Source organism: Spinacia oleracea, chromosome 2 (genome assembly GCF_020520425.1).
Source record: "Spinacia oleracea cultivar Varoflay chromosome 2, BTI_SOV_V1, whole genome shotgun sequence".
Taxonomy (NCBI): domain Eukaryota; kingdom Viridiplantae; phylum Streptophyta; class Magnoliopsida; order Caryophyllales; family Amaranthaceae; genus Spinacia; species Spinacia oleracea.
In genome coordinates this window covers 106289075-106354812 of record NC_079488.1, presented here as the reverse complement: position 1 = coordinate 106354812, position 65738 = coordinate 106289075, and the positions used below count along the sequence as shown (strand labels likewise).

Genomic DNA, 65738 nt, shown 5'->3' with positions numbered 1-65738 from the left:
AGCACGAAGCCAGGCCATCGCCCAGCAAGCACGCACGCCACAGCCCAGCGCGCACAAGGCCACGCATGCGTGGGCCGCGCTGCGTGGGCTGCTGCTCGCATGCGTGGGCAGCCCTTGTGGCTGCCGTGTGTGTGTGAGTTTGAGCTCATGCGAGATTCCTGAATCTGCAAGAGTCAGTGTATGATTAAATGTCTATTCCTATTGGATAAATTGATTAAGTAGAATTCATGTAGAATTCTAATTCCAATTAATTCGCATCCTACTAGGATTACGATTCCTTTTCCATAACTCTATAAATAAAGGCCTAGGGGTCATAATTTATACACAAGTTTCAAAGTATTCAAAAGTGAGTTTTTTTTGAGAGAAAATTCAAACACCCATCTTGCCCCAAAAGTGCCGAATTTTCTGAGTACCTTAAGGGCGATTCTAGTTGGTCAATCTTAAGGCGGATCCGGACGTGCTGTGGACTTTCTACGGAGGGACGACACTTGGAGTCCTAAAAGACTTGTTCTTGTTCGGTTCGGGCGCAGCTAGGGAAGGCACGCAACAAAGAGTATGCATCTAAACTATGCTAAATGATTATGTGTAAATAATATGTTTCCTGGGTTAATGGTTGTTTCCGCATGATCTATGTAATGTCATATGTATCATAACCTAACACAAACCACGATTTTTCTTTAAGTTATAAGCTGCAAATCTAAGGGGAAAAAATTGTCAATAATTTTTTTGTTAAATTCAAAATAAACATTTAAACACTTTTTCAAAATCAACAATTAAAAGTTTACCTTACGAATTATACATCTACGAACTTTGCATCATAATCTCCCCTCCAACTATAATTTGCATATCCTTGAAAGAAATTTCAATAAAGAAAAAATTATTAAACTCATATAAAATTTTCTAAACATAAATAATTAACAATAAAAAGAGTAGAATAAAAATCAAAATACAATGACATATTATGTTCTTTATACATTATAGTATGTTATTTTATTTTTCCAAAAAAAAAAAAAATGCTACGTAGGAGTTGCAGTAGATTAGATAACTCCACTACATTATACATTTATACTTATACAAAGCAATATAGTGTATGGAACTTTAGAGATAATCACACAAAAGGATAAAATTTATCTTTTGTACGTGATAAATCTCCTCCTCAAAAATTGAATTTTAATCCTTTTTCAATTTTAGTGTAATTTTTTTTATCTACTTTTTTAATAAATCTGATATTAGTTAATTATAATTGATGACATGGAAGTCTTACGTGGCGCTCCAAAATCTCTTAAAAAAACTCCCCTTTATATATATATATATTAGATTATATATGTCATTAGTGAATAAAAATTGGTTACCGTACCATTATTTTCATAAATTAATCATATATTTTTGAAGTTTAAGTGTGATATAATTTTGTTAGGGAGTTTCAAGTTAATCAAATATTTGTCATAAATTGTTTATCAAATAGTATAAATTTGGACTTAAGGTTTTGTCATAATTTTTTTTTGTTATTGCTTTAAAGTTTATAAGTTGTTTAATATTTTTTTGGTATTAGTAAGTTGTTTAATTGGAGTAATGGTTAAACTTTACACTAATGAATGTGATGTCAAGGGTTTAAGCATTGATAATAACAGTTTCTTGTGGCGAGGAACCAATATTTTCTCATGTGTGTGCATGTCATGGTATGACACATGTCACTTGTCAAGTAATGACGATACATGAAAAGATGACGTGGATTGCCTTAGAGTTTTGATAATATATAGATTTTGTATTGTATGAAAAGTACCTAAACGTTTTTGTTGAGCTAATTAATATGGTTTTGATGATGACAAACAAGCATGGTTCTCAAGTTGTATGAGTGCAAGGATCTTTAGTAAAATGTTGTGCTTACTGGATGTTGATGATTTTTAGATGCTTATCTATTCTATTACATTACATTATACTAAAATAGACATCAAGAATGACACATGTCACTTCCTAATGCAAAATTATGCTTTAAATTTTTTTCATGTCCTTTTTTATTTACCGTTATGTTAAAAAGAAATATTTCTTTATAGATTATTCGAAATAATATATGCCACATAATAATAATTTCCTAAAATGATTTTTGGTAATATTTTAGTCAAATCGTTATATTAATAATGGAATTAAAATATATTTAATCAATATTTTGGTCAAATCAACATATTAATATATCGAATATTTTGGTCAAATTAACATATCAAGCATGTAAAATATGTAAAAAGTAGTAGGACGGAAATCTCATACTTTATATTAGATGATTAAATGGGTATGTTCTAGATTTGTTAGTTCTGTAGTAACTTTAGAGTCAGAAATATTCAAGTCAAATAATGTTAGAATAATCGTGCATTCACGGTACCTAATCTAGTAGCAAATAAGCATAAGTTATGGAACTAGAAAGTTCCTAAGGAGGAACTCCAGACAAGCCGAAAACTACAAAGTTCCCGAGGAGGAACTGGAATTCTGGAAGAGAAAGAGCAGACCCCGAAGGGGTACTCGAAGAGAAGAAGTCGTATCATATAAGTTTACTTTCTAGGCTTAAATGTAAGAAAACATGAACTAAGATTTGATAGGAACTAAGTGTCGTGAAACTCGTGTCAGTGGAATTTAGTATATGAACTTGATTTGCATCCTAAATCTGAGAGTCAAAACGTCAGCAATCATTCATCTAGATGTCAGATAGTTTAGAATATAAACGTGCATTTAGGTTAGTTTATTCAATGGTTTTGATTTAATACGAAAAGTCTTATTAGAGTCCATAATAAATAAGTAATCGAGTTAGTCTAGGATTCTTAGTAGGATAAATCAGATTTATATTATGGAATAAATTAATTAGTTAATCAAAGTCCTATTAATTTGGAAATCGTATGTGGTCAAGGCTTATTATATATAACTAAGTAAATTAATTAGTTGATTTTAGGAACATGAAGCCCATGCCTAAAATCTCGGATGTGTTACATATAGCGGGTAAGTTCATGAAGTAGCGACCAATGCACTTAGATAGACTATAAATTAAAAGTATAGAGTTTCATTCTTTTAAAGTGTCTGACACCGTGGAAAAAAATTACGTAAGCTAAATATTTTAGGGTTTTTCTCATTGGTAGCCATCAAGTTTTGCAAATTCTCAATGGTAACAAAATATTTGCCAAGTTCTCTCAAATAACATTACTTTTCAAAATTTTCTCTATTATAGCAATCTTATTATAATTAGCAGCTAATTAACCTAACTTAAAAATAATTAACCTAATTATAAAAATAAAAAAGGGAATTCATTAACTCCTTCACTCTTAAACTTCATTCGTCTTCTTCCTATTCTTATTGTAAACCATGGCTTTATTTCTTTAAACCTTCCTCATTCACAAACCTCCGAGGACGCTGTATATGATCGTGTGGTCATACTAATAGCCCCAAGACTCCTTCATAACCCTCAAGGACTTACTCCACTTCAGAGGATCGGAGTTGGCCTAGTGTTCTCAATCATCTCCATGATATCTGCAGCTCTTGTTGAAGTCAAACGTTTGAATACTGCCCAAAATGCAGGCTTAATTGGTAAACAAGCCTTACGAGGTTGTTCCATTAAGCGTATTTTGGCTTATACCATAGTTTTTCTTCGTGGGAGCCGGTGAAGCTTTCACTTATATTGGGAAACTGGACTTTTTCTTAAGGGAATGCCCTAAAGGAATGAACACAATGAGTACATGGCTATTTTTGACAACACTATCACTAGGGTTTTTTGTAAGTTCGACCCTAGTTACGGTGGTGCACAACATGATTAACTAGTAACAAACACCCGTGGATAGCTGATAATTTGAACCAAGGAAGGCTCCGACTGTTTCTACCGGTTGCTAGTCGTGTTAATTTTTTTTAATTAAGTGTTAATTACAAGAACAATGCTATCATAGAGAAACTTTTAAAAATGAATGCTATTTGAGAGAACTTGGAAAATATTTTGTTACCGTTGAGAAGTTACAAAACTTAATGGCTACCAAAGAGAAAAACCCAATATTTTATCTTCTATATTATAGAGTTAGTTCCACATACTTGTTCCTTTATATTTTCAAGTTCTGTTTCTTAGAGTTTATATTTAAAGCGTCTGTTTATTTTGAGAAAGAGAGGGACACTTTGAGTGAAGTCTTGTCTTGAGTAAGGGTTTGAGTGAACTCTTATTGTATACGCTTTTAGTTAAGCCTGAGTGCAGAGAGAGAGAGAGAAAACTTCAAAGTAGAAGCAGTAAGCGTAGTTGTTTAAGGGAACAACTATTGAGAACTTGAGTTCGTAGAAGAACTCAAGTAACGTCCGAGTTTTGTAGGTTTATAACTGAGTTGTTATTGCCCTATTATAGTGAAGAGGTGTAGAACAAATCCCGAGTGAGTAGAACTTTTCTTCCTAGTTGGGCCCTGAAGAGTTTCCTCGTGAAAATCTCTCTTGTGCATTGATTTCCTATAATTTTTGTTTATAAATTCCGCAAAGATTTTGGCTATAAGTTCCTAGGACAATTTACCCCCCTCTTATAGTGTTACTCCAAATAACAATTTTGTTTAAGAAAAATACCCAAGACCATTTTAAAATGTATCCCACAGTGCAAGATTTTCCCAACGATGGTAGTTTTGATGAAGGAATACTTCTTTTTGATTCAATTTGTTTTGTATTTGTTAAATTCGATTTCTGTTGTAGATATCGTATGATTTTTTATTAATGAATTGATTTTACATTTAAAAAAAAAAGTATGACACATAAATACATTTGTCAAAGAATAAAAAGATAAGAAAAAGAAAATACGGCCTAAGTGTCAAAATCAACTCTTGTTTTAAGAAGAACTAGCTTTTGAGCCCGTTCATAGAACGAACGGTTGTATAGTGATTGTTTTGATGTCTTTTGAAGTTTTAATTAGTGAGTACTTCTGATTTTTTGTAATATATGAATTAAATAGAGGTATAATTTGAAGGTTGGAAAAATATAAAAATTATATGTTGAATAAATATTGGATGTTAAAGGAGTGGAGTGGAAGAGACTAATGATTATATTAGATTATTAATAACTTGATGTTGAATAAGGAAAATGGAGTGGAAGAGGCATTAGAAGTTGTAAATCATAGAAACAATAAAGAAAAATTAAAAAAACAAAAAACAAAATGATGGATGAAAGGAGAGATGCCACATGACTTCTAATAATGAGATGTGACATGGCTTTTAATAATATATGGTGTTCCTTTTTAAATACTAGGTATAGATATTGTAAAGATATTTTTTTCTTTATTTTGTATGAATGACCGGGCAAGAAAGCCAATAATGCAAGATAGCTTAGATAGAAAAGAAAAGAAAAGAAAAGAATAGGGAACGTGAGGCAATTTCTAATTATTAATTTTTTTTTTGAAAGGAATATTAATCCTCGAATATGATTTCATTATAAATAAATTGTTCAAATCTATATCCAAAATGGAGTGTGCTCAATAGGGAAGGCAGCTCCACCTATCCTTACAATATCTACCACTACTTGATAAATCTTGTTGAAAATGGAGGAGTGTCTCGAGGAAAGGCTAATAGACGACCATAATCGGTCGCCTTCGAAGACGAAGACGAAGAAGGGCAGTTTTATTACTTTGCCGTTCATCATAGGTAAAAAATTATTAATTTTTCTTTGGGTATTATTATTATTATTATTATTATTATTATTATTGTTAATTACATAGTAGTTTATGTTAATTTGTTTGGAATTAAATAAATTTATTGGCAGCAAATGAATCATTTGAGAAAGTAGCAAGTTATGGGTTGACGACAAACATGATACTCTATTTGATGAATGATTACAAGATGAGTTTAGCAAAAGGCCAGAATTTGCTCTACTTGTGGACTGCTGCTATCAATTTCTTACCTATTATTGGTGCTTTTCTGGCTGATTCTTTTCTGGGTCGTTTCCTCACTATTGGTCTTGGTTCCATCTTCAGCCTCTTGGTAAATTCACCACCTCTCTTCATCTCTTTACTCTTTACTTTTTAATCCAAATCAAATCGAATTATTCATTACTTTTTTTTTTTTTTTATACTCATCACTTGTTTTGGCTTTACATCATTACATGACTTTTTCTAATTAAGGGATGAATATTTGCATAGTTGGGTACTTAGAAATTTAGATGTTGTCAAACTACATGATTGGCTTTTGCTTCTTCCGAGCTATTTTTTTTTTCTTCTTGAGGCGAAAATCGGGCGGGGAGATTTTTTTAACTTTTTTTTTTTTTTGGGAGAAACTAGACGTTTATATTATGAAAATCACAAAAAGTAATTTGCGTTTTTTGTTGTTGATTTTTAAAGTTAACATGGCTATCATAAGTGTGATTGATAAAACCAACAAAATTAAAACTTAGAAACTGAAACTCTGAGAGAGATAACGAACGAGCATTTAATTGTGATTTTATTTATTAAAATATATTTTCATCCAATTGAAAATAAAAATTCGGAATAATTCATCCTCAGTCCGAAAATTGAATTTTTTTTTATCATAGCCCGAAATTTATTTTTGTTTTTTATTTTTTTTATAACATAAGATTAATCGGCCCAAAAGATTTTAGAGAGCGGAGATGATTAGGGGCCCAATAGACTTTAGAGAGCAGAGATGAGCAGAGATGATTAGTCACAAACTCCAACAACGACGGTACTAATAAGAATGTTTTTGAGTTGACATCCCTATCCTTTTTTTCATAGATTTTTGTTGTAGATATTTTAGCAACACGGTAATGGTGGAGGAACCACCACACAAATTTGAGATGCTCTTTGTCAACAATTAGCTTAATGGTTCGCTTGGTAGGCATTAATAAGTAGGGACGCCAATATGCACTCGTAAAAATTAACAAAAATGTCAACATACAACAACAATGTCAATATCAATTGCCTGTTGGTTCATTGATGATTGAGGCTGAATTTGTAAGGGAGAACTCGTGTCCGATCCCCTGAGACAACAATTGGGAGGGGACTGGAACATATCCACCCAGAACTCGTCCCGAATCCGGATTAACCCTAAGGGTAAACCGGGTGCTAACACCATAAAATAAAATAACGATGTCAATAGTTAGGTATACTCTCCATTTAGTAATCAGAAAATCAAGCCAATTAATAACCAGCAAACATGTTTAGGGAAAAAAGAAACTCATCAAACATGTCAAAGGTGTAGCGTGTCTACTCTGTCTAGTATTTGAGTGAAATTCAAGCTAGGATAGATTCCAGAATAATTCAAAAAATTAAAGTCAAAAGGCATTAAATTTATACAATTGGTTGCTTTTAGGCTAAAGATACCGAATTTCAAACGGTAAATTACAAAGATACTCCGAATAATTCCCTTTGCTCAAGTGTAGCCTACACCGATTGATCTGTGATAGGTGATGATTTAGTCAATCATTTTTTTAGAAATAATTTTGTTAAAAAAACAAAATCATTACATAAGATCAGATTAGGTGATACATATCAAATCCAAATAATGGAACTACAGTACATACATAATGAACATGTGATCAAAAGGCAAGGCCTACCTCACATGGTGATACAGAAGGTTTATTAAATGGACAAAATTACACACAACTGACTGTACCATTTCATATCGACTTTTGGGTTTTTTTTTACATGGATAAAAAATACTTTAGTAAAAAGTCAAATGAGTCAATCTTTCAGGGACGGGGGAGTAATAGTATAAAATTTTGTTACCACAGGGGATGCTTATGCTTTGGATGACAACAATAATCCGGGAAGCGAAAACTACAAACGGAATGTACGCCCTCCTAGTGTTCGCCTTTGTTTTCATAGCGATCGGTGCCGGTGGTGTTAGGCCTTGCTCTCTGGCATTTGGAGCTGATCAAGTGGACAAAAGAGATAATAACAAAAACAAGACAATTCTGGAAACATTCTTCAACTGGTACTATGCTTGTGGTTGCTTCTCTGTTGTGCTTGCAATGACACTGATTGTGTACATCCAAGAACAATGGGGTTGGGCAGTTGGTTTTGGAATCCCAGTAATACTCATGTTCTTATCAACCCTCTTCCTCTTCCTTGCTCTTCCTTATTACGTCATGAATCCGGTTAAAAAGAGTCTCTTCAACAGCCTTGTACGAGTTGCTGTCGCAGCTTTCAGAAACAGAAAAATAACAACTCCATCAGAATCAAGTGTTGTTCAATACCATTATTTGGAGAAAGATTCAACAATAACAATTCCTAGTGACAGATTAAAATTCTTGAATAAGGCTTGTACCATTCAAGACCTTGATCAAGATATCGGTCCTGATGGCTCGGCCACAAATCCATGGACACTATGCACAGTGGAGGAAGTTGAAGAACTAAAGTCTCTGATTAGAGTCCTCCCAATTTGGTCCACAGGAGTCATAATGTCCATACATGCTAGCCAGAGTTCATTCGGTTTGCTCCAAGCGGAATCCATGGACAGGCATCTAGGGTCAAACTTTGAAGTTCCAGCAGCTTCGTTTATTACCTTCTCAACCATCGTCATAGTAGTCTGGATTCCTATCTATGACCGCGTACTTCTTCCCCTAGCATCAAGAGCCTATGGGAAGCCTGTTGTCCTTGATGTGAAGTTGAGGATGGGGATAGGACTATTCTGTGCATTCATGTCCATGTTGGTTGCTGGAATTGTTGAATACATACGAAGGGAACGAGCAGTAGTTACTACAAACGGACAATCAGCAGTTCTCATGTCTGCGTTTTGGCTAGTACCCCAATACATCTTCAGCGGCCTTGCTGAATCATTCAATGCTATCGGACAGAACGAGTTCTTCTACACTGAAATGCCCAAGAGTATGTCAAGTATAGCAACTTGTCTCTTCGGGGTAGGAATGGCTATAGCCAACTTGTTGGCAAGTTTAATATTTAACTTGTTGAATGATATTACTAAGGGAGGAGGACAGGAAAGCTGGGTTTCAGGCGACATTAACAGGGGTCACTATGACTATTATTATTGGCTTCTAGCTACATTATGCTCCTTCAATATGTTGTATTACATGTTCTGTAGTTGGTCTTATGGACCTGTTGTTTCAAGATCTTCATAGAACTATATATCAGTATATATACCAATCAAAATATCGCGAGTTGGTATATAATAATACTGATTGGTACATGTATATAATCAATCAGTGTATTAGTGTATGTGTATATCATTTTTTTTCTTTCCTGAAGGTAAGAAAAATAAACTTAGGAGACAGTGTATGTGTATTATAATTAATGGTGGATGGTTGTAGTCTTTTACTATGTATATGAATGTTTCTTCATATAATCTTGTTTGAAAAGAGAGGAATCAAGAAAGGGAAATTAAGAGAGAGTAAGCCAGGAATGGAAATTCTAAGCTTTTTGTTTGGTTCAACTAGGAAACGGAAACAAATTCCAACAAAAATACATCGGAAGTTCAAAGTCTGCCATCTTCAACCTCACACCACCATTTGTTACCTCTCCCAACCCTATGGTAACAATTCTATTTGCTACAAGTGATTCCTTTCCCAAGGTATATCAAACAACTTATAATAGTACGGAGTAATAGTTAACATTACCCCTTTCCCCCTACTTCTTTCCTAAATTTTTACCAAACATGCTCCAAGTGGCCAAGTGTATAACATAGGAGTACATGTTTGTCTTGTTTAAATTTCAGCAAGAGGTAGAATTCCTGCAAATATGTGTTTACTTTCATCATCATCATCATCATTTAGTAGGCAGTATATAGTTTAGGCAAGCTTTTAATATGCTTTGACAAATCGACAATAGACAAGCTCTGTCAAAATCTAGAAATAGTGGAGCTGGTTGTAACCTGATACTGTGCTTGGAAACAACTCTACCACATCAGTCAATAACAAAGAATTCAAACACTTGCTGAAATTTACAGAACACAAACATGTAGATCATAAATGGCTAAGAGCTATATAATGCACTCATTTTGGTTCTCCAATGTTGTACGTGTTCATATCCATTTTAAGAGTTGTGCAGTTCGAAAGACAAAAGGTGATATGAGACTCTCAACAAGTCAACACGCTGGTGAACACTCCCCATCGGCCCATCAGAACAGATATATTCGGCAGGTTCCAGATATTCCAATGATCAACATTTAAAACTTGAAGGGACAACATCAAAAAGACCAAACACGCACAAAGATAAAAACCAACTTACAGCATTTCCTGCAGTTGCTGGCGATATACTGGATTTAGTAGCATCCCTGCCATGAAGTAAAGTAAATTTAGCATCTTCAGTAACATATTTGCATAACACCTGAAAAGGAGAGTAAATAGGAGAAGATTATTAATTACATACTCCGAAATAAGAATGAAGTTATGAACTACAGTAATACAACACAAATACATAATCAACTCTGACAATGAAAAATTAGTTTCAGGTCCTACTTCATATTAGACTAATAAGAGAACTGTATCCAATGACATACTCCGTATGTTAAACAGAGTTAAAGCATACAAAGAGGTGAATCAGTGGCCTTACACTTAGAGGTAGCCTGCTATAGTTTCCAAGCTAATTAGTTGTATATAAAGCTAATTTTCCAAACAAAGCTAATTTAGAAAATGTACAACAATGGTAAATCTCCTAGCTTACTATTTTTAATATTGTAAGCAACTCTCTTCCCCCAATTAACCATTGTAGTAGCTCTTAGGCCTAGAGGAAGACTTAAGCTCCTCTAGTATCTCCTAATATTTACTCCATAATATACCTGTCTCCCGGTTAAGACCATCTTTCAGGTGGGTGCGTGGGTGGGTGCATGCGATAGAGAGGGAGAGGGAGGGAGAGAGTGAGAGAAAGAGTCTAACTGAAGTTCAAGATAGAGGTAGTGGAGCATGTTAAAATAACATTATAAGATCAAAATGGATAGATAATATTACGGAAAAACCATATGCTTCACAGTTGGATCTTCCATCAATTTCTCCAAAGTGTCCACAGATAGCAAATACCGTTTTTTCCTTGGAGGGGATAAAAAAACTGACACCATTCCATGATATTAAGGCAAGGGAACAAAAACCATAAGAAAGCAGGTTGAGTAGCAAGTACAAAAGAAGTAACCTTATTAAGTACGTTGATCATTCATCAAACTAGTACAAAGTCACACACTTACATCATGCAAAAGTATAACAAACACACAGGATAGAAACAAATCTCCAGAGTCATTTTCCATTTTTCCTCGTTTATTTTTCACAAAAAGAGCATGCAGCCACATTATTTACAGCAACCTTTTCTTATTACATTTTTCTCTAATGGTCAATTAACTTGGGTATGAATAAAAAAAAGGCATACATGTTAACAATAACTTACGTGCAGATTAACATAAACATAAATATAAGCATTAACATTTAACATTAACTTACGTGCAGATTGAGCTTGCTCTGAAGTACTTTCTTTGAAGTAGCTCAATTTTGTACTACCTGCACTTAATGTAGTTAGACACACCAAAATCAGATTCTAATCATTTTGTTGAACTTATTGCTTATCTACACTAGTATACTCCGTCAGGAAATTTTGCATTCTCGCCTTCTCGGATTATGTTACCAAAGAGGAGTCGTTATGCAAAAAGATTTCCTCCCAATGAAAAATGAAATAATTGTCATTGTTTGGCATAAGAAACGAGTCATGTGCACCGAAAATGCACATTTAAGAATGATAAAGATGTTGTTAGAACACAATATTAGCACTCAAACAAACACAAATTTATCAGCAGAAAAAAATTACAAATGTTTAGGAAAAAATATTTCCACCCAGAAATTGCGATGATGCGCACATACCATTTTTCTCACCATGCCTAGAAAGAAAAAGACTCAGCAGCTCGGAGTAGGGGGTTTTAATGGAGGCTCATCTCCTCAACCTCCTGCCCAACCAACTCGAGCGCGAATCAACACCAGGAGAGAAACCAGAAACCCAGCTTCACCTCCAACCAAACAGTACCTTTGGGAACAACGACTGCTGCTCCTCCCCACCTGAGTGCAGGGCCACCGTGACCAGAGTTACATGAGGTTATTAATGAATATCACAATGCTATTATACAACCCAAACCTGTTGATAACAATCACATGGTTCCGCAAACTCCTTCAATGGTGAGTTTTCTGACTGATGCGATTGAGTCTAGAAAATCTGGGGTAATACGAAGGATAGGGTTCAATCGGTTATGAAAGGGATCAATGAGATTCTGCTTGCAATGCCGGAGGTTTCCTCAACCATACCAACACCTATTCCCATACCTGTTCCAGAAACAGAGCATCCAATTACAAATGGTGGGGAAAGATTGAGGCAAATGTTGCTAACCAGTTGAATATGGACAGCATTGGGGGGTACTCATGGGCTAATGTGGTTAAGGGGAACCAACTTACAGCTAAAGTTAACCCTCTCACTTTCGCTCCTACTGTTACTAATGGCAAGAATGTAGCTCATCTTGATAAACTAGAAGTTGATAAATTATCTGCAATTTGGGCTAATTCCATTGTTATATATGTTGGAGAAATGTCATCCATTGGCCTGTGCTGTACTGAGGTTTGTCATTAAGGATTGAAGCAGATGGGTAAACCTCAAATATACCAAGGGCTCTTTTAATGGCAGACCCATGATTGTCAAACCATGGGCTCCTGACTTTAATTTCCATGAGGAAATCCTAAGGGTGGTGCCCCTATGGATTAAGCTCCCTAACCTTCCCCTGGTGAATTCACCTCTAAGCAATTAAGGGTGTCTTAAGCTAGGACCCTTGTAATTAGGGGTGATATTGAAACTAGTGAGGTGGGAGACCATTCAAATTCTTCAACTATATGGTTGATCACGAGTTTGATCAAGTAGTCACAGAGGGCTAGAACACTGTAGTGCAAGGAACATGCATGTTCCAGGTTAGAAGCTCAAACGTGTTAAAACTGGCTTGAAAAAGCTGCATAGTAGAGACTCTGCTAGAGTAGAGGTACTAGAGGAGAACTGATAACACCAGGAATGAGCTAGAGGATATCCAGGAACAACTTGCCATCAGGCCAACTGATCTAAGTCTGCCAAACAAGGAAAAGGATTCTATTAGCTTTCTCATACATTTCCTAGCTATTCAGGAAAGTGTCTAAGCTAGGATTCAATGGTTACAATTAGGACATTCAAACACATTTTTTTTTCTTTACTGCTATGAAGGACAGGTACTCCTGAAACAATATTGACATTTTGTTGACACAAATGCCCAAGTTGACTTCTGCTGCTGAGATTAAAGAGGAGGTTGGTAAGTTTTACAGAGGTCTAATGGGTACAGCTAATGGGTACAGCTAATGGGTACAGCTAATGGGTACAGCTGGAGACACCTTACACCTTACACCTTATAGGGGGGTGATATCACCATGGTGAGAAGGGGTTCTCATTTGTCTCCTCAAGCTGCACGGAACTTGGCAAGACCAGTTTCCATACAGAAAATTGATGATGCTCTTAAAGGAATCGATGTCAACAAAGCACCTGGTTTAAATGGTCTCAATAGCTTCTTCTTTCAGAAAGCATGGCAGATCATCAAAACTCATGACTACAGGGGAGTAATGGAATTTTTTGACTCTAGAAAGCTACTCAAGCAGGTGAACAATACAATGGTTATACTGATTCCTAAAATTAAGAATGCCTCACATATCAAGGATTTAAGACCCAAAGCTTGTTGTTCTGTCATTACAAACTGATTTCCAAAGTCGTAACTACTAGGATGCAATAAGTAGTGGGAACTGTAGTCAATGAATCACAGGCTGGCTTCATTCCTGGAAGATCAATTCCTGACAATATCCTTTTGGCCTCTGAGTTGATTAAAGGGTACTCCAGGAAACACATCTCACCTAGGTGTACGATTAAGATTGATTTAAGGAAGGCGTATGATTCTTTACAATGGTCTTTCCTTAAAACAATGCTTCATGAGTTGGTTTCCCTGATAGATTTGTTGGGTGGATTATGGAATGCCTCTCCACAGTTTCATATTCCATTCTGATTAATGGTTATCCCACCACTCCTATACAGGAAAAAAAGGGGCTCGGACAAGGTGGTCCAATGTCACCCTTCCTGTTTGCTCTGGGAATGGAATACCTTTTAGGATGTTTACAAGTTGAGACTGCAGCTCCTGAGTTTAATTTCCATCCCAGATTTAAGAAATTGGGAATCACCCACATGATGTTTGTTGATGATTTGTTGAGGATAAGGGCAGATAATAATTAAGTTCAAAGTATCTTTGATGCCTTTTCCAAGTTTTCTTAAGCCTCTGGGTGAAATGCTAATCTTGATAAGAGTAATATTTATATGGCTGGAGTTTCTGATACCGAGGAGCAGCATATCAGATAAGGTTTTGGTATGATTACGGATTCTTTTCCTTTTAAATACCTAGGTGTTCATCTCACCACTAGGAAGCTGAGATATACAAATTGTATACCTCTCATAGACAAGACTGTTGCAAGAGTGAGAACCTGGTCTGCCAAGCTTCTGTCCTATGCAGGTAGATTACAACTTGTCAAATCTGTTCTTTTTGGTAAGCAGTAACATTGGTGTCATGCCAAAGAAAATGATGAAAGGGATTCGTAGTATCTGTAGGACCTTTTCTGGACTGATGACGATGTTGGTTCAAAGAAAGCACCAGTTTCTTGGGAGCAAATATGCCCCTCTAAGAGTAGTGGTGGTTGGCATTTGAAGATTTGACTGTATGGAACAAAGCTGCAGTGTTGAAACACTGTTGGGTACTGTCTATGAAACAAGACAAGTTGTGGGTGAAATGGATTCACATGTACTATGTGAAACAGAAGGATTTTGATCCATGGATGTACTAAATGGTTTGACCTGGTGACTTAGGAAGATTTGGAGTGGTAGAGATGTATTTCAAAGTGTTGGGGGCACAAACCAATTTGTGTTTAATGGTAAGTTTAGCATCAGGAGGAGCATGTATAAAAATCTGAGAGGTGATTCACATAATGTAGATTAGAAGAGTGAATCTGCAACAATAAGGCTAGCCCTAAAAGCATCTTCATTTTGTGGTTAGCTATACAAAACAGACTGGCTACAAAGGAGAGACTGCAGTGTTGGAATATCAATGTTGATGGCAGTATGGCACCCACAACCTGTGTCCAAAGGAGCTAGAAACTCTACACCACTTATTTTTCAGGCGTCAATAGATATGGGGAGCTGTGTTGGTGAATACTGCCAGTCCTAGGCCTGTGAGGAACTTCACTGTGGAGATCAACTTGGCTGCTAAATAAGGTTATCAGCGTGGCCTTTGCTGAAATAGTCTACAACATTTGGCTCCAAAGGAACTTGAAGATTTTTAGCAATAAGCTTGATAATCGTATTGTAGCGCTTAGTAAAATTATGTTTAATATTGCTTGTAGACGTGATGATGAGATGAGAGTTGTTCTCATTTATTAGTTGGGGCTTGTGGGGCTTCTTCAACCCTTCCTAGAAGGTGGGGGGAAGTCGTTACCACTTTTAGCCTTGGTGTTTTTACTACTTTTGGTAATAAAAAATTTATTTGCCAAAAAAATTAAAAAATTTATTTTCAAAATAACACAAAGACAAATTTTCAAATTTGTTAAAACCCATCAAACGAGATAGGAAAATATTGTCAAATTTTGTTTTGGCAACTTTTATCTAAGTTCTTGTATTGAAATTCATGAGAATGGTTTAATCAAGTGCCGAATTTTGAAACAACGGGAAGTGAGGAACCACTAATTGGGATAAGTAACAATACCAGAATTTTCCAAGACTCCCAAGAGTGAGTGTTATATGAAGTAAGTACCTAGGATTGGTTTTACATTTTTACAAAGAAATGATATTGGCAAAGGTGGAGGAAGTCATTTCGGCATGCTGGGATGTGTTTCAAAACACATCACAGGGGTATTTCTGTAAATAAATTGAATTTCAAAGGTACATGTTTTAATCGTAATGGTACATGTTTTTATCGTAATGGTACATGTTTTTATCGTAATGGTATTCCGTTTAACGAAATGGTACTTCCTTTTTAATGAATGGTACACAAAATGCCCTGTGATATACATCACAGCATGCCGAAATTCCGCTCCCGGCAAAGGTGAGATACAGAGAACCAATTATGTTGGTTTGGGCATGTGAGACATTCACATGGAGATGCTAAGATACAAGGGAGGACAAAGATGACTTGGATTGAAGGGTTTAGAATGATTAATGGATATGAAGGAATTGGGAATAAGGCTATAACGTTGTTATAGTTGTTATTGTCGTTGTAGCCAATTAGTTCTAATTCTAAATGCTGACTACACTTCCATAGCCATTGGAAAGTACCTCCACACATCCAACTTCCACAAATATTCCAGGGAGTTCCAAATAGTGTACCATTGTCTCATGCATTCCCATGTCCAACATATCTTAATATGTGCTTCTTCAAGACGTACATCATATGCACTAATCCTAATTACAAACTTTATTCCCTCTCCACAAACTCTTATCTACTCTTTCCTATAATCCTAATATCTTTCATATAATCCTAATGTCGTACTCGTATATGCCTTATAGCATTGGATGTCTTCTACTTCCTTCGTTCCTATATTTGCAACAATATGAATTTTACACTATTCATACATTAACTTTGACCATATTTTCTTACTAATAATATAAAAAATCAAAGTTATCTTGTAATATGTTGTTGGATTAACTTAATGTATATTTTTCAAATATCAACTTTTAATAGCTTTTAATAATATGTAATTGCATATAACTACGGTCAAACTAGTGTATTGGAAAGTGTGTCAATCAAACTATTGCAAGTATTCAAAACGGAGGGAGTATACATGTCCTAGGCTCTTAAAATCTAAACCAATTAGTACCACCTCAAAGATAATTACTGATAATAGATGCTACAAAATTCTTCACAAAGAAATATGTATTGTTAGTAGTGACATACACATCAAAAAGCAGCACAGAACTTGAATCAAATCAATCAAATGGCGGTGGTATACAGTGCGGCTTCGAGACCTCAAGTAAGATTCATAATTATAAACTTAATTATTTCCTTTTCAATAGTTCAATTGATGCAACCAGTTGACAGGCTTGACACATATACACATCAAAGACTAATGTTTATGCCAAAATAAAGCACCAAAATCAACAAAACATACCTGCATCCATGAAGAAACAAAGGAGAAACGTGCAGAACCATCAACCCCAATCCAACCAAAGGCGACCCACTACAAGCACAAATCAACACAAGTCAGAAATAAACAAACTTTCACCAAAATCCAACTCCAAAAAATAAACAAAAAATGGAATTAAATAGAAATCAGAGACATTAAAACTGGGAAGAAGGAGATGGAGTATAAGGTTATGGATTGACACCCATAGAAGTAATTGTCTATCGAGAAATTGCAGAAGTGCTCGCAAATAACTCAACCCCATTATCTTTCTTATTCTATAATTACTATTGTTGGAACCATGATTAACAAAATACCAACTTATATAATCTTGAGGAGTAACTATTACTAATTGGTTTGACTATGGAAGGACCGAAGTCTCCGCTATTGTTTGGTAGAAAGGTTTTTGTAATTTGGGAATTCCATCGTTTTGCCTGCTCGACATAATTGTGGAGTTCATGAAAATATGGCCAATATTGTGTTCGATGGCATATGTGGGAACCTCCATTCTCCCTCCCCTTTTCATTAATGGCAATTTAGTCATTTTATGTCCATCTCAATTCCCATCGTATAATACCTGCCCTACTTTAATCTTAACTAGCTCTTGAACCCGTTTAAAGAACGAGCAGTTATAAACTTATACATTGATTTTTTTTATTTTAGATGGAATATATAATTTAAACAGAGTGAAATTTGAAGGTAGAAAGAATGGTGAATAAATATTGAACGTTGAAAAGGGAGATGGAGTGTATGAGGTTGAATGATATATGAATTAAATGGTGAATTTATGTTAAATAGGGGAGATGAAGTGCATTGGAGATGTAAAATCTAGCAAACAAAAGAAAAAATAAAATAACAAATTGATGGATGAAAGAAAGAGATGACATGTGTCATCTATTTATCTATGATTTCGCTAGTTATAGGCTAGGTATATATCCCCTCCCCTTATAATACCAATCCCACATAACAAACATGGGTGTATGATGCAAATGAGATTAAAACCCACATTCCCATCGAGTTGTGAGTTTGTGACAGACAAATAGCCGCTATAGATGGTGAAATCAATAGCGGGAGTGTAATTGTCATTTCGCGTGCAATGAGTAAGTTTAATTCGGTAATTTTGTGTGGATTTCTCTGAATAAGAAAAAGGTGAAAACAGGGTTGGCTTATTAATTCATTGACTCCATTACCGTTTTACATTTGAATATTTAAATGTGGAAATTAGTTTACTTATTTAGTTTCTTTTCTCTCCTATTTAATTTATTTTGCACATCTACTTCTCTCTCCTTTGTGTCGTTCCTTCTCATCTTTCTCTCTCATCGACCTACATTTATTATCCGACAATTCATCAAAAAGGAACGTATTTAATTAATTATGTTTATGTTTATGTTGATTTTGGTATAATGGTGCTCTAAAAATTTATTAAGTTTAAGTTAGCTAGATTATGAGCTTGAGCTTAAAAGTGTTTTAAAGTTGTACAATTAGCTAGATTATGAGTTGGTGGTGTTTAAAAGGTATAATATCTCTTAATTGGGCATTAAATTGTGAATCTTTATTGTAATCGTGGGTGTAAAATAGCAGGGGTGCTACACAGTCTGTAGTTGGATTTTTGTTGTGAATTACGGAATCATAACTCTTAAGTTATGGATATTTAACGTTGACTAGTTGTATTACGAGTTGAATTATGATATATGAACCTGAACCCTAAAATCAAGAAATTAAGGATTAATGGTTGAATTAACGTTGCATGTGAAATATGTTGTTGAATTAATGTTTCATGTGAATTAGGGATTAAGGAATTAAGTGGAATTGAAAAAGTGATTGTTGGATATTGTCTTAATGGTAAGGTTTTGTATTTGTGTTGGTGTTAGGGACGAAGATGAAAAGAGCGGATGCATTCCTGAGGTGGGGAGGGGGGGTGAGGATGAAAATTAGATTTGATATGATATAATCATGCATACAGTGTGTAATGTTGTTCATCGTTGTTGTTGTTGTTGTTGTTGTTGTTGTTGTTGTTGTTGTTGTGTTTCTTTTAGAGTTCTGAGATGTCTGTACGGACACTGCTGAGTAGAAGCCTAAAGTGAAAGTTGGTATGAGGGGAAAAAAAACAGAAGCATGTAAAGGTAAATGAATATGCTTTGGGAAATATCTCATATCGACATATATAAGGTGCATTAGTGTTTGATGATAAAAAGTTGTTGGGATTGGGCCTTACAAAAGAGTTGTATCCTTTGTAGTCAGAAGGAGAGGAAGCCTTAGTGGGCTTGATAGTAGGTTGACCCGATTGTAAGCCAATTGGACACTCAAACACATTGTATTATGTGTCTTATTCCTCTTTAGTCACTACCTTTTTTTGTACTCGTTATAAAAGAAAAAACTTTTATTTCTGTTCTTGATTTTTTTAACCTAACTATTTAAACGGGTTCCAATGCATATGCAATCATTAATATACCTAGTTTCGTATTAAAAAATTATGTTCCTCCGTTTCTTAATATTTATCATGTTTGTAGTCTTGCAACTATTTAAATTTGAGAGAATCACTAATTTATTCCCAATATATAAGAAAAACACCGTCATGTGAGGTCTTGTTTGATTTGTCTTAACGAGTGCTTTAAGAATCTTTGTGTCAATTTTTTTTAATACTAACACCAAATTAAAGATATTGATGGTCAAAGATGTGTATTAGCAAATATGTATAGTCAAAACAAGAAAACCAACAAGAAACACAAGGAGTAGTCCGTAAAAAGTTAATATCTTGAAAATATATATTGAGACAGATTTAACAAGATCCCACAACATAATTTAATGTTTTGATGTATAATAGTAAGAATCTAAAGTTATACATGGTAATTTTTATATTTTGACCACATATTGCAAAGCATAAAGATCGAACTTTCAATAGTAAAGTACTGTGTATTGTGTTGTTAAGGCTTGGTGGAATGGGGAGGTGAGCCTAAGTGACGCAAATCGAACGTGCATTGTGTTGATCCCGAAGTGTAATGAGCCCAAAGGTATGACTGATTTCCGGCCGATTAGCCTGTGCAATGTGTTATACAAGATCATTTCCAAGACATTGGCAAATAAATTAAAACCAATGTTGGGGAAAATCATCTCAATAGAGCAGAGTGCCTTTGTCCCTAATTGTCGCGGACTTCGGCAAGGGGACCCGATTTCCCCGTACCTTTTCCTCATTGTCGCGGAGGCGTTCTCGTCCCTTTTGAGTAAGGCTGCGAGGGAGGGTTTTATTCATGGAGCTCGTATATGCAGGGGGGCGCCGAGGGTGTCCCATCTCTTTTTCGCCGATGACAGTATCCTCTTCACAAAGGCAAATTCGCAAGAATGCTCTAGAGTTGCTGATATAATCAGTAAATATGAGAGAGCTTCGGGTCAAAAAGTCAATCTAAGCAAAACTGAAGTTGCCTTTAGTAGGTCTGTTAAGCCGGAAAGGAGGGCGGCGATTGTGGAGACGTTGGGGGTAAGGGAGGTGGACCGACACGAGAAGTACCTAGGGCTTCCAACTGTTATCGGGAGATCAAAAAAATCCATTTTCACCTGCTTAAAGGAGCGTATATGGAAAAAACTACAAGGGTGGAAGGAGAAATTGTTGTCACGTCCCGGAAAGGAGATTTTGATAAAAGCGGTGGCACAAGCCATTCCCACTTACATGATGAGTGTTTTCCGAATACCAGATGGCCTCATTGATGAAATTCATGCTATTTTAGCCCGCTTCTGGTGGGGGGATAAGGAGTCGGAAAATAAGCTTCACTGGCATAGGTGGGAAGCCCTTTGTTTACCTAAGGCAATGGGTGGCTTGGGTTTTCGCGACCTCCGATGTTTCAACCATGCACTACTTGCTAAACAAGGGTTCCGCCTTCGTGAGGATGATGGGTCTCTACTGGGTAATATTCTGAAGACCCGATATTACAAGAATGGGTCCTTTATGGAGGCTAGGCGAGGATATGATCCAAGCTATTCATGGAGGTCTATTTGGGGGGCGAAGTGTCTGCTTCTAGATGGGCTAAAGTGGAGGGTGGGGAATGGACTGTCGATACGCGTTTGGGATGATGCTTGGTTGCCTGGGAACGGTGCTCACTTAGTTCCGACCCCAAAAGGTAATAGTGACCCGAATCTGCTTGTCTCGCACCTGATTGATTTCGAACATAATTGCTGGAACGAGCAGGCCGTGAAGGAAGTGTTTATTGAGGAAGAGCAAAAGAGTATACTTGATATTCCCCTCTCACAACGGTGGCCAAAGGATCGGCAGTATTGGTGGCCTACATCAAACGGAATGTATACTGTTCGGTCAGCTTACTGGCTTGGCATGTTGGGCCACACTCGAGCTTGGCAGCTACAATTTGGTGCCCACGAATCAGACCTGTGGCAGCTGGTATGGAAACTAGGTGGTCCACCGAAACTGAGCCATTTTATCAGGCGAGCGTGTAAGGGGAGTCTAGCAACAATGGGTGTCCTCTTTAGACGGCATATCAAACCCACACAGGGGTGCTCGATTTGTGGGGCGGGTGATGAAACCATCATACACGCACTCTTCGAATGTAAGCATGCCCGTGTAATTTGGGAGCACAGCGAGTTTCTAGATGTGCTACATGATGCTCCTGGCACTACTTTCGCGGAGAGGTTTGAATGGGTGGCTAGCAGAGTGGACAAGGAGAAGCTGCGAACCTTCGCAGCCCTGACGTGGGCTGTATGGTGCTGCAGAAACAAAGAAGTTTTCGAGTCGGTGATTGTGGAACCCATAAGTGTGGCATCTGGTTTCGTAAAGCTGGGCTATGATTATTGTGCCTACAATGCTAAGGTGTGTATGCAAGCTTCCCCATCTGTTGTTCCTTCGTTGGGGCACTGGACTCCTCCTTCTGATGGGAGGGTCAAGGTTAATGTGGATGCTCACATTCATGGTGGTGGTGGAGTATGCTTTGGCGTAGTGATAAGGGACGGTATGGGTCAGTTGTGTGCGGCTGCGGTGAAGAGGATTGAGGCGAGTTGGTCTGTGGAGATGGCTGAATCAGGGGCAGCGCTGTATGGCATGTCGTTGGCGAAAAGATTGGGGTACAACAACATTGTTCTGGAAAGTGATGCTCTTAATATTGTCTGAACGATTGTGCAGAAATGTGAGGGTGTATCCCCTATTTATCTATTGTATGATGATATTGCAAGGGCTAGCAGCTCCTTCACTTCTTTCTCCTGTACCCACGTTCGTAGGATGGGCAACACAATTGCCCACTTAGTTGCTAGGTGGAATGTCGAAGTTGGGTCAGAACGTATCTGTCTTGGTGTATTTCCCCAAAGTCTTATCACTTTGGCTGAACTTGATTTACAATAATGATATTGCTTATTTTTCCCCTCAAAAAAAAAAAAAAAAAGTACTGTGTATTTATTATCATTGGTGATGCCTTGGAAGCATAATGGTGCTACAAAGCTAGTTCAAGCTACATTATCAATATGATAATTTCTTTTAGTCTTATATGCACCCATAAAAATAAAAATAAAAAAATGCTGATTTGTTTCTCTACATAACAACTACTTGTATTATATTTCAAGTGATATTTAATAAGAATATCATATCTCATTTACGCACCCTCAAAAAAGAATCTCATTTACGCCCTAAAAGAACAAACTGATCGAACGTCCGATAACGGCTACAAGTCATCGGTTTTGATCGAAAAGATACACTAATTTCATAAATACAAGCTCTGTTGTTATATTGTCTCCCACTTGTCTATATGTGTGCTTGCTTTGTGAGCCTGCAATTAAGACCATACACGCCTTATATTAGTCACGTTGTTAATTTGTTATGGAAGTTAGACCATATATATATGAAAGAAACTTGAGCCATTCATTTAAAGGTGTAAATACTATACTATTAACTCTGTTTTAAAATGATCTTTACAATTACTATTTAACAAATATCTAGGTAAAAGAGGAAGAGTGTGTAAAAAGATAAGTGAATATAATAAAAATAAAGATAAAGTAAGATAAATGTGTGAAAACGTGGTTGTGTGTAAGAAAAAAATGAATAAAATAAGAGAAATTGATTGGAAAATTGTAAATGTTGTTAGGTAAGAAAGCTAAGATAATAAATTTTCAGGTTCATAATAGAATAAATCACAATGCAAAAAATATTATGAAACAGAGACTAAATCGGAAGATGTATATATCATTAGTTTGAAATGGCGGTAGTATAAATTAAGGTCGATCATTTCGAAGCGAATCAGATCGGGTAGGATCGAATCCAGTACGTACCTCTTTCTCCCAGTTGCATCTCATTGTAATGATGCCTAATATCGCAGTTTGAACTCCGGTTCCCATAATCATTCCACCCCATATACCCTATAAATTCATACATTTATCAAGATGTCATCAATAATTTACTCCGTAGTGCAGTACTCTGTTATATATCGCAATTCAGAAGGTGGACAATGGTGCACAGTGAGCATGATTATATATTATTAAAAAAGTTAAATGTATGCATGTAAAAGTATTTACCGTAACTCCCCCATGTAACTTCCATCCCAACAAAAGGCCCAGAGGGATGCCTATGAAATAGTAACTTCCAATATTAACGTAGGCTACAATACTTTGCCACCCTGATCCCACCGCGACACCTACAAAAAAAAAAGCGATACTAATATATTAAAAAGTGTCCAAAAATCCATATATTAGTTAAATCAATTAATTAGTTCAATTATAATACAGAGTAATTAATAAAAGTGATAAAAATTTACTTACCGGAGAGAACGGGTTGGAGACTATTGAGGAGGATGGTGAAAGCCAAAAGGATAGAGAGTTTGTTAACCTCGTCAAGAACAGGTTGGCTGTTTGAGAAAATTAAAGCCAATTTGTCGTGGAAAACCATAACCAATAGCCAGAACACAATCCCTATTGCGAGAGAGGTTGATGACGCTACTATAGTTGCAAATCTTGCTCCTTTTCCATTCCCTGCTCCTAGTTCATTCGCCACTCTTACACTGTTCCAATTCCATTCATTCATACATACATACATCGTCAAATTAAATCAACAATTTTCAATTGCATGTTATGCAAATGGTTAAACATTAATCCTTAATTAATACGGATTATCATTTGATCATTGGAAAAAGGAAGGGTGAAGAGGGAATTACCCAACTCCGGCAAAGAAAGCAAAAGGTATCATTATTTCCCACTGATTGATGCTGGTGCTGAAAAACAGAAAGATGACGGATTATACACCATAATATGGAGTACCAAACAAGAAAAAGACGTTCTAAAATAACATTAATATTAATTAATATAATATCATACTTAGATGGAAGAAGATTCGAGTATACTAAAAGAAGAAGAAGAAGAAGACAAAAACCCGGAAACTATGACAATAATCCTTAGTGATGGAAGTTTTAACATCATACCATATGGACAAAGCATCCAGGGCTATATCTGCATTCTTCAGATTTCCTGTCATCAACATCAATGCGGTAGAGTACCAGTACTCCAAGCTGCCAAAAATATGCACCACTTATTATACTCTATAGATAGAAAATATACCAAAAATAATACTTTTACTTGGGATATGTATTATATAAATGTTATCCTTAATTATTATATTATGTTAGTTTCTAATATGGAAACACTATTATGTTAGAAACTTAGAATTTAGAAATGTATGTAACTGTTATAAGTTACTCCCTCCGAATCTAAATGTTTTTCCCATTTCTCATTGACACACATGCCAATGCACATTTTACATCGTTAATATCTCTAGTTACGTGTTATTAAAAATGATAAAATTTTCATATTGTCAAAGTATTTATTGAGAGTTTGAGACAAATCAAACATGACCCCATATGACTATGTTTTTTCTTATATGCTGAAAGTAATTCATAAGATTCTCTTCCATTATAAATAGTGTCAAGATTCTAAATGGGAAAAACATTTAGATTCGGATGGAGTATTAACTAGTACTCCGTATGTGTTTGTGCTATTGCACGAGTACCTATAAAAAGTGAAACACACTATTTTATATGTTTAATTAATTACTTTACTTTGAAACTAAGAATTTGATATTTTGTCGGCATGATTATTACATTGTTACACTATTTAGATTACAAGATTGACGTATTCTATAACCTCACTACTTTTAAATAAGAACTTTGCGAGTGAATTTTTAGTGCCTATGATTTGATTTCATTAGTTGTAATAACACAATTTTAAGTTTTCATACAATTTCGCACACATCGCGTGCATATAAGACTAGTAATAAATAGGGAAGGGGATAGGAGTATATGACCTCGTCCACAAGTCGGCATACTCTTCTTCGTTACCCTACTTCACTAAAATCCAACCCACCCCACCCCCCCCCCCCCAACTCTTCTTCGTTACCCTACTTCACTAAAATCCCCCCCCCCCCCCCGAAAAATACGGAAGGGGATAGGAGTGTATGACCTCGTCCACAAGTTGGCATACTCTTCTTCGTTAACCTACTTCACTAAAATCCCTCCCCCTCAAATCCCTCGATTGGGCAGAGGTCAAAATGTGGTTAGGCAAGTATATTATGAGCAAGAGAAAAAAGTAAAACACATTATTTTATATGTTTAATTAATTACTTTACTTTGGAACTAAGATTTTGATATTTTGTCGGCATGATTATTACATTGTTACACTATTTAGATTACAAGATTGACGTATTCTATGACCTCACTACTTTTAAATATGAACTTTGCGAGTGAATTTTTAGTGCCTATGATTTGATATCATTAGTTGTAATAACACATTTTAAAGTTTTTATACAATTTCGCACACATCGCGTGCATATAAGACTAGTAATAAATAGGGAAGGGGATAGGAGTATATGACCTCGTCCACAAGTCGGCATACTCTTCTTCGTTACCCTACTTCACTAAAATCCACCACAAAAAATACGGAAGGGGATAGGAGTTTATGACCTCGTCCACAAGTTGGCATACTCTTCTTCGTTACCCTACTTCACTAATATCCCCCCCCCCCCCCCCCCTCAAATCCCTCGATTGGGCAGAGGTCAAAATGTGGTTAGGCAAGTATATTATGCGCAAGAGAAAAAAGTGAAATACATTATTTTATATGTTTAATTACTCCCTCCGTCCCGGAATACTTGACCTGTTTTCCTTATCGGGCCGTCCTTTAATACTTGACCTGTTTCTAAAAATGGAAATATTCTAATAATATTATATTATTTCTCACTTCACCCCTATTAACCCATCTACCCCCTACTCCATACAAAAAATAATTAAAAATTCAACCCCTACTCTCCCCCAACCCTACCTCTTAACCCACCTCCCACTAACTACATTAAAATAATACCCCACTATCAACTACTACCTATTAAATTAAATAATTCAATTCAAGTCCCTTAAACTCTGTGCCGGTCAAACCGGATCGAGTATTCCGAGACGGAGGGAGTAATTACTTTACTTTGAAACTAAGATTTTGATATTTTGTCGGCATAATTATTACATTGTTACACTATTTTACAAGATCGGCGTATTATATGACTTCACTACTTTTAATATGAACTTTGCGAGTGAATTTTTAGTGCCTATGATTTGATTTTATTAGTTGTAATAACACAATTTTAAGTTTTTATACAATTTCACACGCATTGCGTGCATATAAAATTAGTAATCCCTCCGTCCCAAAATTATAGTCATGTTTTCTAAAAAAAAAATGTACTATATTCCTTTTTACATGTACTATTTTCACTTATCTATGTACTTTATTCCTTTTTACATGTATTACATTCTATTTTTTCAACATCAATGTACTATATTTCAAATTTCCATACACTATGTTCCACTTTTCTTAAAATTCGTGTTTTTAGTCAAACAGGACAATAATTTTGGGACGGAGGGAGTAATAAATAGGAAAGGGGATAGGAGTATATGACCTCGTCCACAAGTCGGCATACTCTTCTTCGTTACCCTACTTCACTAAAATCCCCCCTAAAAAATAGGGAAGGGGATACCCAAAACAAACCAATAAAAGATGCACTTGGGTCTTTTTATGATTACAACCATCTTTCTTATCCAATAATTAATTCGCATTTAAATGTTAGGACCAATGTTCGAAATCTGTATTGCATAATTCATACTCTGAAGTCTGAACCATATTGGTTGGTGATTTAATGTTAACGAGCCTGCTAACGAGTTCCCCGCGGTATGGAACAATAAAAATAATACTGTACTTGGTATTGATGTTAAAAAAGGTTCAAGTTAGATTGTTTTTTTTTATGATGCTAAGAGTAGAAAAATGTACCAGATCATGACGCCCGAAGCAGCGGATAGCTTGACGAATTCCCATAGACCAGAAAAAGCTTCCATAGAGAAACCATCCCAGCAAAGGGGGCAACCACCCCACCATACAATGTACCCAAACAATATCAAAGCTTGTATCCACCAAGCCAAGCTCAAAGCAACCGCAACACCCTTGACACCCCACCCGAAAACCGAGATTAATAACCACGACCCGATAATTTGAAAAACGACACCAACCAATGAAACCCAAGCCATGATCCCGGGTTGCAGTTGGCTTTGTAGGAAAGTCTGCAGCGGGAAAAGAAAAGGAAAGCATAGGTGGAGTGGTATTAGCCATATGGCGACTGTACCGGCTAGATCCGCAACGTGATTGGGTTGACCCAATAGCTTTAATATATGGGTCGTGCAGATGAACAATGGTAATAGAAGGATAGAACATGTGAATAACACGATCCATGATCTTTGCATGTACACACCCAACATGTAATACTTTTTTGCACCATATGCCTGTCCACATAACGTCTCTAGTGCACTCGCCATTCCAACCTGTTCATTCAAACAATTCTTAATCTGTTATACTCTATACATTTTTTTTTTTTTTTTTTTTTTTTTTGTTATTTTTGGAAAGATGTTGAGTGACTGAGACAATCCACATGAAATGAAACAAATGTACGAAAAAAGAGGATAGAGGGTTCACATCACATGAGTTGGGTGAGCTTAACTTTAATTTGATGTACTCCGTAACAACTAACAATAATTTTTTTCCATACATGCTAAAAGTAATTACGGAGTATATATTATAAATACGGAGTATATAAAAATATACTTGTAAATGGAAGGTCTGAAAGAGTATTAGAAGAAACACTAGTTCTTAAATGGACTTGGTTCACACTAAATTTATTGTGGATCATGCTTTCAAATAAAGTCAACAACTTATTCCTAATTTATTTTGGCATTTTATTAAGATTATTATGGGGAAAAAATATCAAATTAGTGTCGTCGATACATGTTATGCTTGAATAATGTGATTTTAAGTCATAATTCGCTTTTAAAAACACAGGGTTATTATGCTTCAAAAAATGGTTACTATGTCTAAGAATTTTGGTGTTTAATTTATTATAGTTACTATATGAACAATAAAGGTCACTATGAGTGTAAAAAAGGTACTACAGAAAACTATCGATTTTTAGTCCACATTAATGTTATTGTGAACCAGGTCCATGCAAGAATAATCTTAGAAGAAAAGTAATTTTGTACTTTGTACACCACTTTTGTCTCAGAGTCTCAGACTCATGGTAGTCGTGGACACGAAGGTGGATAAAAGATTGGGTTTTGTATTAGCGTAATCTGTATCACGATATATTTTTTAAATTTTTTAAATTTTTTTTTGGTATAAATGAGCCACGAGTTCACAAATCACAACATCATTGTGAATTATAAATGCGAGATAAGGGATTTGAACTTTTTACCATATTTGAATTAAGAATATAATCAATCATTTAATTAATACAGGTACACCACTACAACTACAATACAAGTAAATCATAAATGAGAGAAGACTACGTTACTAAAAATGGGAAATTTTGAGTCGTTCGGATTAACTCCATATCAAGGACCACGATCCAATGCACCAAAAAAGAAAAGAAAATAAAAGAGTATATGCATTAAGAGCAACTTCATTGATAAACTAATTGTTAAATTAGGCTTAGGCAATCATGTCACTTAAGATTTTAATCTAATCAACTTTCTAGCCAGTTTATATGCCAAAGACAAGTTAATTTACTAAATTAGCTTAATATTTATATTGGTCCACTGCTACATAATCATTTAATTTTAATTTTAATTTTAATTTTAATTTATTTAGTTATTACATAAATCCCTATTTTACAACTTTCTCCGGGCAAATTGGCCAAGCTAATTTATTAAAATGACTCAAATGGTTAAGTTAATAGCTTAACATTTTTATAAATTACAAACAAGTCCCTAACTCCTTAAAATTAAAATTATAAATACGGAGTATATAATAAACATGAAGTGCATCAATTGATTATTTATTTTGTTGCTGTGCGAATTGCATCAATTGACGTCTGATTTAGACATCTAGTTCTAAATTAATTTCAATTGAGTAATACCAAATTAAATATCCTATAAAAAAAAAAAAAGAGGAATTGAATTACCAAAAGACCGCAGGTAAGGCCAAGGATGACGTTAGAGCCAAGGGAGACAGCAGCGAGCTCGATGTCGCCGATATGGCCGGCGAAGGACTGCGCAATGATGAATAAAGTGTAGGCGGCAATACGGGTTACAATTGTCGGACCCACAATGTGCCATAGCTTCTTTGATTCAACCCATACCCGTTTAGAGAGAAGTTCATCTTCAAAATAGTAATCATTTTGACGAGGATTAACTACAATTGATGATCCATTGTTTTTTTCTAATAGTAAAGGGACTTTTTGGTCGGCCTCCACCATGTTAATGTAGTAATGCCTTTTACTAGGTGGTGGCTAGAGTGGCCGGGAATCGGGATGGTGTCGCAGGAGATCGGTTTTTACTTTTTGAGTGAAAGTATGAAAACTTTATGTGGTTTGTTCTAAAACATGATGTAAATCTAGTGATGGTATATAAAGACAATATTTGACCTTTTTACGATCGGGAGTAATTAAATTAAATTAAATTAAATTAAATTAAATTAAAAGAAGCTTCTCGTCACGTGATAATGAGGACTACACATCTTCTCCAGTTCTCCTTAGATGGAGGTGGCTGGATTAATTAATTAATTAATTGAAAAGGTATTTTCAACCGAAATCAATTTGCATCGTGGGATCCGTCGTTTAAAATGTGTAGACGTGTAGTTGGTATCTCATCTGGTAAGAGTGAACGCTGTCATGCTAATTTCTGCCCAATTTCATATCCAAATAAGTAATACCGTCCATTATGAAACAAACAAACTAGTCAATTTACGATTATAGAAATATCATATTCAAGAGTGTTCCGTTGCAACAAAAAAAAGTATTCAAGAGTGTTCCTCGTCAGTCGTCACGTAGCAAAGTAACGTAGTTCAACTGACCCAATTCAATATTAACATATCATCTTTAAATTAAAGGTGAATGTGGATCGTGTCAAGTCGTGTTTTGTGACAAGCTCACATGTCTTAGGTCCGTCCCAAATCAAGCCCATTTGTAATGTCTCTAGTCGTGTTGAGTCACAAATTTCAAAAGTGCGGTCCATGCAGGAGACCCGCCCGCATCCGCCCCAAGTAGGCAGGGATGGAGGTAGGTTTGGCGGGTGATGGGGCGGGGATGGGTATAAAAATCGTATCCGCCATGGGTGATGGGGCGGGTGTGGATTTTGTGTTGAACATGCCCCATCCCCGCCCCATCCCCACTCGCCCCGCTTCATACCCGCAATGGGTGATGGGGTGAGTTTGGATTTATTTGCATCTTTAGGTGATAGTATGAATTTAGGTGAGACTAAGTTTTTTGTTTGGATTTTTTTTGTTATGACGAGTATTATTTTCGATTATATATGTTACTTTAGTCATAAGGCATTTTTTTCAATAGTTAACTTTCATTACTCTGTATATATGACAAATGTTTGCTAAATAAGAAAAGTTAGGCGGGTATTAGCGCGGGTATGAAGCGGGGATAAGATGGGGATGGATACCCAGTTGGGTGGTGGGGCGGGGATGGATTTTAGCTTACACCCGTTGGGGCGGGGATGGGGATGAATTTTGTACCCGCCATGGGTGATGGGGCGGGGATGGGGATGAAAATTTTAGGTGGAGATGGGGATGGAGAGACCTACATTCGCATCCGCCCCGCCCCATTGACATCCCTACCAGCTCACATGACCTTGTGTCGGCAAGTGTCGTACGTTCTTGTTTAAGCCTAATTTCACTTAATATAATGTGAATTGTCGTGTCGTGCTTTTAATAATAATAAAAAAAAATACAGCCCTAGTACAACGTATTCACGACCTACGACTTAGTGTTCATGCCTTCGTCGTATTTTTTTTGTGCTCGTGTCATGTCGTGTTTTTTTCGTGCTGGGGCGTGCTTCCGACCGGCCCGACCAAACCCAATGTAATCTTTACTCTAAATTACATCCATTTCACATTTGGTTAAGGATGCAACTTAGGCCCTGTTTTTTTTAGCCTAATTTCAGTTTCACACCTTACTTTTCAATATAATTCAGTCTTTCAACCCATTATACGGTTGTATTCATTAGGACGACCAAAACCACAATGCACCATTTCAATAGCCATGACATACATTTATTTCAAGCTTCATATAATCAGACTTATCATATTGAGAGATTGGCTTGGGGATGACCTAATATTCTTCATTTGTTGTTGTAACTTCAAAGTTCTCAACTTCAAGTACTCTCCATATTTTATAATTTTCGGCTTTAATGAAGATTTCCATTTTATTCTTTTAATATGGATAATATTTCCAATCGAACAATGGAGGTCTCATGGTTGAGTAACCTTCTGGAGTTCTGGGAGTTTCTTGTAAGTTTCTATCTCCGTCAGGAATTTGACTCAACAAGATTTCTTGCTTGTTACTAGTTCCGGCTCTGATACAAATGTTATTCTAGTAGGAACACTACAAGTTAGGGGGAGTGAATTGTACTAGGAACTTATAGCTAAAATAATGGTGGAATTTCAAAACTAAAAGTTATAGGAACACAATGCACAAGAGATATTTTCACGAGAAAACTCTCCAGGGCCCAACTGAAAAGAAAGTCTCGTCCCACTCTGGATTTTCTCTACAACACTTCACCATAATAGAGAAATAACAACTCAGTTGCAAACCTATTAGAAACTCGGACCTTAATTGAGTTCCTATACAAATTAAAGTTTATAATAGTTGTTCACTCAAACAACTACGCTTAATGCTTTTACTCTGAAGCTTTCTCTTTCAACACTCAAACATCACTCAAAGCCTATACAATAAGAGTTCACTCAAACCAAGTTAAGTACCAATAGAGTTTGCATTCACCTAGAATTACCTCATAGATCAGAGTCTTCACACACTTAGAGTCTTCCCCCTAGAGTCCACCCACACATAGGATAGTTCCCTTAATCCTCGTCCTGTAACTTAAGTCTTAATCTTAAGTAAAGAGAAAATTAAACAACAATTCAACGAAAATCAGAGATTAATCAACAAAAATTCAACAAAATTCAGGGATTAATCAACCAAAATTATTCAACAAATTCAGCGATTATCCCTGTGGATTATTCAACAAAAATTCAATAAAATTAAGCAAAAATTCAACAATTATTCAACAAAAAATCAAAGAATTCAGCGATTATTCAACAAAAATTCAATTATTATTCAGCGATTAAAATTATTCAAAAAAAATCAGCGATTATTCAACAAAAATTCAACAAATTCAAAGATTTTCCATGTGCATGGATTATTCAACAAAAATTCAATAAAATTCAGCGAAAATTCAAGAAAATGCAACCCATAAAATTCGAAACATGCATGAACCCAGAAATAAAGATCAACCCAGATAATTCGAAACATCAACCCAGAAAAATCGAAACATCAACCCACAAATAATTACCTATAAATTACCCAGAAATAATTACCCGGAAATTACCTCGTTCGATTTCATCGCCGCCGTCAAATTTTATCATCAATCCACGATTTTGAGAATTTTAAGGTCAAATTCGATCATGAAAACTCTAGATCTAGAGTTTTCATGGTCGAATTTCACCATCTAAAGTCATAATACATATTTGAAGGAATTTAAAGTTCTTGATCTACAGTTTTTTTTGGAGGGTAGTGGCTGCGGCGGAGGTGTGGTTGTGGTGGTGGCGATTTGTCGAAAACCTTCAGATCTGAGGAACAGAGAGATTTTGGAGGAGAGAGACATTTATTATTTTTGAAAAATCAGAGAGATTTTGGAGGAGAGAGACATTTATTATTTTTGAAAAATCAGAGAGATTTTGGAGGAGAGAGAGAAGAACGTGAGAGGAAGAAGGAGAGAAATGAAGAACATTTAGAGTTCTTGATAAATCAGAGAGGTTTTGGAGGAGAGAGAGAAAAACGCGAGGAGAAAGGAGAGAAATGAAAAGAGAGGGAGTGATAAAGACGGTTGTAAAGGGATGAGAGGGTGGGTGAATTGGGAAGGGTGAATGAATAAATAAGGAAGGTGGGGAAATTTAGGATAGAATATGGGTAGAATCTTCACGTATTTTGGTAAATAGAAAGGGATATTAGGGTATTTTGAGAAAAAAATATGGTAAAAAATAGTATAGATTTCAACTGGGTGGGAACGCCAAAAAGAAAACGGGAAGAACATTTAGGAACGGATGGAGTATATTAAACCGAAAATAATAAAATAACTAAATTAAAATTAATAATGAAAATACAATGAAGTGATGAAGTATGCGTGTGCCTCAACATTGCTCAAGAAAACAAATACTCTCTCCAACATGAAAATCATTCCCCTTTACGATTTCTGAATCACCCAACATCTGCTAAATCAGAACAATCCTAAAACCAAATTCCTTTTCAAATTATAAGAAAGAGACAAATTAAATAAAACTATTTGACGAAGAAAGCTTTCTTGTGTTAAAGGAATGTCTTGCTTGACGGTTATTCTCAATGATGGAAGAAGGAGACAGTGGAAGGTCTAGAGTTCGAGGAGTTGATAATGACAAAAAGGAGAATTTCAGCAACCGAGGGTATCATGTTTGTATATTTTTTTTAAAGAAGAAAATTGAGTTTATATAAATTGATAAATCAGTATTTTGTTTTTCTCAAAACTCTATCTATTTATGCTTTTATCTTAAAATATTAAAAATTGAATTTTATCTTTTTACTATATTTTTTAATAATTAATATTCGATTTTATGACTGGACTTTCCTACGTGAACGTTCCCAATGCTCTTGAAAAAATTCCCTTTATATATTATACTAGATTTTAGCCCGTGCGATGCACGAATTCTATTAAATTATTAAGTTTAAATAAAAATCCTATGTATATACCAATTTTATATACTTCGTATTAGATTATATTAGTTTTTAATTTTGCATTGAATTTTATTTTAGATTTTTTTTTAAAAATTAGGTTAGGAAAATTTGGTAATATTAATCCAACCTTTGACCGATTTTCTTTTATTAAGCCCACCTACGACATATTTTTTAATAATCCCACCTTTATTACCCAACAACTTTTATTGGGCCCAACAGGTCATAAAACTGTTGTAAGCGGCATTATTTCTCTACATGGCAGTACTCTCTCTCGATATATTCAGTCATCATCATCAATTCATCACCATCTCGTTGACTTTTTCACCGATTACCGGCCACTTAAGCCCAATAAAAGTCGTCGGGTAGTAAAGGTGGGATTATTAAAAAATATGTCGTAGGTGGGATTAATAAAAGAAAATCGGCCAAAGGTTGGATTAATATTACCAAATTTTCCTACAAATTATGAGAGTGTTGGTTTTTGGATGAAATTGTATATGCGTAATATTAATAATTAATTAATAAAAAATATCTACGTTACACTTAATTATTTATCTACGCGGAACTCGATTTTTTTTTATTTTGAAATCTTATTTTACATTGGCCGAAACCATTAGATTTCCTACGTGGCGCTCTAATATTGGATTAATGTTTGATTTTAAATTGATTTTTATTTATTTTACTTCAGATTAGTGTTTGATTTTGGATGAATTTTATTTTAGATTTATTTTTTAATTATTGGAGTGTTTGATTTTAGATGGAGTTGTATATATTAGTAATTAATTAATTAAAATATCTTATGGCACCTAATTAATTATATACGTGGCAATCGATTTTTTTTAGTTCAAAAATAAATTAGTAATCTTATTTTTCATTGGCCGAAACCAGTTTTTTTTTTTTAAAATTATTACAGTGTTTGATTTTTTATGGAGTTGTATATATTAGTAATTAATTAATTAAATTATCTACGTGGCACCTAATTGATTATCTACATGGCAATCGATTTTTTTAATTCAAAAATAAATTAGAAATCTTATTTTTCATTGGCCGAAACCATTAGTAATCCTATTTAGCGCTCTAATAATTCAGCAACTGTGCCTCCTTTATATATATATATATATATATATATATATATATATATATATATATATATATATATATATATATATATGAGAATGAATCTAATCCGTGGGATTAGATTCAATCTAATGGCTATGATTATACGAGAAAAACCATCGACCTTCCCAATTAAACTCAATCACTCTTTCATTAAACCCACGTAACTTTCTCTCTCTAAACCCTCCCTATTCACTCCCTCCCTCTCACGCGATTTTGTAACTCTCTGTTCTCCCCGCAGTTTTCTCTCTCCTCTAAAGGAAACCACCATCAGAGCTCCAAAACAGCCAAGCGCTCCTTCGTTGCAGCTTCAATTGTTGATTTAAGGTAAATTTGAGTTCAATTGTTCTACATTTCTTCTCTCCTTCTACAATTTTTCCTAATTTTAACCTAATTTATTCAATTGAAGATGAATGGAAAAGAAAAACAATACGAACGACGAAGGTAAGCATATTTGTAACCTAATTTCGAACTTCTTTCGTTGTTTTTATACATTAATCGAAGTTAATTTTCGTTAACCTTTGATTTTCAGCAAAAAAAAAACATGACAAACCAGAAAAAAAATCCAGAAGATACACAAGAGTAAGAATTCGGTGCTTTAATTTTAGCGAAATTTATTTATTAATTTTTTATTAATTTTTGATTTTTTTGAAATTTTTCGGAATTATTTTTTGTGATTATTTGGTCTGCGAAGTTTTGAATGTTTCTAGCGCTTTTAAGATTTATTATGTTCCTTATATTTGATGTTTAATACAATTGTGAATGTTCCGAATTTTATACTCTCAATACTTTAGAACATGAAAGTTCAGAATGTAGAACATCATAGCTCACTGCGTAGAACAACTATACTGGATTTGCCCAGTTTATTGCTTTTGTGGTGAATTGTGATCAAATTTCTAATTATTTCAGAAACAGAATATATAGGATCTTATATTAACTAAGGTTTAGAACAAATCTAGATCATTTTAGTCTTATATCTTTCCATCCGTGTATTTGTCATCAATATTTTTGTCGTTGGTTAATGATAAATAGTGCACTCTTTCCATCGTGTATTTGCGATTAGTTTTGTAATCTCATTATTAGGTTTATGATTGGACAATGTATACCATACGTTTCGCCCTCCAAAGAATTTTCACCAAAGCGGGAGTTTGTTATGATTTGATTTTCACTTAATACTAGAATTTATGATGTTTAATTGCGTTTTGTATGGAAAATGTTGGTATTTATTATATAAAATATATATAATTTGGAATTGAAGTCAATCAAAATCGTATTTGTAGAAAGCTGGTTGTAGATTAAATATGATTTGTTGCTTGTTTTGATCACGTTTGGTTTGTCAACGCATTCACATTTTAGATGAAACTGCACTGCATTCACATTTCAGACTAACTACGAGATTTTGTGTTCATGAATTAATGGAGGATTGTACATTTGGATAAAGTTTCAGTACTAAAACTAGGTAGTCAGTTATAGAATTGGTTTGTTCATTTCCTGTCGTCTTTACCATTTCTTTAACACTTAGAAAGTGTAGTTTTGTTGTCTTAATTTGTTGAATCGAGGCAGAAGCTGAATTCCTGGCACATATGTTTTTCTCTCCCATCACTCACGTTGATGGAAGCCTGGCATCATGTTGTTTATTTGTTTTCTTAGTTTATCTTTGAGCATCTATTACCATTTGGAATTGCTGAAAATTTATATTTTTTTGAAAGTAGCTTAGCATTATATTATTTTATACTCTCATGAACAATTTAGAGTAATATTTTATACTCTCAATACTATAGAACATGAGGATTAAGAATGTAGAACATCATACCTCACTGTGTAGAACATCATAGCTTACTGTGTAGAACATCATAATTGCATATGTTCTAATTATAAGTGCACATGTTCTGAATTTGATGAAATTACTATTTCTCACTGTGTTAGAACTTAGAACATATAGCTTAACTGCTTAGAACATGAGTTTAACTGACTAGAACATATAGGAATAATGTACTTTGGTAACAATCCAAAGAAATGTGAGAGATACCATTAAGGAACATTAAGCCTATTGTCAACAATAACTTGATGTTCTAAATTATATAACTTGATGTTCTAAATCATATAACTTCATGTTCTAAATTGTATAACTTGATGTTCTAAATTATATAACTTGATGTTCTAAATTATATAACTTCATGTTCTAAATTATATAACTTCATGTTCTAAGTTATATAACATCATGTTCTAAAGTTATCAGAAGGCAAACAAGAACCTAGAGAAACCATTGATTGTCAACAACCTGTAGAACATCATAATTGCATATGTTCTAATTATAAGTGCACATGTTCTGAATTTGATGAAATTACTATTTCTCACTGTGTTAGAACTTAGAACATATAGCTTAACAGCTTAGAACATGAAGTTTAACTGACTAGAACATATAGGAATAATGTACTTTGGTAACGATCCAAAGAAAGGTGAGAGATTCCATTAAGGAACATTAAGCCTATTGTCAACAATAACTTGATGTTCTAAATTATATAACTTCATGTTCTAAATTATATAACTTGATGTTCTAAGTAATATAATATGATGTTCTAAAGTTATCAGAAGGCAAACAAGCACCTGGAGAAACCATTGATTGTCAACAACCTGTTAAAGAAAGTGCCCTTGGTTGTGGGTGAACCACATTTAAAGCCCTCATTATTCCAAAACACGATTTTGGGTACCTGATCATACCCAAACTTCTGGTAATATTCCCAAACACCTCTGGAAATATTATTTTTTGTCATCCTTTACAACAATGACTTGAGTTCACATCTCAATAATTAACTCTCTTCGTGACTTTTATGATGCCTTCACTAGGGTTTGAGGTCTTTACTAGAGAAGGATACATTGCCTTAAAATAGGAGTTTTAGAACATATGCTATGGATTTTAAGAACATTTTCTATGGGTTTTTAGAACATTTGCTATGTGCTTTTGCATATTTATTCAATATTCGAACTATTTTGGTAGTTTTTGTTGGGCAGCTATTTTGCTATGTTTGGCTGCTGCTAGCAGTTTTGTGCGTGGTCTTGTTGTAAGTAGTGGTTGTTAATGCTTGTTGTTTTAAGACATTGCCTACTAGCTCAATCGGTAGAGCTTTGTGCAATTACAATGATGTAGGTTCGAATCCTACATAGGCAACTCTTTGTATTCCGTTTATGATATTAATTAATTTTCGTATTTGATGATTCTTACTTATGAATCACTTCTATTTAATTTTTAGTATGTTCTATTTATTTAAGAACATATGTATACATTTTTAGAACACTAGCCTTGATCTTTAGAACATGAAATCTTCCACTTTAACGGAAGGAGGCGTGAAACTTAAATTATCATTTTAGAGTTCATCTTGCGGGCCTGGTTTAATTCAACCAGCAGAACCCCGAGGTTTTAGGAGACATAATCTCCAATGCCGGATTTTATGATTTTTATGATGAGGACGATGATATTGATAGCTATGAACTAGATAATCAAAACAAAAATCAGAAATAGGAACCCCCTTCTCTTACTAGAGTTGTAACAGGTGCATTTGAGCATCTGTTATTTACTTTTGGTCACATGTGCCCCATCTCATAATATAAATTAAGCGAACCTTCTGTGGAAAAAACAAATAAATATGACTGGTTTTTATTGACTGACTGACGCGGGGGGGGGGGGGGGGGCTGGATGAATATGTCATAGCGAAAGGGGGTAATTCTCTTGTAGGACTTATCCCTATAAATACATCGGAGATAAGTTGTGTTTGCTCAACAATCTATGTAGGATTTGAACCTACATCCATGTGCAATGGCACATTGCTCTACCATTTGAGCTAATAGGTTTTTTAACAAAATATTCAAACAAGTTATTCATTGTGGACAACTACTTATGTAAAGAAATAGAAATGAAATCCCAAAACAAATATAAACCTTTAGAACATAAGCAACATTAATTAAGAACATATGCACCGCTAGTTTAAAACATAAGAAAAGGGCAAGACTGTGTGGGTTTTGATCTGATGCCACTAAGTAATATTAGCCTAACTCATCAAGAAAAAAGAATATACAAAGTAGTATTGTATTAACACTAATTGGTGCACACGGTTAATGTATACTACGGAGTATATACATACAGAAGCAAAAAACAAACCATTACTGTTGCACATGAAGGCGCGTGATGATACAAGATTAGCAACAATTACTTTAGAAGCAATATTAACAAGAAAAGAGACTGCTCCTTGAGTCGAACCTATGATGGTACATGAGCAATCACAGTTACTACAACTTCTTTAGTAAGACCAGAGGAAGCCACAAAGATGCAAGAAAAATACAAACCTGAAGGTTTCCCCCGCATTTCAGTATCAAAAAATAGTTAAGGTATCCAAATCGTCTACCGGGAATATTAAAATGTTGGTTTCAGGACAAACCTTAACATATCTAAAAGATGATTTTTGCAATGTTCCTAGTTTAGAACATAAGCGATGATGATTTAGAACATAAGAAGGGGTGATTTAGAACATAAGCAAGGGTAATTTCTTCCTCTTATTTTACACCATTTTGTATTTTGCTGATAAAAAATGTACATTGAATCAGACACCTATTAATCGGGGTATTTCTGTATCAACCGACCTATTTTCTAAAAGAGTCTTTTTTAGAACGAAAGGTCCTTTGTTATTAAAGGTCCTGTCTCGTGGGGTGGGGGAGGGGGGTTTGCTTATCTTATAAAGAAAACGTTTCCCCTAGAGTTTCCAGATTTCAGAAACATGAAATGTGATATTGTGTGTGGATCAAAACTATTTTATTCCTATTTACTTTTAATTTGCTCTTAGTCAATATTATCTCATGTTCAATTTTCCAGAGAAAAATCTCGAGAAAGGGGCAGAGAGAAGGAAAGAGAGCGGGACAAATCTCGTGAGAGATCCCATGACAAGCCAAGAGATCGCGAGCACAGAGAGGGTAGACACCATAGAGATCATGACAGAACCAGACACAAGGAGAGGAACAGAGATCATGACCGTGTGCGTGATCTTGCACGTGATCGTGATAGAGGTAAAATCACCACCCAGAACGAGATGTCAATGTATCAACATTCATTCTCTCACTAATAAAACAACAGAGAACGAGATATTGTATCATCATTCATTCATCAAACCAATCACATTGGCAGAAATTCAAGATATTATTATGCAAGATTACAATCTAACAAGAAATTAGACTTAAGCAAGAAAACCCCTAATATCACTATGAAATATATTGACACCAATTGAGTTTTATTATCCCTAAATTGTATTATTAAGGAAAGACCAATTTCTACTTTCCAGCTTCCACCAAATAATTTTGAGCACACAATAGCTTAGAACATAAAAACACTAGTTTAGAACAATGCATCACTAGTTTAGAATACAAACACAATTTAAAGGATGATAGAGTTGTTCTTACGTCATCCGACTCTTCTTTCTCTTCAACCTTCTTCTCCTCCTTTGGAGCCTCAGCGACAGCAACACCTGCACCACCAGCAGTAGCAGATGATACGGCAACTGCACCTCCACCAACACAAAAAAATACAGAACATAGTTTTAATTACTGCAGAACAAAAGATAAGTAACTCAGAACATATGCTAACACAGTTCAGAACATTGAATACATTGTTTAGAACATATTGTAGAATATTCATATGGAACATATTGTACACTGAATAAAGAACATCTGTTTTTCTTTGTTTAAAAAACGAATTTAGCGGAACAATTCGATAATAAAAAATCTAAAACAAAACAAATCCAAGACAAAAAAACAAAATAAAAAACAAGTCAGAAAAAAAAAACAAAACAAAACAGATCAATAACGAAATCAGCTTCCGATAATCAAAAACAGGTCACAAAATTCAGCAAATGATAATAAGCAATTAGATAATCAGCAATTAGATAATTTCAAATCGATAATAATGAAATTAAATTCGATAATCAAAACTAGGTCAGAAATTGAAAAAATTTAACGCAAAATACACAAATTAAAATTGCGAAATTGAACGAAATTGATAAAATACCTTTAAATAAGCAATCAGATGAATGTATTCGAGAATATAATTGAATTCTGAAGCAAATTTGAAGATCAATTTGACCTTGATTAAGGTCCAGTAATGGCGCAAAAGAAGAGAGAGAGAGAGGGAGAGGAGAGAAAACAAAAGGTTAGAGAGAGAAAGAAAATAAGCGTGAAAAGTGTTGAGATGGGTTGGGTATATTTGAACAAATTTACAAAAAAGCCATTAATAATTCTTTTATTTTGAGCTGTTAGATTAGAAATTATCCAAAGGCCCAGATTTGTTCTCACATAAGATTGTGTTCTCACATGAGCCTTCCTCTATATATATATATATATATATATATATATATATATATATATATATATATATATATATATATATATATATTAGATTAAGAACTGTGAGACCCATAGCCTATCAATCCGTAGGTCTAGCACTAGTCCATCATCTAGAGTCAGTCCCGGCCCCAAATAGTTAATAGATTAAAAGTTATAGCTGTTATAATTCAACAATTTTATTAAAATTCGTTTTTGTGTCCTGAGTCAAGCCCGTGTCTAACATTTGAGTCCGAGTCATCCAAATAACGTATTAACATATTCCAAATAATTAGTACGTTGTTACAGATAACATTCATTATCTAAAAGAACATTGTGTAAGTACATACCTCGAAATTAATAAATTAACTTTCATTACGATCTTAATTTATTAGCGATTATAATATTCCACTTTCATTCAAATCACCTAGATCTTAAAAGTACACAAAAGTCAATGTTCTAATATAACTCTCACTTAACAAATAGACATAGAATTATTCCCAAAAGACAAGTTGACACCTACTCAATTTGTTATTTTGATTAAATCTCGAGACAATCATGATAATCCAATTTCTAATCGTCTAGATTTTAGAGCAATCTATTTCTTGAGCGGATGAGCCTAATGCTTATTCTTAATCACTTTTAGTCAAGAACAACAATAACTACCTTTGAATTGGAAACCCAAACTTATAAGTACTCAGTTTGCCATTCAGATGATCAAGCATTCCTTATCATCTGAACTTTCAGGTATGTTAATCAAGTCTAGCCATCTAATTTGACTAATACATCAGTCTTGACTCGTTAGCATCTCTTAATATGTTAACATTGATCAAGAACTAGGTTATCATATCCAACTTTGGAAAAAAAAACATGTTTTTCTCTGCTTTTCGAAAACAATTCGCTTAGGATAGATCAAATGAAATTCTGAATGTTAGCTAACCAACAAGAAAAACATCATGAGTTTTACATTGACTTAGTTAACTTAATTTAGAACACTCAAATCAAATGTCTTCTAAGCGGATTAAATCTTCTCTAAAGGTCAAAAACTAATTCAAGTATAATCCAAGGAACCGTCGGCAACACGAAATCTGACAACACAAATTCATATTGTTCAAGAAAGTCTTCATCAAATCCGCTCTCTTCAGCCCAAACATGAGTAGCATTCAAGAGAAGATCCATCTAATAAAGATTACTCTTGAAGAGCTCACTTATCACCCTCATTGCCTTAGAAGAAAAACACAAGCAAGTTCATCAAGTTGAGCACGACTCAAGTAATCATCTCAATTGTCTAATTTATCGAATAGGTTATAACGTTTTGGAGCACCCTACTCCTAAAATGGTTGACCACCGAAGAATAAAAGAACTAAACTCTCTAAAGACTTCCCTCTTCAACAAACAGACAACAACCAATGAACTTACTTGCCAGCCAAAAAGGGACCGCGGGTGGAGGAGAAATAGAGAATTCACTCCGATAAGCGAGTCGTTTATCAATTTGATTCAAAGGTAAAGATAGTTTATCTCTTCGCTCTTAAACAGGGTCGACATACTTTTCCTTTTGTTCAATCTAGAAGTATTAAAGAACTTGTAAAAGTAAATAGATTTGATTCAAATCAAGTAGAGAATAATTTAATAGGAGAATTAATATCATAAAGGGAATACAAAGAGTTGCCTATCAAGGAATCGAACCTACATCATTGTGCAAATGCACAAAGCTCTACCAATTGAGCTAATAGGCATTACTTACATGTTCAGTACAACGCCAAGCATTACTTACATGTTCGGTACAACGCCAAGATAGCGGTTTTTCAAGACCAAGAGTAGCATTGCTTAAATCACTAGGAAGATCACCCTCAGAATTGTTATCAGAAGCATTTAAATATGTCAAAGCATCAAACTTTCCAAATCCCAGAAAACTGATTCTGGCTCACATCTAAAGACTTCAGTGATGTGAGATTTGCGACCGAATTTTGTGAACGCATTACAGCATAAGTTCAGAACAGACAGAGAATTTAGCTGTTGGAACTCATCTGAAACCTTGCCACTGATATTCATGTGGAAAGATCAAGCTTTTCGACAAATCCTACCTCATTGCAGAAGACTCCTGTCCAACTGCAATGAGCTGAACCATTCCTGCTACCAGGGAGCAACCATGTAACCGGCCTAATGGATCGATTAAGCTCGATTTTACTGATAATAGAACGGAAGCTTCATCATTGAGATTCGCCGTCCCACTGATAGTGTAACAACCAATGTAACAATAAAATAGGATGAACAACAGCAATGACAGCTGAAGTTTAAGCTGCATTATTGTTAATTAAGTGATACTTCTACTAATTAGTTACACTAATTTCAGTGTAACTACTTTTTCATCCACAACTGAACTAAGAGCCTGTTGACAAGACCAAACAGACCAAGCTATCAAACATCACACATGCTTGAATAAAAGTCCAAAATTGAGATGTTAATTCTACAAAGAGTCGGGATCCTCGAAAAAAAAGACTACTATTTCAGATATTAGTACCCACCACCAGCAATCTACGATTATATATATTTGCATACCTGATAGCTTAAATCGCAGCAAACACGGATTATTATTAACCCTAAAGAACGTACAATCTACCAGTCATTACCTTGAGGAGCCGCTCTTACAGCCATGTGCAGCTCCTGGTGATTTCTATTTGCAGCAAGATCATTGCAATAAACCACCATCATCAAATTCAAAGTATCTGCAAAATATCAGATCAATCACTGACTACTAGAATATCTGTCGTGTTCAAGGGAAAAATATCTGCAAATCACAATCACTGACTACTAGAATTTCAGATCAATTACAACTATAATCACCAAAACATCAAATTCAAAGTTACTGAAAACCTACCATGTGATTGTAACTTACCTATTAAGTCTATCAGATATTCCAGTAGTTAAAATTTAGTTCATAAATCTAGAAAAGGAGGGGAAATAACAATTCAATTTATACCCAAAGTAAAACAAATAATCAATCAAGACAAAACTTCAATCGGAAAAAAATAAAATCAAAATATACTAATTCGAAGAAGAAAAAAAAACCCTAATTAACATATTGGAACCCGTTGAAGAAAAAAAACCCTAATTAACTTTAATTAGAACATATAAAACACACAAACTTCAATTGAAACCCTAAGAAAACAAATCAACAATCAAAACACCTACCTCAATTGTAAATAGTCGAAAAAAAATTAGGCGAGGAAAATTGCGCAGCAATGGAGGAAAGTGGAAGCTTCGAGTGCCACAATGGAGAGGACGAGAAGAATTCGAGTGCGAAAATGGAGGAAAAAAGAGGAGGAAGGCGAACGACTGTGAAAATCGGTGAGAGGATTTCCAGGAGGAGAGAGAAAAACTCTGAAAATCTGGAAGAGGGGGGAAGGTCGATCAAATCTACGAAATTACCCATTTACCCTTAGTATTTTGATTTGGTCCGGTGAGATGAGAGGTTGATTTGATTTAACGGTTGCCATTGGTTCTAAAAATTTGGCAATAATTTTTTTTTTTTTAATGTAAAATCAATTCATTAATAAAAGGGCATACGGCATCTACAATAGAAATCGAATTTAACAAATACATAACAAATTGAATTAAAAAGAGATATTCCTTCATCAAAACTACCATCGTTGGGAAGATCTTGCATTGTGGGACATCTCTCGCACATATCGCTGGAATATACCTTTTCGGAGAGAGACGGTCAAACGATTTGTTGTAGCCGCGAGGACGGTTTCCATCCGATTCATCTAAGTCAATTTGAAATTGTGATAACTGGTTCAATCTCGTATAATTCTTTATCAACGAACCGAATTCACGACGATACTCCACCAAAACTATACTAATACTAAAACCCAAATACTCAACTAAACCCACCATAAGAGAACTTACTACACTCACTAATCCCACCATTGGGAACTTACTACACTCAAACGATGTAGTTTTATTGAATCTGAAGACAAATACATGAATAATTAAACCAAAAGGGCCGGAAATAGCCAAATTTTCGAAGAAATTTGACTATTTTCGGGCTAAAAACCTTTGAAATTTGTAAACCCAAGAGAGAAAAAAAGGGAGGAGGACGACTAAGGTTTTTTCCACTATGGTGCTTGAAAATTTTGGCAATATTAATCATAACATTTGACTGATTTTCTTTTATTAAGCCTATGTATGAATTTTTTAAATATTATCCGAACTTATAGACCTATTCGCTTTTAATGTTCCAAACATATAACCCACTCGCTATAACAAGTTACATATACATGTGTCACTTTCTAATTAGTCAATAAAAAATATTTTATTTTCTTTCCTTTTATTTTATTTATCTTTTCCTTCTCCTTCCTCTTATCCTTTCTTCAACTACTGGTAACCTCCTTATTCCTCCACCGTTGGAAGTAGGAATGGCAATGGATCGGACTTGGGTCGGATGTAGTAAATTTCAAATCCGATCCATTTAAAATTTGGACTCCAAAATTGCATCCATATCCAAATCCATTTAAAATTTGGACTCCAAAATTGCATCCATATCCAAATCCAAACCCATATCCATTTACTTACGTATCCATATCCAAATACAAATTGCATCCATATCCATAATCATGCGTTAACTTTACTTACATAGAACATGTATTTTTTAATTCTAAAATAAATTAGAAATCCTATTTCCCATTTGCCAAAATCTAATGAGTTTCTAATAAATTAAAAAAATTACAAATATACGCGTTTTAATTAAATATATTAGATTAAATAAGGAACTTTCTTTTAAAAAAAAGTTATGTACGAAAAATAATACACTTCGAAAAAAATTCCGGTTGGATTCGGACTCGGGTCGGATTCGGATTCGGATTCGGGTCGGGTCGAAGTCTCTGCAGACTCCATATCCGATCCATATCCATTCGGATTCGGATGTTTTTAATCGAATTCGGATTCGAACTTTTTTCCCTGGATTCGGATCGGATTTTTTTCCCCCTCCGGAGCCATCGGACTCAGTTCGGATTCAGATGTCATTGCCATCCCTAGCTGGAAGGGCTTCACACTCCTCCTTCCTCCACTGCCCTCCAGAATTGTATGCTTGCATCTTCACGCGACGAACATTTCATTTTTCTAATGCTTAGTCGTGCGCCCGCACATCTCAGTCATATGCCCGCACTGTAGGGTCGCACAACAATACTGGGACAACCCCTTCACTCAACTCGCACAACTTCTTTTTGGGGAGACCTGATTTCGGAGGAGAATGGAGAGGAGCATCGAACAACGGTTAGGGGAGGAAGCACATCTGCATCTAGGATTAGATTAGGGCAATTAGAAACTCAAATTCGTAGCATATAATTTCGTTATATTTTTTTTTGGTTTTCAGATTGGCTTTTGGTTTTTCTTAATTTCGTTCTTGAATTTCTGATTTTTTTTCGAAGAGCAGCGAGAGGAGAAGGAAGGATAGAAGCACTTAGGCTTAGATTTTAGTAATTAGAAACTTAATTTCAGAGCCAAAAAATTTAATTTTGTTTTTTCATATTTTTCTTCTTCGTTTTAATTTCTAACTTTTTTTTTTCTTGAGGACCTAATTTTCTGTCGAGCAATAGAAGCAACAGCGTATAGAGGAAACTTATAACAATAACAAATAGCATAGATTAGAGCAGCTAGGAATTCGAATGGGAGTTTAGATTTTTGTTTTCTAGGATTAGAATTCATAAATTCCATATTCTTTTTCTCTTTTCCTTGAGTTTGTTCTTCAATTTGCAGAGTTTGGTATTCTGTTTTATACCATACCAGAAGATTGGACTATAAATGGACAAATGGTACCGTCAGAGTTGAAGAATTGATATCACAAATTTAAAAGGAAGACGTGTCTTCCACGGGAAGAGGAATTTGAAGGAAATGTGTCCTTCACCCAAGGTGCATTAAGTCTAATACCAAGGTTCAGATTAATTACGAACAATTAATTCAGTGAGATCAAGTGATCGGAACAGCTAGCTGGAGCAATGCTTCCGATCAGTGAGTTCAATCTATATTAGGCTCACAGCTTACTCTTGACTGAACCTATAAGGTCACACCAATGACATGTAACAGATCACTGGATTAAATGAATCGGAAATTCATTTAATAAATGTTCGAGAATTAGTTCGGAAAAACATAATATACGATACTACCTTACATCGGAATCGTATATCGTATCGCGAATATTCGTAAGATGGGCGAAACGAATAATCGTATCGTACGACAGTGATTCGTCGTGTACGATACGATAAATTATAGTCGTAAGGCATTCATCGCGAATACGAGCCGCAAAGGAGCTGTCGGCCCGTTGAGCCAAGCGCGCATACGCGCAAAGCCCAATGAGCCAGCGAGCTAGCGCAACGAGCAAGCCAGCCCGCGCCACGAGTGCGCGCGCGTTGTGACAGCAACAAGCAACGAGCAAGCAAAGCGAGTCCCATGGCCCATCGCTGTTGCTCGGCTGCGCTGTGGGCTTCGGCCTGCAGTGGGCTGCGTGCACGTGAGGCTTGCGGTGTGTGAGTGTGGATGGTCAAGGCCTTGTGTCTTGGCCGGTTACACTAAATATAACTCTAGGGTAATATTCCACACACTAATCAGTTTTTCCACAACCCTAAACCTAATTCTGAAATTACGTTGTTTTCAGTTTTGCTCTTTAAAACTGTTCTTACCGAAAAAGCAAACACTCTTAAATATTGTCTAAGCTACGATTATCAAGACGGATCTGAACGTGTCGGTGAACCAAATAGAGGAACGATAATTGGAGTTCTTTGTTCTTGTTAGTTGATACTAAACTGGGAAAAACACGCTTTAAAAGTAAGTATGCTTAATCTGTGCTGTAATACCCTAATAATTCCTTGCTTTTTATAAAACATTTTCCGACTTAAAACACAGGAGTTACCAAGATATTACCGCCACCGTGATAACGGCTAAGGCTATTTACCAGAATTACGCAGCGGAATTAACTAACTTTCAAAACATATTAAATAGTCAATGGTCATTAAAACAAACTGGAACCATCGAGGCCCAAAACCAAAGTATTAAACCATTTAAAATCCATTAACTATAAATAATAGCAATAGTAGTAGCCATGACTATAAATAAAAGTAGAGTTTATAAATACGGAAGATTAACTCTCAACACGAATCCCATGATAACTTCTCCCGCAAGTTATCTCTACAAACCTACTTTATTAAAATCTACTCCCCAACAACGGAAATGCAATTGATGGATCATCATAGGGTCATTAAGGCAAAGGCCATGACCAGAAGACATGAAGCACGAAGTCAGCAAAAGCTGAGTACGAACAAGCTAGAATAACATTCTATCCTAACATGCTTCACTCGACGAATAAATAATCCACATGCAAAAGCCATATAATAAACAAATAAACATGGAGACAAGACTCGACACTTGACACGACTCTTGACTCACAGTTTAATAAAAAGTAGATTCCCAACGGGTAAAGTAAAGTATCCTCAAAAGGAAAGAAAAGGGTGATGGGAGCCAACCATACACCAAAATAAGTCGGGCTACTACCGACAGTCGGGCCATACCGACAGGAATTCCAATGCACAACGGCATAAAAGAAGAATGAAACAACGTCTTGTATCATTCTAGGGGTACAAGTTTTCCGACAAGACTCCCCCCATTGTTCATACTCAAGGTATATACGTTCCAAGAGTTTTGAAGCTCTTTCGGGTTACACTTTACGTTAATTAGTATATTATGTTCAAGGTGACTCAAGACTCTACACAGGACACAACATTCAAACAATTAAACAATTCAATAATGACACTTCATTTTTAATTCTTTAGGACTTGTGATCAAACATAGACTCAAGTGAAATTACTCCCATTGATCCTTCTCAAAAACATTGTTTGAGATAACCCGACATTGCCTATTAACAAGCAGGGTGTGCCCTTAGCACGAATTGTCCTTAAGTCAATTCACATAGACTCTCTAACATATTCTACACCTTGGAAGAATATATATTGCTCTCCGACAATATTCGACTGGCTCAATATATATGCTAGACATCCTGTACTATAGCATAATAATAATAACAACTTGCATGCGCACTACTCACACATGCAAACCAACTTGAACAACATGCTTGACATAATTCAACGATTATAAAAGTCCATAACATGATAGTTCAATAGAATCTATAAAGCATAATTCAATTCATAACATGCTCGTTCACATAGATTCAATAATAGTAATAACATGCTCGTTCTCAATATCAAACATGAGTTCACAATAACATATTCATTCCCAATCATCAAACATGAATTCATAATATCATATAAGTTCACATGATTCGCATTCAATACACTTCACAAAGTCCTCCAGGGATGGGTGGTCACCCTAGTCTTGTACGTACCTGGAATACCTAAGTACGGGGGCCACTGTGCGAATCACGACTCACTAGAAATCAACTCCTATAAACACAAAAGGAGAACTAAATTATTATCCATATTTACTAAATTTCCAGCAACTATTTAAAATTCTAAAACTCTTAGTTTAATTAGAAATCAATCATTAATCGTTAATTTAATAGTCTCAAATCAATCATTGACTTTTTAGCTTTAAAACCATTAAAAACCAACTTTTAAAAGCTTATAAACAATCTGAAAATTTAATTTGATTCCCATAATTTAAATTGTCATTAAATTATGTGAATCAATCTCTAAATCAATTGGAATTAAAACCCTAATAATAGTTTATCATAAAAATCATGTTTTGACTTCAAAAATCAACACTTTATTAACTCATTAAATTTGAAAATAATAATTTCAATCATCAAAACTAATCTCTTTAATTTAAATACGACAATAAACCAATACGGTGTTCATAACCGTTCTAATCAATTTAAATAACCCAAATAATTAAATAATCATAATAATTAAAACAATTTAAAACTGAAAATTAATGTTTTTGAAAATATAATTTGATTATCTCAAATCAACAACACACACACACAACAATTAATTGTGTTGTGTGTGTGTGCGCCGAGCAAACAACGCAACAACAACGACAACACACAACGCAGCACGCACCCCACACACAGCGCGCGCAAGGGCGACGAGAGGGACGAGGCTGAGGGGCGGGGCGAGGCACACACGCGACACATACACAGCGAGGGCGCTGCACTGCGCTGCGGGACGAGGCAAGGAGAGAGGGGCAGCAAGGGGCGCAAGCACGCAGGCACGCAGGCACTTCATGTGCTACGTTGCGGCTGCGAGGCAAGCAAGGCTGGGCACGCACGGGGCTGGCACGACGCGTGCCTTGGACTGCAAGCAAAGGGGTCGGACGAAAGAAGAGTGTGGGGTGCCGCAAGGAGAGAGAAAGAGAGGAGAGTGAGAGGGAGTGCTGAAATTTTTGTGAGGGTTTAATGAGAGGGTCTATTTATAGTTTTCTCTCCCATGTGGGCTAGGTTATGGTAGTTTGAGTTGGGCTTATTACCGGGCTCAATTAAGTTTACTCCTTTCAAGCTTTGTTGGGTTTGATCATGACAAATCAACTGGGTTTTATTAAATTAAATTCGTTTTCGAAATACGACCCAACAAATCCCGGTTAAATAAATTCGTTGAATCTATTTAATAAAAATACGATTTTCGTAATTAATTAATAATTAAATTAATTAAAAATAAAATGCATTTAATTTTCATTAAATGGAATTAGTTTATAAAAATACTTTATAAATACAACGAAATGCTTTATAAATATAATAAAATATATTTATAATTATAGAAAAATACGAGGTATTACATGTGCTTTATACATGTTTCCTGGCTTTGGGGATGTTCCGCACATGTTATATGTTTAACTGTATTCCCCTACATATAGAATGTGTGACAGTGGGATAGTAAAGTAATAATGTGTTATACACAAGGGGCACGAGTTCGAATCCCTTGAAGAAGCTAGTTATTGTTTTTAAATGAAAGTTGTCTGTAAGATTGCAAGACTGTAACAGCTGTACTCCATAAAGATTATTGTTAAAAACACAAAACTTCAACAATAAAAGTTACACCTAGACCTAGAAAACGGGTCGTTTGGATCGGATTCAGATCGAGTTCATTTGGATAGGGTCATTTCGGGTTATTTTTCTTTCAGGTTGTTTCGGGTATGGGTCGAGGCCGTTCGGGTTACTTCGGATTTTTATAATTGGGTCGGGTCTGGTCCGGGTCAATATCGGATCGGTTCATATCGAATTGGGTTTTTCGGGTTATATCGGATTTTTTTTGGGTTGGATAATGTTTTTGGGTTTCGAGTTTTGATTAGGTTATTTCTCTTTAGATTTGTTGGTCACTATCATAATATTATCAAAGTTTCTTCCTATAACACAAAAGAGTGTAAATTAATAAAAAAAAGAAAATAATAACAATAACAACAACAACAACAATAATAATAATAAATAATAATAATAATAATAATAATAATAATAATAATAATAATAATAATAAATTAAATAATAATATGAAAAGCTAAAAAGGACTTGTATTTAAAACTAATTGGTAAATTTGAGTTGCTCTTCGGTTCCGATCGGTTTCGGATCTTTGGTTCGGATCGGTTCGGGTTGATTTAAATTTTATAGTTATTTTCTATTCGGTTAATACAGTTTTGGGTGAATGTCGATTCGGGTCGTTCGAGTATCGGGTCATTTCAGTTCAAATTATTTCCGGGCAGGTTTCGTTCCGAATCGAGTCTATTTGATTTTTGGGTTAATTTTGGGCCGTCATTTCGGATCAATTTCAGGTTACAGATTGAATCAATTGGGTCGGTTTTTCGGGTCCGGATCAGTTTTTCCAAATCTAGTACTCACACCTACTACGTAGGTTATAACGTCTCTATCTCTCCTATTCCAAGATCTCTTTTGCCTCATTTCAATTACGCCCTTATATATTTGCTTCCATAGTTCCATTAATCCTCAACTTTTAATGTTTAATTTCTCCATTTCAAAACTCCAAATCAATTAATCCTCTATGTTTAATCTTAAATATATGAAGTTTAAATTCACTTTGTTAATTATTTTCTGTTTAAGAAGATTTGAATTATTATTTCAGTAATTTAAGAATTTTCGTTTTATTTGACCTGTGTCGCACGAAAGGATAAATGTGTTCGCTTTGATATCACTCGAAAGTGACATTTTAGAAGAAGTTAAAGCTGAAAGTGTTGTATTTGAGTTTGTATCAAAATATACAAGAAGAACTTCGCTTTTTAAGTGAATAAGTGGGTTATATACTTATAACTAGTGTCATTGGCCCGGACGATGCCCCAGGCATTACATGATTTTGAAATTATTTTTAAAACAATTTCACTGACATACACCATAAATTTATTTATATGGAGCACGTACTACGTATTTAGTCTATTTTTAAATAACTAAAATTGTTAACGAACTTTTTGAGTAATTTGCTTGATCTGTATAAAAGTTGATTTTTGTACTTCACTTATACGTAGTACCTTATAAGAAGATTCTTAAATTATAAATTGTACATTGGGTTACAAACCTTTTAGGGGGAGAACATATTGGAACAACTAAAAATACAATATATTTTTTTTTCTTATTTCTATTACATATTTTAACAATTCCATGTATGATTTGAATAACTTTTTTAAAAAAACTAATATATGATTTGAGTATATAAAGAAAAACTATACTTCATCCGTTCCAGATTAGTTGTTACAATTCTAAATTAGGAATGACCCCACAATTATTATATTTTCTATCTCTTTCCACTATTTTTTTGTCCCCACATCCTCTCTCATCTATACCTAGCATTTAAAAACTGAAACCATAATTTAGAATGTGACATGTAATCATATGTTATAATGTGACATGTGTCTTCACATCACAATATTCTCTTTAAAAAAAAAGACAAAAATCAAATACATCCATTATTAATGTACATGTCCTTGTGTTTAAAGAGGGAAAACTCAAAAGACTTCCCCTCCAAAAAAAAAGCTGAAAAAACTAAAAGACATTCATACAAATAAATAATCATAATTTAATGTACTAAGTTAAATTGTTATTAATATTTCATAACAATCTATTACTATATACTAAAAGAGACACCAGGAATGACACGTGTCATTTCCTGGTGCGATTTTTTCCCGCCAAAATATTTTTTTATTTTTACTTTAAAATAAATAAATTACATTATGTTTTTTTAGGTAACTAAGATAAAAATATATTTTAATTACCATAGATATGTACTGCATAATATATTATTGGAGGAAAGCTAAATCAATACTTCCTCCTTTCTTTTTTAAATGACACAATTATTTAGGCACGTTTGCCACGATTTCAAACATTAATATCTCTAATTGTGTATCGGAAAAAATTATAAAAAGTTGATATTTAAATAATATTTACTGATACGAATCTAATAAGACCCCACAAGACTATATTTTTTCTTATGTATAAACCAAAAAAGGAATATACATTGATGACTTTATTTGACTTATACAACTTTCATGTTTATGTTCTTTCTATTTTTATTTTATTTTTATTTTTATTTTATTTTTAAAATTCTTTTAAATTTTTTAAAAATTTAACATGCTATTTTGAAATGTACTTATTTTTTATTATCTCTTATAATATTTCTTCTATAATATATATACATTTTTCTCTTATTTTACTTTCATTAATTCCACTTTCTCTTCCTTGTTTTTTCTTTTTACTTCCTGCTCCTTTCTGGTTTGATTGGTGACAATGGCGATCTCCTACGACGATTCATGTTAGCCGACCCCAAATCATTTTGGGACTAAGGCTTCGTCGTTGTTGTTGTTGTTGTTGTTGTTGTTGTTGTTGTTGTTGTTGTTGTTGTTGTTGTTGTTGTTGTTGTTGTTGTTGTTGTTGTTGTTGTATAAACCACAAAAGGAAGTCAAAGGTGTTTGTGTGAATAATGTCTAAAATCCCATTATGTCATGTAAATAAGAACAGATGAAGTATTATTTTTTTCCTTTATGATATAATTTTATTTATGTATTATTAAAACTTTTTAATCTGATAAGAAATATAAAAAATTACTATATACTAAAAGAGACACCAGGAATGACATGTGTCATTTCCTGGTGCGATTTTTTCCCGCCAAAATATTTTTTTATTTTTTTACTTTAAAATAAATAAATTACATTATGTTTTTTTAGGAAACTAAGATAAAAACATATTTTAATTACCATAGATGTGTACTGCATAATATATTATTGGAGGAAAGCTAAATCAATATTATTTTTTCCTTTATGATATAATCTTATTTATGTATTATTATAACTTTTTAATCTGATAAGAAATACAAAAAATATTGATAAATGAACTTCTAATGTTAGTCTACTATTAATAATATAATACACCCTCCGTTCTATAATTATCGTCCTATTTGACCAAAAACACGGATATTAAGAAAAGTGGAATATAGTACATGAAAAAGTGGAATAAAGTACAAATGACGATTGAGTTGTATGGAAAAGTGGAATAAAGTACATGTGAAATAGAATATAGTATATAGGAAAGTGGAATATAGTACATGGGTGGGGTTTTCAATTTATTTTTAATTAATATAGTATATGAGAAAGTGAGGACCTTAGTAGCCAAAATTAGAAACATGACTATAATTTTGGGACGCCCGATTTAGAAAACAGGACAATAATTTTGGGACGGAGGGAGTACATGGTAACTGATAAGTAAGAATGTTAATTAAAATAATAATGCATGGTAAGTAGATTAACATATAAGTTTATTTATCAAGATTTTACTCAATTCAAAATATGTTGTATTTGACTAACTAGGTTATGCTCGGGTCTTTTCGAAAATTAGTCTTGAGTCATTCGGGTTTGGTTAACGTTGTTAGATCGTTCTACATACAAGTAAACGACTATAATTTTTAACTTTGTATAGTAATATGCAAATTTAGTTCATTTGAATATTTTTTACACAACTTTGAATTTATACTTTTTCATATATCATTGTTGTTGTTGTTGCACGGGCCCTAAACTAGTTCAATTAAAAAAGTACGCCACTAAATCCTATCATATCTACTTTTTCAATAAAATAACAATTGATAACCAAACAACCACTTATCACCTAAAACTTTGTACAAAGGTAAGTGTAACGACTAATTTTTGACGGAGGGAGTGCATATTTTTGTTATCATAAAGAGTTACTTAAACATTGGGCCTTAAAGTGTTAACATTGATAGCACATATCCTTTTTTGATTGATTTAAAGTCATAAGTTGATGAATTGGAGTGGTGGTTAAAACTTTACATCAGCGAAAATAACATCACGAGTTCGAGCATCGATTCCATTTTTTTTTTGTGAGGTAACAATATGTATAATGTGTGCGCATGACATGGCCCCATGTCATTTGCCAAGTTATGTCATTTGCTAAGTAATGATGACACGTGGAGAAACATTATGCTTTGAATTAGAGATTTAATAATATATAGAGTTATATCTGAATTTTAATTTGAAACAATAAATATATTCAAGTATTATGGTTAATATAAAAAAAGGCCCTAATTATATGAAATCGTACTGGACATCCATTTACATGGCCACACCCCTAGATATGAATGATCACAATCAGACGTTGAGGAATGTGAAATATATTGAGCACAAAACTAGTCTTGTCTATTATTTATCCGCGCATAAGCATTGCACAGCCGCAGGAAGTGCGGGCATACAATTGGAACATTTTTTTGTGACAGCACAAGCAGCACTATTGGAACAATATGTATGCAGATCTTGTAAAGCCGCAGTTAATCAACGGGAGTGGAATTTCGGCATGCTGTGATGTACATCACAAGACATTTTGTGTACCATTCATTAAAAAGAAAGTACCATTTCGTTAAACGGAGTACCATTACGATAAAAACATGTACCATTACGATTAAAACATGTACCATTGGAATTCAATTTATTTACAGAAATGCCCCTATGATGTGTTTTGAAACCCATCACAACATGCCGAAATGAATTCCTCGTTAACCAAAAGCAGCCTATTTGTTTATCTACTCAGTATTATATTACCACGTATTTCACGCAACACAGCTAAGCGTGTTTTTCAAGTTGCCGCTACACTAAAAATAATACTTGGTAATTAAAAAAAAAATATTAAAATGGTCAAAGAATGAGATTAGAATTCAACACCAGTAGGTGCAAAATTGCAAAGGAAAGAACATAATTCTAGCAGGACCCACCCATTTTCACTCGAATTGGATTCCAATTCCAATATTCTTGTGAAAATGCACTTATAAATTATCCTGTTAGCCCATACGATAAGATTAGTACAGTATTCTCTTTGCATCTTCAGAAAAACGTGTAAGTTAAACAATTGCATTTTTAGAAAACAGAGTAAAAGACATGAATTTATATACTTTATCTGTTTTTGAGTAGATGCGTCAGTTTGATCGATATACTCGATAATGTACACTTTTGACAATTTGGTAGTTTTCGTTTTTGATATGAGCAAACTAGAAATCTATCACTAATTCATTGTACAATCTTTTTTTAGATGTCAATGATTTCCTTAGTTTAATTAGTTGGTTAATGTTTTAGAGATATATCTAAGATACGAGAACACCTTTTTTCTAGGATACAAACAACACTCTACTACGTGTATTCGTGTATCCGTCCATATTTTCTCAATTCATTTCCTTTTCCGGTAGACTTATAATACTTGTCCAATTTTCCTTATGGTGCAAGAGCTAATTATACTATGAGCCTTAATTACAACAGGGCTTAACATTTTGTATCTTTAAAACACATTATTGCTCAGATGTCCAAAAAGAATAAAAAAACATTGCCTCAATATTTTCTACATGTCTCTCTTACTTTAATCACACGAGTTCAATCATAGTACTAGTAGTAAATCAACTAATTACACCTAAAGAAAATTGTATATTAACAATCATTAACTTATGTGGCATAATGCAGCGAACGAATTACACATCTCTCGTATACTACCTCTGTTTCAAAAAGATATTTACATTTATTATTTGCATGAATTCCGATGCAATATTTGACCGTTAATATATCCAATTTTATACGACAAAAAATTATAAAATTTTGATATTTATAAAATACATTTTGAGACGAACATAGATGCTCGCTCCCACAATATGTAAACATAGATTTGTTTCTCACTAGTCAATACCGCATTGCCCGACGCCCATGTCCATCTGTCAACGTGGTTAATAAATTACTAGCAGAGCAATGTTCCCCATTACGCCTACCTACCCTCCAATGCCATACACTATAATCATCCCAAGTGGCTAGTAATTACTTCCGTCATAATTTATAGCTTTATAATAGATTTTATTCCCGCGACATACAAATTCTATTAAATTATTAAGTTAAAGTTTTTTTTATAATAATTGTTATATTTATATATTAGAATAGGTTAATGTTTGATATTAAATTAAATTTCATTTTAGATTTATATTTTAGTTATTAGAGTATTTTATTTTGGATGGAGTTGTATATATAAGTAATTAGTTAATTATAATATCTACGTAGCACCTAATTATTTATCTACGAGTTATTCGACTGTTTTAATTCAAAAATAATTTCAAAATCTTATTTTTTATTGGCCGAAAACATTAGTTTTCCTACATGGCGCTCTAATATTGGATTAGTGTTTGATTGTGGATTGAATTTTATTTTAAATTAGGGTTTGATTTTGGATGAAATTTATTTTAGATTTTTTTTAATTATTAGATTGTTTTATTTTGGATGGAGTTGTATATATTAGTAATTAATTAATTAAAATATCTATGTGGCACCTAATTAATTATCTATATGACACTCGATTTTTTTTAATTCAAAAATAAATTAGAAATCTTATTTTTTATTGTCCGAAATCAATAATAATCCTACGTGGCGCTCTAATAATTCGGCAAATATGTCTCCTTTATATAAAATATTAGATTAGATTAGATTAGACTACTCTTGAATTTTTATAAAAATCATACTACGTACACCGTATAATGCATGGATTTATTTTTATAAAAATATAATCTTATATTGGTTATATTTGTTATCAAATATAGAAAATAAATATAATTTTAAAAAATATTCCCTATCTATAGAATGAAATCTTTTTTATTTTGAGGAAAAGAGAATCAAATATATTTTTGAGGTAAATGTTAATAGAATAATTATAGAATCAAATATGTTTTTTATATCTATAAGATAGGCCAATCAATCACTGACATTTGTCATCACCACATTTATTTCCTCTCTTTTAGTATAATATATAGATTCATTTCGTTCTTAAATAGTAGTTTCCTTTTGACTTTTTAGGCCGTTTCAACTCAATAGTTAAACGTAAATATCTCTAACTATATACGTTAAGGAAATATAAAAATTTGATATTGTTAAATTACACATTGAGACGAATAAAATAAGATCTCACGTAAATATATTTTGAAATACGTATTGGAAGGAAATGGGAAGATTCAATTGTAAATAGTGACTAGATTTTAAAAGAGACTAATAATCAAGAATGAAGGGAGCATAAAAAAAGACACTAGTAATGACTTATGTCACTTTTTGGTGCAAAATTAACATTTTTATTTAAAAAATCTCTACTCCGTACTTTATTTTAGTAGGATAAAAATGAGTGTTCAAAATTTTATTAATTACGTATGTAATAACTCAATAGGGAGAAATGTTTCGGTTAAATATTTTATAAAAAAAATGGTCGAATAATAATTTTATAATATTCGTGTGTGCACAAGAGCTAATCTAGTACTTCATCCGCATTTGACTTGCTTTACATTTATATGCAATACAAAGTACTCTCCCCGCCCTATTTTAATCTTTAGCTTTGGTATCATTCACACGATTTAACAACTAATTAAAGCCGATTAAGATTCCTTCTTTAGTTTTATTATTATTCTTTTTTTTTTGTAATTTAAATTAACAATGCAAATTATGTTTATTAACAATGTTTTCACTTTTATCCAAAAGATGACATTGAAAAACGATTCAATGTCTCTGTGGGAGAGATTTACTATCTCAATTAATGAATTTGATTGATTAAAATAATCACTTAGCAAGATTTTTGATACAATATTAATTAAGGCATTTATGTATAATATAAAAGAAAATATTTCAAACGTAAAAATTAGGACAGAACATCGAAAACAAAATAGGTAAAGGATAAGAAGGGACAGTAGAACTATTAGGTGTACCCTCTCACATTTTTTTCTAGCTTACTTGTGAGGAGAAAATGTGAGAGAGACCATCATAAACATAAAAATACCTTTGAATATACGGTGTACCCGAGTACATCTAATAATTTTCAAAGGGACAGAAGTAGTCATTTTCAAGTAGTAATTACGAATAAAAGGATAGTATGTAAAAAGTTTACGGAAAATATGTAAAGAGCTTCTACCGTCATACGTAGTAGTACGTATATGAAAAATTCTTATAAAATTAAATGCTTTGAAAAACGACGTTGTGTCTTGTAAGTTTTAAGTTGTAAGCAACTAGTTACATACTCGCTTTTAGTATTCTTGTAGGACATATCATATAAGCTCTCTCTTTGTTATGTTTTTAATTCCTTATTTGTATGTGTAGAATTATTTAATTTTATTTTGGGTGGTGATCGTTAATGATAATATAAATAGTTCAGTTCCCTCACAAAAGAATCATATCGATCAACTTAATTATTCCTTCTCTATCTCTCTTCAATTCTCTATCTATCTATCTCTCTCTCTCTTCCTCGAATCTCTCTCTAAAATGGAGGCAGGAGATGAAGAAAGAAACATTAACGGGTATCATGGTGATCACCAAGAGGAACATCAACCCTCCAAGAGGAAAAAGGGTAGTTTCATTACTATGCCATTCATCATAGGTAAGTATTTAGCTTGTTGCATGTTTCATATGTGTACGTCCGTTATCGGTCGTGTCAGTTCAAATTACACTATCAACATACGCGACAAACATACGCGACAATTATAAGTAATTACGAAAAATGTTTGAAAAATGGCAGCAAACGAGTCGTTTGAGAAGGTAGCAAGTTATGGGTTGTTACCAAACATGATCATATATTTGATGAAGGATTACAACATGAGCTTAGCCAAAGGCCAAAATTTGATCTTTTTTTGGTCAGCTGCAACCAATTTCTTTCCTCTTATTGGCGCTTTTGTGGCTGATTCTTATCTGGGTCGTTTCCTTACCATTGCTCTCGGCTCCGTCATCAGTCTCTTGGTAATTTCCTTCATCTTTTATCTCTACTTTATTCGAGTGCCCGGATTGAGGCAAGGGTTAATTTCGTCTTTAGGAAATTTAAGCTTTTTTTTTTTTTTTTTTTTTTTTTTGAGCCACAAGGGTGGGGATTAGAATCGATCCCAGTATCACCTGAAATCGGGATGGAAGCTCTAACCAACTGAGCTATCCATCACTCTTTATTTTTATTTTATAACATCAATAATCTTGACCTCTTTACAAAAATGTAATTTTGATCTTAAAAGTTCATGTACGGAGTACTTTCCTGTAGATCTGTTTAATCGGTTGAAACATATTTGCTTTGAAATCATATATGATGATTAATTAATTGTCTAATGATTGATTAGAAAACTTTAATAAACAATGGAAATTGATTTGGTTGACTTTTTATTGTAGTGGGAAAAGTGTTGATAAATACGCTTCAGCCTTGACTTACTTGATAGCTGTCATATTCATATCACATGTTTTTTTCTGCTTAAATATTTGTTTAAATGCAAGTATGGTAAATGATCTCTTTTCGCCACTTTGCAATTTAATTTCGCCACTTTGCGATTTATTGCCTTTTAGAATGGTTTATTTGCCTATCAGTTATCAACTTATGATCGGGGCATGTGTAAGATAGATCACAAATTTGAATCACCTCATTTGTCATTTGTATTCTCCGTCTACCTCATTTGCATAGAAAAAGTGTTAGTCAAACAATTAAAATAGAGGATTTTAGTAGTTTTATCTCTTTTGAAAATAACTACTCCCAGTTATTGTACTTCTTATCATATTGTAATTCAAACACTAGTCTGTGCCCGTGGTAATGCACGGAATTTTTATAAAATTAAAAAACTAATAAAAAAAAGCGCATTAATTTTAATTCCTTCTTTATTCAAATTATTACTTAAATTGACTAAAGTTTTTAATAATTTCCTTTTTGTTATTATTTTTTTCCTCTTGTTGATATTTATTATTTAATTTCATACTTTGATATTTTCCTATTTGGTTCAACTTAATTTAAGAGAATTAAGGTGGTGACGTGGAGTAGTTGTGGTTTGACAATTGGAATTTTGGAGGCCTCTTATTCCTCACCACTCATCTTTAAATCTTTAACTAGTGTGTGGCCCGAGCGATGCCCCGATTGCTACATTGAATAACTAAAGTTTTAGATTTTTAGATTTAATGTGAACATTTATTTATAAATTAATGTGAAGAGATAAACCACAATTGGTGGTTGGTTAAGATGGTAATGAGAATTATCATCTAAACTGGAGGTCTGGTGTTCGAACCTTATTGTATTAATTTTTGGTTGTCCATTACATAATACATGGTGAATGGATGATGTGGCGTGAGGAGAATACTACGTGATACATATACATTTACCACAACGCCTTTTAATATATTAGTATAGATAGATAATATAGATACTTTGAAGCCTATTGTAAATTAAACTAATAAGACCATAAGTCAATACAAACCGAGGTAGCAACACATAGGTAAATATCACCTTTGGTACCTTAAGAATGCTCATAACTACAAAATCCTCTGAGATTTCATCTACTTCGAAATGGGAGCGTACCATACAGGGAAACAGAGGAGAAGGAATGGGAAATGCAGTTTATGAAATCGGTGAGATGTAGTTAAGTAAACTAAATTGGAAACCATAAAATTATTTAAACTTTGGGAAACCAAGTTGGCCATGTGAATCTAAACTCCAGTAATAAATATGTGTCATAACTCATAAGTCATACTCCGTAACTCATAACTCATAAACCCATAACCAAGCAACTGAGCAAGTTAAACTCCAGTTTAGATTTCCGCAAAAGTTTGTACTCCGTATTATTTTATTTAGAAAATTATATGTACATCCTTAAAATGTTACTCCGTATGTTAAACATTGATGCATCGATCGACACGTGATTTTTCCGCGTGTTTCTAAATTAAATTTAATTTAGGATTTATTTAATGTTTTACGGAGTAGCTAAGAACTTGCTTGTAATTTACAAAAATTTCAAGTTACTACTGGAGTGGTTTTAATAAATTAGCTTGACCAAGTTAATATACTTGGGAAAAAGAGGTCCAATAGGATTTCAAATAATAATTAAAATTAAATGATTAATTGTAAAAGTGGACACATTTAAATATCAAGCGAGTTTAGTAAATCAGCTTGCCATCAAAGTATAGTATAAACTAGCTAGAAAATTAATTATTTTAAAATCTTAGGTGACATGACAAGCTAATTTGACAATTAGCTGCATAGGTAATTGAGTGATTAAGGTCCGAGGTGGATTTTAAAGTGTGTGTTGATTGTTGTTGATTAGCTACATATATGGAATCCTAATTGTATTATCCTTGACGCAGGGGATGACTCTACTATGGTTGACAACAGTAATTCCGCATGCAAAGCCACCGTCATGCGACCCCTCCTTAGCTAACGACTGCAAATCCCCAACAACGGGACAATATGCACTCCTAGTCTTTGCATTTCTGATCATGTCGATTGGTGCAGGTGGTGTAAGGCCTTGTTCATTGGCTTTTGGGGCTGATCAAGTAGACCAAAGAGATAATCCTAAAAATAAGAAGATTCTAGAAACCTTTTTCAACTGGTACTATGCATGTGGTTGCTTTTCAGTAGTGATTGCTATGACAGTAATTGTGTACATTCAAGATCATTTGGGTTGGAGGACTGGTTTCGGCATACCAATTATTCTTATGCTTGTATCGACTGTCTGCCTCTTACTTGCCACTCCTCTTTATATCATGAATAAGGTTAAAAGCAGTCTCTTCCATAGCCTTGTACGAGTTGCTATCGCTTCTTTTCGAAACAGAAAAACGACTCCCCCTCCTCCTGGATCAAACGTGCGTTACTATGTTAAGAAGAATTCGACGGTTACTACCCCGAGTGACAAATTAAGGTAAAGCATATACTCCCTCTGTTTTGGACCGACACACTTACCTATACATTATTTGACCATTAAATATCGATCATTTTGTGTTTGTAAAAATTAGGATATTTTGATACTTACCACCGTTTAAGTTTCAGGTTTTTGTATTTTCCACTTTATAAAATGTAATTTCATATTTACCATCTTAATCTTATGAAAAGTTTTGAATTCACCATCTCTTAAATCTTAATGGTTATTATCCTACTTTCGGTCCATGTGAACCCAATTTAACCAACTTATTTAATTGGAAACATAATAAAAGATGCGGGAAATTAAATAAGTTGGTTAAGTGGGGCTCACATGGATGGAAATTTGGACCAAATTCATTAAAAGTTTGAGAATACAAAAAATTTCATAAATTAAGGAATAAATATGAAATTACATTTATAAAGCGGTAAATTAAAAAATGTACAACTTAAAAGATGGTAAATGTGAAAAATCCTAAAAATTATATAAAAAAATTATGAAAATATATTGTGACTAATCCGACAACATTTTACATAATAACATTTGATTATATATTGGTAAAATATTCAAGTCAAACTTAGTATTTGAATATTAACAAAGTCAAAGTGATGTAAGTAAAAAAAACGGAGGGAGTATGTTTTTATCATCGTTCCTATAGCAAAATACTAGATTAGATCCCGTGCACGCACGGATTTTGATAATTTTTTCCACAAAATATTAACGGATTATCTTCCAAACTATTGCATAGTTATAACATTTTTAACATATACTCGTTTAAATTTATTCATTTAATGTGCATATTTAAAATGCTAATATGGTAATTTTATCAAAATATTGAGTGATATATTTTCCATTATTAATACAACGATTTGACTAAAATGTTACAAATGTAGAATAATTATTATTACGTCGTATCTATTATTGCCATAATTTATAAACTAAATTTTGTTTCCATACATAAATAGTTTATAAATAAAGGTAGAGAATAAAATAAAGGATATTTTGATATTTACCACCTTTTAAATTTCATGTTTTTGTATTTACCACCTTATAAAATGTTATTTCATATTTACCACCTTAATTAATCTTATGAAATTTGTTGTTTTGCTTTATTTTATTAATTAGGTGTTTGAACAAAGCTTGTATAATTCAAGACCTCGAACGAGACATAGACTCAAATGGAATGGCGAAAAACCAATGGAAACTATGCTCGGTAGAGGAAGTTGAAGAGCTAAAGGCTCTCATAAGAGTGTTACCAATATGGTCAACAGGGGTAATAATGTCCATACACGCGAACCAGAGCTCATTTGGTGTGGTACAAGCTCTATCCATGGACAGACACCTAGGGTCATCAAAGTTTGAAGTTCCAGCAGCATCATTTATCACGTTCCAAATCATGGTGATAGTTCTTTGGATTCCAATCTATGATCGTATACTCCTTCCTCTAGCATCAAAGATCAATGGGAAGCCTGTTACCCTTAGTGTAAAATCAAGGATGGGGATCGGACTCTTTTGTGCATTCATGTCTATGTTTGTTGCTGGGGTTGTGGAAAACATACGAAGAAAACGAGCCATAGGAAATAGTAATAGTACTACCCTCCTCATGTCTGCCTTTTGGCTCGTACCTCAGAATTGCTTCAGTGGGTTAGCTGAGGCCTTTAACGCGATTGGCCAGAACGAGTTTTTTTACACTGAAATGCCAAAGAGTATGTCGAGCATAGCGACTTGTTT

At 34.1% G+C, this 65738-nt stretch overlaps 4 protein-coding genes and 1 long non-coding RNA gene across 17 annotated transcripts in view; 2 read left to right on the top strand and 3 right to left on the bottom strand.

The window, feature by feature from the left end:
- Positions 1 to 5292: 5292 nt before the first annotated feature.
- LOC110785624 (protein NRT1/ PTR FAMILY 1.2) lies at positions 5293 to 9263 on the top strand. Its single transcript, XM_021990116.2, has 3 exons — positions 5293 to 5633; positions 5752 to 5969; positions 7714 to 9263. The coding sequence occupies exons 1-3, from the start codon at positions 5531 to 5533 to the stop codon at positions 9058 to 9060; spliced, it is 1668 nt and encodes a 555-aa protein (XP_021845808.1). The 5' UTR covers positions 5293 to 5530; the 3' UTR covers positions 9061 to 9263.
- Positions 7443 to 17622, bottom strand: LOC110785634 (uncharacterized). Of its 9 annotated transcripts, none has more exons than XR_008928456.1 (7): positions 17282 to 17619; positions 17113 to 17181; positions 12047 to 12231; positions 11779 to 11970; positions 11365 to 11421; positions 10166 to 10264; positions 7443 to 9668 (listed from the first exon to the last, which is right to left on the bottom strand). It is a non-coding gene; the product is annotated as an uncharacterized lncRNA (long non-coding RNA). The 9 variants fall into 9 exon arrangements; XR_008928458.1 differs by having other exon boundaries at positions 17330 to 17619; XR_008928455.1 differs by having other exon boundaries at positions 11365 to 11426; positions 17113 to 17620.
- Positions 17623 to 22582: 4960 nt separating this feature from the next.
- On the bottom strand, positions 22583 to 30005 carry LOC110785617 (protein DETOXIFICATION 27-like). The gene is made up of 8 exons (XM_021990104.2): positions 29579 to 30005; positions 27403 to 27947; positions 24525 to 24611; positions 24261 to 24317; positions 23869 to 24107; positions 23626 to 23744; positions 23383 to 23469; positions 22583 to 22883 (listed from the first exon to the last, which is right to left on the bottom strand). Exons 1-8 carry the CDS (start codon positions 29870 to 29872, stop codon positions 22839 to 22841), a joined length of 1473 nt encoding a protein of 490 aa, XP_021845796.1. The 5' UTR covers positions 29873 to 30005; the 3' UTR covers positions 22583 to 22838.
- Positions 30006 to 40650: 10645 nt separating this feature from the next.
- On the bottom strand, positions 40651 to 45296 carry LOC110784908 (uncharacterized). Of its 5 annotated transcripts, none has more exons than XR_008928452.1 (3): positions 45052 to 45291; positions 44490 to 44585; positions 40651 to 41088 (listed from the first exon to the last, which is right to left on the bottom strand). XR_008928452.1 is itself a non-coding variant. In XM_056837680.1 (3 exons), exons 2-3 carry the CDS (start codon positions 44569 to 44571, stop codon positions 40816 to 40818), a joined length of 315 nt encoding a protein of 104 aa, XP_056693658.1. In that variant the 5' UTR covers positions 44572 to 44585; positions 45052 to 45296; the 3' UTR covers positions 40651 to 40815. The 5 variants fall into 5 exon arrangements, 2 of the variants coding, with proteins under 2 accessions (XP_056693658.1, XP_056693659.1); XM_056837680.1 differs by having other exon boundaries at positions 40651 to 41048; positions 45052 to 45296; XM_056837681.1 differs by having other exon boundaries at positions 40652 to 41042; positions 45052 to 45295.
- A 15049-nt stretch (positions 45297 to 60345) lies between these two features.
- Positions 60346 to 65738, top strand: part of LOC110785610 (protein NRT1/ PTR FAMILY 1.1) — a 5861-nt gene continuing 468 nt past the window's right edge. The window contains exons 1-4 of the mRNA XM_021990092.2: positions 60346 to 60736; positions 60875 to 61092; positions 63457 to 64010; positions 65133 to 65738. The exon at positions 65133 to 65738 is cut by the window's right edge and continues 468 nt beyond it. Coding sequence (XP_021845784.1) covers positions 60622 to 60736; positions 60875 to 61092; positions 63457 to 64010; positions 65133 to 65738 — 1493 coding nt within the window. The 5' untranslated portion in view covers positions 60346 to 60621. The remainder of the gene's footprint in view (positions 60737 to 60874; positions 61093 to 63456; positions 64011 to 65132) is intronic.

Excerpts from the sequence above, each read along its gene's own strand:
- LOC110784908 (XM_056837680.1), bottom strand. The coding sequence starts at position 44,571 with ATGATGGTGGTTTATTGCAATGATCTTGCTGCAAATAGAAATCACCAG. Across the intron at positions 41,049-44,489 it reads TGTAAGAGCGGCTCCTCAAG|GTGCAGTTGCCGTATCATCT; the intron begins GTAATGACTGGT and ends GTGTTGGTGGAG.
- LOC110785624 (XM_021990116.2), top strand. The coding sequence starts at position 5,531 with ATGGAGGAGTGTCTCGAGGAAAGGCTAATAGACGACCATAATCGGTCG. Across the intron at positions 5,634-5,751 it reads TACTTTGCCGTTCATCATAG|CAAATGAATCATTTGAGAAA; the intron begins GTAAAAAATTAT and ends ATTTATTGGCAG. Across the intron at positions 5,970-7,713 it reads GTTCCATCTTCAGCCTCTTG|GGGATGCTTATGCTTTGGAT; the intron begins GTAAATTCACCA and ends TTGTTACCACAG.
- LOC110785617 (XM_021990104.2), bottom strand. The coding sequence starts at position 29,872 with ATGGTGGAGGCCGACCAAAAAGTCCCTTTACTATTAGAAAAAAACAAT. Across the intron at positions 24,108-24,260 it reads GCTTTCTTTGCCGGAGTTGG|TGTAAGAGTGGCGAATGAAC; the intron begins GTAATTCCCTCT and ends GAATTGGAACAG. Across the intron at positions 23,470-23,625 it reads AGTTACATGGGGGAGTTACG|GGTATATGGGGTGGAATGAT; the intron begins GTAAATACTTTT and ends ATGAATTTATAG.